The sequence below is a fragment of the Tachysurus vachellii genome, chromosome 18 (assembly GCF_030014155.1).
Source record: "Tachysurus vachellii isolate PV-2020 chromosome 18, HZAU_Pvac_v1, whole genome shotgun sequence".
Lineage (NCBI taxonomy): Eukaryota > Metazoa > Chordata > Actinopteri > Siluriformes > Bagridae > Tachysurus > Tachysurus vachellii.
This window is the reverse complement of record NC_083477.1, coordinates 12,899,962-12,965,383: the sequence shown is the minus strand read 5'-3', so window position 1 is coordinate 12,965,383 and position 65,422 is coordinate 12,899,962. Positions and strand designations below refer to the sequence as shown.

General features: G+C 38.8%; 1 protein-coding gene across 5 annotated transcripts; it reads right to left on the bottom strand.

Annotated features, from left to right (window-relative positions):
• Positions 1-9,974: 9,974 nt before the first annotated feature.
• Positions 9,975-63,959, bottom strand: cyth1a (cytohesin 1a). 5 transcript variants are annotated; one of them, XM_060892599.1, is made up of 13 exons: positions 63,785-63,959; positions 30,727-30,809; positions 26,761-26,825; positions 25,364-25,430; positions 25,161-25,279; positions 23,317-23,397; positions 22,999-23,111; positions 21,031-21,179; positions 19,584-19,695; positions 15,715-15,791; positions 14,924-14,992; positions 13,285-13,439; positions 9,975-11,937 (listed from the first exon to the last, which is right to left on the bottom strand). In XM_060892599.1, the coding sequence occupies exons 1-13, from the start codon at positions 63,858-63,860 to the stop codon at positions 11,859-11,861; spliced, it is 1,245 nt and encodes a 414-aa protein (XP_060748582.1). In that variant the 5' UTR covers positions 63,861-63,959; the 3' UTR covers positions 9,975-11,858. The 5 variants fall into 5 exon arrangements, with proteins under 5 accessions (XP_060748582.1, XP_060748583.1, XP_060748584.1 ...); XM_060892600.1 differs by lacking the exon at positions 63,785-63,959 and adding an exon at positions 48,294-48,633 and having other exon boundaries at positions 15,715-15,793; positions 19,583-19,695; XM_060892601.1 differs by lacking the exon at positions 63,785-63,959 and adding an exon at positions 38,385-38,664 and having other exon boundaries at positions 15,715-15,793; positions 19,583-19,695.
• Between the last annotated feature and the right edge of the window lie 1,463 nt (positions 63,960-65,422).

Genomic DNA, 65,422 nt, shown 5'->3' with positions numbered 1-65,422 from the left:
CTCCCAAGTTGTGTATTATTTCACTTTTTTTTAACGTCAGTTCAGTTCACCTTTCCGCATGTTGATGTTTTTAACATGTTTTCTGCAATCTTGTTATGAGCAATTTGTTAGCGTTGTCTTTTTTGTTATTAACATCTTTTTTTCATTTTCACTCACTTTCAGTACCATTTTATTCTGGTCAGGGTAACAATTGATCCAGTGTTTATACCATGAACATCAGAAGTGAGGTAAGAATACACTCTGGATGGGATGCCAGTTCATTCAAGGGCACCATGTGTGTATGCATGGTGCCCTTGAATGTGTGTATGCATGATGCCAGTTCATTCAATGGCACCATGCATACACACATTCACACACTCATTCATACCTTTGGGTAATTTATCTTAGCCAGTCTACTTACTGCCATGTTTCTGGAAGGTAGGAGGAAACCAGAGACTTTAAGGAATCCAGGGGAAGAACAGAAACTCTACACAGCAACCCAAATTCTGGGTGAAACCCTTAGGATGGCAACGTTACCTACTGTGTTACAAATTTAAATTCAGTGGCAAACATTATTTCAATTTCATAGTGACTATGCCTTTTTAAAATCTACTTTAATTTGAGGGTTGTGTCAGGGGAATGATTACTACAGTCAACTGAACAATGTATAATACTATGCATGAAAAGTATATTTTTATTCTTTTGATTTAAAAGAATGTTTTAATTTTGGTATTTGTATTAGTAAACTATTTTTTTAATTAGGGATTTTATCTGAGCCTGGGACCAGCACTGAGAGTTAACTCCACAGGGGCTGGGTTGGTTCCCTGCCTGGGGAGCGAACCCTGGGGCATGGAATTGAGAGCAGTGGGGACCCCAATGGAGTTACAATTTTTAATCTCCTCAAAGTTTGTTTCTGTTTTTTATGATCTGGATGCTGGATTGCAGCCAGCAAAGAAGACATCTGAGAAATTAAAAGGTAGATATTCCTTTAGGGGGAAAGAAACGACACCTCTAACGCATATGGTGTTAATCTGATTACTATGAATGATTGCTTATGTTTTATCATCCTTTATCTCTTCCATAGAAAACTACATTAACTGAAATTTCCCTGTCATACGGTGAGGTTCGGAAGTTATTACCTTCCTCCTATTTGTGTATTCAGTCTATGAGCTCTTCCTGTTCTCTGACTTTACAGGAATACGATTAAAACACAACCATGCGGGGAGTCACCATGAGGCTTGCTAATTTTTCTTGTTCCTGTAAAAAGGAGTTGTGCTGACATGTCAAAGTTAGAAGCCACACACAATCCTTTTACTTTTTTTGTTTTTTGCTGTCCAGTGACCTTTCTTTCTTTCTTTCTCTTTCTCACTTCTATCCAAAGTGTTGATCTATTCTTATAAATAGAAGTGTTGCTGAGTCAGCAGTTTGAGAATGAATTGCACTTTTGTACCTCTCTAGCATTACCAAGATGTCAATTGAAGGACAAATAGATATGTAAAAAAAAAAAAAACCTGCTGTGCTGAGAAAGAATTCTGTGTTGTGGGAGAAATAACATGAACTGCTCAACACACTATACTTAGTTTATCACAGCATGATCTTCTGTGAACGGAAAATAGTGACTTCAGCTTCTCATCTGACCCAGTCCACTGGCAAAGGGTATATAAAAACGGATGCTGAGGTTTCTGTCAGCATTTCTGTGAGAAAGTCTTTTCTTTCTTTCATTTTACTTCTTGCTTTGCATCTCACCACATTTTCTTCTTTTACTTTAATTGATTGACTGCTTAAATTTTGTTAATTTTGTTAAATATTGATGGAGTGGTTGAATGAATGATTGATGGATGAATTAAATAATGAATGAATGTACACACAGGAATCAGGTGCTCAGGCTGTAATAGGCTCAGATTTCTTGATCTTGGCTGACAGGAGGGAAAACCTGATGTGGTTTTTGAATCTCATCTATGGGGAAAAAACATTATAATTATCTTTATTGCTAACATCTTTGGAAAGCATTCACACAAATTATTCAAACAATGAGTGGCTTTCCTTTTAGACCAGAGACAGGACAGCCACAGGACTATTGGCCTTTTTATTGAATTTTCACAGTTTTGCTGTGTTTCATTTTATTTTTATTTCGTTAAAAAATTCTTAAGTCTTACGTGCGTTATTACTATTCTGTCAGGATATTTGGACAGTTGTAAGCACAGAATGGAGCTTAGGATAGAAATATTTGAACTTTCAGAAAATAGTAGTCTAATATTCCTGCCCACATTCCTATTTTAAACATTGTGTTTAATAGGCCATTTATTTCATTGGCATTTTTCGGTCACTATTTTCTATATTAAATAGAATGATCTGTTTGTCTTGTAAAATAATTGGTTCTTTTGCATCCTCTTATGTCCTGTTCTGTAACACACGCCTGTATGAACTTCCATCCTCCTGTATAAAATATAATCCAGCACTCTTCTCACTCAGACTCAGCAAAATTTTAGTGATGTACTGTAAGATATTATATATTTATATAGTAGCAAAATTGTTTTTCGCATGTTCCAACTTCCTTGTGTGGTGATGACATCAAACCAGATGGATTGTCTTGGAACCAGGAAACCATGAGTTCTCAGAACTGCTGTTGTCTTCTTTTATAAATGTAAAACAGTAAAGCGTACACACTTACCTGAAATGGACCCAGTGTAACTCTCCAAACAGCAAAAGTAAATAAATTAAGAGTTATATATAGCAAGACGATGAAAGAATTTCAGAGACTCTATTATACTATTTTCCAAGCCGTGATCTCTTCCAAGAATAAAGTTTCAATATTTAGGTATTTATCTGAATTTATAGCTTTGTGCTGTTTTTATTCATAAATTTTTCATTTGCATAAAAACAGGTGAATGGAAACCACACTAAAGAATGAGGAACCTGGCTATAACTTCATACAAGCGTTGGGTTCATTTTAGTTAAGGTCATTCTCTGATAAAAAAAAGGAAGTGGGATATTGTGTCAATTGTGATACCTGTTTATGTATCTGACGTACTCTTCAGAGGAGTTTAAACTTACACGAGAAGCCATGACACATGCATCACTGTTACAGAGGAAACAGAATCACCTGGGGTCAAAGGCGTGGTTTTGACTGTGTATGATTAACTATGTAACCTGCTCAGTTTATTACTAAAATCTAATTGCTGTAATAACTACTGTATAAGGAAGTGAATGTAACTGAATTGACTGGTGCAGTAACACTTCTGGGAGAACTGACAAATTAAAACTTCTTCTTCTGGAACTTCTACACTTTTTCACTTTAGGAGTTTTTGGGAAATGTTCTGTTCTTATAACCCTATCATAGCAGAACATTTCCCCAGTTCTACATTTTATAAATTCATCAAGCCACAAATGATTGAAAGTGTATTCTTCAGAAAGTCTGTGCAAAAATGCAGTCATTTTTTTCCTTATTCCTGTTAATAATTTTGGCATTGTTCATTGGAGTTTTGTCATTGATTATCAGTATTTATCAGTGTCTACAGTTGAGTGCATAAGTTACAGAAAATAAGGGAGAATGACATGCACCAGCACTGCTAAGCTGCTACTGTTGGACCCTTGAGTAAGGCCATAAACCCTCTCTGCTCCATGGGTGCTGTATCATGGCTGACCCTATGCTCTGACCCCAACTTCCAAAGATGGGAAACGCGATAAAAATTATTTCACTGTGCTGCAAAACAACAATTTACCCATTGGATATTCTGGAAGGCCTCCAACACTCTTACTTTTATCTCAGTGGAACAGAACAATGTGTCCCAATCTTATCCTTCTCAAAACAACCAAACCCTATGGGGCCCTTTATAAGAACAATCTCTACTGTATTATCAACACTTTTCGAGTACTCTGGTTTCCAGCATTACTACATGAGCAAGTGTTGGTTTACAGCACAAGCAAGCTGTTCTGAACCCCTTGGCCTATTTCTGGATAGTAATTCTCTGCTCATAACGCTCATATTTGGCTTCTAACTTCATATTCATTACTCGTTGTAATGCAAAAGACCTAATACATTTATATTGTTCTATGTCACAATAAGTGTGACTGTTAATGAATCAGAAGTTTTAAAAAATGATATACGTCAGTGAATATACTGTATAGCAGATATCATCATGAACATTCTCATAGTACACACCCAAATCAGGAACTTATATTAGATTTCTTGTTAAGCATAACATCACCATTACAGACAGTTACACACAACATGTCATTTGCCCTGCATTACTAACACCCTTTACATGCAGTATTTATTACAGTGAGGTATAATCCCATGAAATATGGGATTTCACTATTGTCCATGTAATCTGATGCATTTATATATAAAACTGTTAGCTTTGTTAAATAGATGGTAGAGATACAGATGACTGCTCTTGGAACAAACTGTGCTCTTCAAAAGAAGTACACATTATCATTGTGATTCATCTGAACACTGGGAATGTTAGTACAGCAGAATGGGGTGTTGGCTTCCACTTCCACATTCATGTCATCTTAATGCAGAAGACGACAGGTATTTTCAGTGTATTTCAAGATGATTTAGAGGAACTCAACAGTAACTACCACACTTTACTTATTAATAACAGAAAAAGCAGCTTGGCAGGATTTGAACATAGAACCTCACGATCCGTAGACCAACATCCTAATAAATAACAGATGATGTGTTATACTAAGTTACCACTTTATTAAAACTTACTTGATTCCATTCACATTGGCTCTTCAATTCAATTTTATTTCTCCCTCACATCATACGACTGCTTCCAACAGGGCAAATTTAGGTTTCCTCCAAGACACGTGAAGCTAAACCACCGCATCTGTTGGAGCTGCTGCTCAAGTTCATCCACAAAGCAGCGTAACACTCCTGAAGGAACTTAATATCTACAGTACTGTACATTAACATTTCCAGCATTTGGCAGACACCCTTATCCAGAGCAACTTACATTATCTGTTTTTTCTTTTTATACAACTGACACACGAGCTAACAAATATGTACCAACATGTACTTAAGGTGGTCGTTATTTAAACATAATTGTTTTTCAGTGCCTGATACATAATCACACCAGATAAACCTCATTTATATTAATTATATTAATCTAACAATTATATTACACTTATATATTCCTCTGTTAATTGGACTAAAGGAGACAACATTTAGCTTATCATGAGTTTTCCTTGTCAGCAATAATTAAGGTATTGGATATTGATGTACTGCTATTGTAAAATGTTCAAATATTTATAAATGTTAAAATATGATTCATTTTAACATTAATTAATGTAATAAATTATTTTTTTTGAGATTGAGAATTATGATTAAAAGTGTTTTTTCTTTTCAGGGCTGAAAAACATACAAGTCTTAACATCTTGTGCACAAAGCTGACTGGTTATAATGAGATTTGTATTGCCCCAGGCCAGTTCTAAAAGACTAATTAATTTAATTGATTTTCCATTTATCCATTTGTCCTGGAAAATCGGTTTGTTTGTGTGTGTGTCACGATGGGTCAGTAAAAAGGGGACCAACATAATATTAGGAAAGTGCTCATAATGTTAGGCCATAGTGTTTAACCAGCGTTTAAACACCAAGCTCTAATGGAAGAGCTTCAGTAACAACAAGTATGACTGAGAATAGTGACATTTACAGGATGAAGGAAGCAGGCAGCCTGGCACACATCCACCTGGTCTTCATGCGCACATCACAAACAGCATATTACGTATAAACACTACATAGCAAAAACTTTGTGGACACCTGGAAATCACATTTATCTATATAGAGCATTGCATGCTTAGTTCTGCTTTTGCTGTTATACAGTAATAGCCTCCAGTTCATGGGAAGGCTTTCCACTAGAGTTTGGAGTGTGGATGTGAGGATTGGTGATCATTCAGTCGCATTAGTGAGGTGAGGCAATGATGTACGGTGATGAGGTCTGGACTTCCAGTTCATCACAAAGGTGTTTATAAGGTTGTTAATTACAGGAGAAGTGTCATGCTGAAACATGTTTGAGCCTCCTTAGTTCCAGTGAATGACCCCATAATTCTACAGCAGACATTCTTGAATGACAGTCATTCTAGAAAATTCTGTGCTACCGACTTACTGTAATTCAATTCAATTCAATTCAAGTTTTTTGTATAGCGCTTTTAACAATTGACAATGTCTCAAAGCAGCTTTACAGAACATAAACACAGAACAAAAGGTTATTATAAAGAATAATATAAAGATTAATATGTTACAAAATTCAAGATCAATATTAGATATATTTAAATATCTTAGGTGTCAATAGGAGGTGATGTTCGAGCCTCCTTAGTTCCAGTGAAGGACCCCATAATTCTACATGATACAGTCATTCTAGAAAATTCTGTGCTACTGACTTAGTGTAAAGAGGAAGTGATGGCCGGGTGTTCACAAACTTTTAGGCTACTCATAATCATTCTATCCAGGCTTCCAGAGAAATTAAAGCAAAATTAAATAAACTCAAAAACCGAATAATTTTTTTCCAAATGACCAAAGATTTTCACCAGATTTAGGCCCATCATGTGTCATCATACACATTCAGCTAAAGCCCTCAATTCATGGCTTGAACATGAGTACAGCTGTACAAAAAAACAAAGCACAAAATGAAACCAGAAAAAGCTAAAACTAAGACTTTTTTATCTCACAATTCATATTTATAATTGAAATGTCTTCAGGGATGGAAGTAAATCTCTCCAATGTAATTTATTACCTTATGTGCAAATTTATAAATTGTTTACTTTAGAAGAGCATCTATCCAGAAAAGCTTAGAATTTAGAGATAACTCTGAATATGTGTATACTATAATACTGTTATGTGGTGGTGGTGCTGGTGGTGTCCTTCGGGTGCTCCCTGTCCTGGGTCGCCACAGCAAATCATCCGAGCTGCAGATTTGATTTTGGCACAGGTTTTACACCAGATGATCTTCCTGATGCAACCCTCAATTTTATCCAGGCTTGGGACCAGCCTAGAAAGTTAACCCTCAGTGTTTGGGTAGGTTTCCTGCCTGGGAAATGTACCGGTGCCGCAGCAGCCAAAGTTATTATAATACTATCATAAGGGGGAAAATAAGTAATAAAAAATTATTCGATTGTTGTAATTGTAAGTTTATCTTGATTCTATTTTAATTCTATTTTTATGATGCGGACAGTCTAAAAAGCAGTTCACTACATGGTGTTCTGTGTATGCTTGTATACTGTAGGTGACAAAAAATGTTAATTGAAATATATAGAAAAACATTTACAAATGAAATCTGGAAATCATAATCATCCCAAAACCTTTTTAGGCCATTTCACCTAAAGGTCTACTCCGGCATCATGGAAAAACTGATCAAGGTAGACTGGGGAAAGTGGAACAAAAGAGAAAGATAAAAATTCATACATGATGCTCTCTGTTATTAGTTTTTATCATGTAGTACGGTTATAGAAAGGGAATTATTAATAATCACACTGACAAGGATGGATTCACATTTGAGTCTGGTTCCTCTCAGGGTTTTTCAGGGTTTTTCCTTGTACGGTGAACTCTGGCCTTTGAGATAACGTCCACTGTTTTGAATTGTGTTTGTTGAATTTTTAAGTCAGGGTGCTTTCAGAGTGAGAAATGTTGACCTTGTTATAGTTTTGAGACATGAAGTGTAGAGGTATTGTAGAGCAGTAAAGAGGTATGAAGTGTTGTGGTGGTATGAGTCAGTTTTAGAGGTAAGGTAATGCAGACTGTTCTGAAGAATTGTACTGACACACTTGTACACACTTGTTAGAAAAGATAACTGGTAACTTTTGATTTAAGACTTTAGGAATAACAGAGTTGGCTTTAAGAATGTAAAAAGATATAGACATTTTAGTTGTGATCTGACGTAATGATACCGACACTGCATCTTACTGCTAATACTTGATCTTCATCATGATAACAGAAGTCAGAAATTCTTTGTAAGTTATTCACTTTAACTGAATGTTCTAAAAGATTTACAAGGCACCAGTTGTGTCATGTTTCTCCTTTTTGTCATGAAAAGACATTTTTCTTTTCTTTTAAAAATAAAATAAAATAATCTTTGGACCATTATACAGATCATGTATCATGAATGAACGATGACTGTGTATCATAAAGTGGGGTAAAAATATGTAATATATAATGTGTATTATTTATCATACTTTACCTCAGAATAATTGATGTAAACAAAAAGTCAAAGTTCTGGGCTAGATACTAGGCTAAATAATTATTTTTCATTGGCTTAATATTGGTTTATTTTAATAAACCTGAGGTTTATGCTCTGAATATATTTTAAAAGTACTGTAGCTTTCACTAAAAAGGCAATTGTTTCCCTTTTCATTTCCCCTGAACAAGAAGTGGGAACTTTTATGAAAAGCCTCCAAGGTGAAACCCCAACAAGAAGTTGTTTTTTTGTTTTTTTTTTTACTATTGACTTCATAATTCCAGACGTGATACTTGATTGAGATCATTTTTGAATAATATTAAATGAATTAACAAAATGAAGACATCCTTTCAATGAGTGTGTGCACAGACTTTTGACTGGTATCGTACATAGGCACAAATTGTTCCTGATGTCCTGGCCACACCCTGGCAGTTTGTTTTCTTCCAGTAAAATGCCCCGAGAACAGTGGAAACAGCTGGCCCTCATGCAGTCACATTACAAAAGCAACACAAAGGCATTCTTCCAGGCATTTGCCCTATGCAGCCAGTGAACTGAAACCCACGCCTTGGTTTCTGGAAAACCCTCCTATTGCCCATGTCGTGCGTAAACAAAGCCGCAAAACCGTCGCAATCCCAGAGCATACAAGCAAGGATTTGTGCATTAATGTTAGTCTCCTTTCAGTTACAGCCTAACAAAGCATTAAACATTTGGGTCCAGGTCTTCATCAGCGATCATTTGAAGACTTCAGCAGGAAGGAATTAGTGTTGGGTCTGTGGTGAACTGGGAAATGGCGCTGACCCATTAGTTCCTCAGAAGCTCTCAGCTGATTAATTCCTCTCAACTACAAACTGTTGTGGAAAGGACATTATTAACATTTACATTATTTACTGTACCATGTCACCCAAATGAGAATGAGGTTCTGGTTCCTCTCAAGGTTTCTTCCTCATATCATCTCTGGGAGTTTTTCCTCACCACAGTCACCTCAGGCTTGATCATTAGGGATAGATGTTGGAGATATAAAGTAACTTAATCTTAAACTTTAAACATTTTTTTCCTCTGTAGTGCCTGAAAATGTAAAAAAGTATTTGAGATGAAATGAACATGCATTTCATTCTACACAGGAAATGCTTTTCAACTTAATAATCCTCACATTCATCCATTCAGTCCATTCATGAGCTGTCTGTCTGTTTTCCCTGGAAGAGAAACAATGCGGGCTGCAGACACTATGTGAAATCCAGTTAGATGTGAGGAAATGATATGTAGCTGACTGCCACAATGTAAATCTTGTGCTCGTATGAATCGGGTTGTCCGGAGGTGTCGAGAATCATCCATTGTTCTTTAGGTTGGAGTGTGACTTGCAGTTACCACACGAGGTTACCCATAATCATAATTATTGTGGACATATAATAATAAAAGTTATGTGAAATGTTATCAGACCAGCAACAAAAGAGCTTTGAGTTACAGTATCTGCTCCTTAACGAGAATGTGGTAGCATGACGGTTTATCGGTGTGAAGGTGGTGAGAGGAGCAACAACGGCAAGATTAGAGTCTGGAAAACGGCCAAATGAAAAAAATTCATCATTTTTTATGAAAAAAAAAAATATATATATATAATTTAGTTTTCTCTAGGTGTCTCTGCCACCTAGAGACAACCTTTTAACTCTGTATAATATTTTAAAATGTTTGTTGTTGTTCTGCCATAAATCCATTTGTTTGTCTTCATAAATTTGATCGAATCAGAACTGATCACAGGAGCATTGAGTACATGGCGAGAAAACACACTGGATGTGATGACAGTTAAAATGATTACCGAACACAGTGTTTGGTGTTTAACTTTTGATTTGTTTTTTATTTATTTATTTTTTTTACAAAAAAATTACTGAGCTCACACACACCAGTGAGGCCAAAAGGTACACTTTCAACAGGAACCAAGTTAAAGAAAGAAAAAAAAAAAAAATGGCACTCAGCTAATAATGTATTCGCTACACATACATATATATATATATTTTTTTTTTATAAAATGCAGAAAGATACTCACTATACACTAAAGTATATTACATCTTTGATAAATAAACCAATACTGCTCAGATGTATGACTTTTCTCAGAGAATAGAAACTGCTAGCTTGTTAAAACTGTAAATAAGCAGAACAGAAAAACAGGTACAATAAAAATGGGACACTCTGTGGTCAGTAAGCTATTTAGAGCACAAGTTACATCAAGTGTGACGGCTGTCCTGTCTGTGATGATGTCAAACGAACTTGGGGGTTGTTTTTTTTCTGCTTTTAAATTTGAGAATGATTTGTGACGTAAAGTATTAGACAGCAGAAGAGTTTGGGACTCGACACAATTTGCAGTGTTTCAGTACAAATGACACGGTCAGCATTCACGAAGCAGCCCAAAGGAACATGAGTGCTATTTCAAAAACAGTTCAGCCTTTTAGCATCCAAGACACTGGACACACACACGTGCACGCACGCACACACTCTTAGCTTGACATACACCATACTGTATGACCAAAAGTACATGGATTCATTCACACCCATATAGCGTTTGCTGGAAATCCCAGTCTAAATCTAACAGCATTCATAAGCAGTTGCTCTTTCTCGTCTTTGCTGCTATAACAGCCTTCTGGAAATTTGGACCAGAACTGGGTGGATTTCTGCCCATTCGGTTACAAGCACAATGTCACTTACAAGGAGCGAGAAGCTCTGGTGTTTAATCTGCATACTCGGGGGCATTGTCATACTGAAACAAGTTAAAGCTCCTTAGTTCCAGTGAAGTGAAATCTTAATGAGCCAAAGAAGACGAGAGACAACTGTGTGCTTCACACCATGTGCCAACAGTTTTAGGAAAACCCACATATGGGTGACAGTCATGTTTCCACATACTTTTGGCTGAATAGTTTATGAGTAAATCTACCTTATATTCTACATTGTGTACACTAACCATAGCCTCACCCAGTTCTCATGAATGCCATGTGGTGCATTTCAGTGACATTTATCAAAACGACGAGAGTCAAAAGAGAATATACAGAGGATATAGAAATGTAAAAAATACACTTATTGCCTGTACATAACAAAAAAAGCATACAAGAAGGTCTTTCCTGTTAGGAAATCAAGGAGAGACCTTTTTTTGGTAACCCACATTCTGTCAGACCTGCTGATTAAACAAGAACGTCTGTGTGTGTGTGTGTGTGTGTGTGTGTGTGTGTGTGTGTGTGTAAAGGCATGTTTAAAAGAGATAGAGAAATTAAGAGAAAAAGAGACAGAGTGGGGGTAGAAAAGATGTGCGTTTTGGTTTTGCATTATGACTAAGATGGATTCTTTGGGGATTAAGAGAAGAATAATGCCCTTAACACACACACACACACACACACACACACACACACACACACACACACACACACACACACACACACACAGACAGGAAAAGGAGAGTTGAGGGACATTTAAACACAAACACAACTTGAGTTGAAGGAAAGTTGAGGGACACTGAAACAGGAATTGGAGCAGAGGCACAGTTCCTGCTGAGCACTACAGAGTCTAGTCCTGGCTTTGTCCAATCTCCAATGTCCTACTTAGTCCTTGAACCTCATTCTGTCCCAGTATACTACATTACTGAAAGGGGGAAAGCAGCAGGAAGGAGACCAGTTTCATTCCGTTCAAGTGTCAAGTGTCAATTCTCTCACACAGCCCTGAGCAGATTTAGTGCCTCTTCACAGAGGAGACTTTCTTCTTCCTGGCAGCCAACATCTCATAGAATGGGTCCCTGCTGATCGCTGCCCTGAGGGAGACAAACACAATCTATCACACAGGGATCTAATTCCCTGGAAAATAAAAAAGAAAGAGGATGAATAATATAAGGCTGATTAATTATCTGCACAGACCTAGTTATAAGCTCCCTGGTTGAATATTTCTATTGCATTTACCGAGAACAGTGACTTACTGTACAATATACCATAAAGCTGGTCCTCTTAAATCCCACTGGTCAGAATGTGTTACTTAATTCTCTCTCACTCATTCATCTTCTACCGCTTATCTGAACTACCTCGGGTCACGGGGAGCCTGTGCCTATCTCAGGCGTCATCGGGCATCAAGGCAGGATACACCCCGGACGGAGTGCCAACCCATCGCAGGGCACACACACACACACTCTCATTCACTCACGCACTCACACACTAGGGACAATTTTCCAGAGATGCCAATCAACCTACCATGCATGTCTTTGGACCGGGGGAGGAAACCGGAGTACCCGGAGGAAACCCCCGAGGCACGGGGAGAACATGCAAACTCCACACACACAAGGTGGAGGCGGGAATCGAACCCCGACCCTGGAGGTGTGAGGCGAACGTGCTAACGTTACTTAATTCTGATAGCTGTTATTCATACTGCAGGTATGACTACTATTAAACAAATGTATAGAAAAAAAGAAATAAAACATCAAATAAAACAAGTGTATAATCATTCTCAACTTTTTTTCAAAAGGATTTCCACCGTCAGTGTTTTATAACCATCTACAGTAACCAGAACTAAGCGTCTGAGGTCTATAAATCAAATTCTGCTGGCTGCTCCTTGGTCCAAGTTTTTACTGTCCTCGCTTTTACATATTTAAATATATGAATCTCTCCCTTCATCTTCCCTTAGGCCACCACTGAGGTTTTTAAGTCTTAGCTAAAAAAACACATCATTCTACTTTTAGTATTTGAACTGGGGGAAACAGTATGATGAAACACTGGGATGTTTTAAATCCACATTGTTATTCTCAAATCCATTTCATTAGAGATCAGGTCAGTTGGCCCTAAACTAATTTTTCAGCTTTTCCTGTTAGGGGTCTCCACAGCAAATCATCTGTTTCCACCTAACTCTATCCTCGGCATCCTCTACTCTCGCACCAATTAAGTTCATACCCTCTTTTAACACATCCATATATCTTCTCTTTGTCCTTCCTCTTGACCTCTTACCTCGAAGCTCCATCTCCAACATCCTTCTACCAATATAACCATCTCCCTCCTCTGCACATCTCTAAACCATCCCAATCTTATCCTCTCTGAACTGATCTGAGCCAACCTGAGCTGTTCCCGATGTACCCTAATCCTTCCCGATTTCTATCCTCACTGATGCCTCCACTCACTTGATGCTGTTGATCCACTCGTCCTTCTCCTCAGTGGTAGGAGCAGAGATGCGGTAAAATGTGTGATTGCCCTCCACCACTCTGCCATCTGCCTCCGTTTTACACGCCTTGATCACCTGATCCTTATTGTCCGGTATGAAGAGCTCGAAACAGTTCTGATGAACACAAACAGAAATAATGAAACTGGAAGCCACAAGAGAGACACACTCGATTTGTACCCGATTTATCCTTCTGAATCTGTATACATAATCTTCTACATAATGTGAATGTAATCACTAACGGGCAGATTAGTAATTCATCAGAAATGACTGACAGCGTAGGTTTCACTGTATAAAGGAAATGAAGAGATGAATGTTCTAAAGCACAGATACTGTACAGAGATTATCGGGAGATTTTGTCCACAGAAAACTGCAAGCCACGTGTGTATGTTGCACTTTAAAAGACAAGATGTTATCTACCTTAATCACTTCCACTTACGAGACCTTACACTGTTAGTAGTACAGACTCTTGTTAAATGTACAGCATATATCTGAGACCTCTAGTGAAATCTTTCTTTGTACTGTGCATTCTTTTCTAATTTAATACAAACTTTTTCTGTTCTGTTGTCAGCAACAACTTAAACCTTAGAACATTTTACATGTTTTTTTTTTTTCAGAATCTGGACTCCGGATGGACCCCAGAAGTTTGTGTAAGAACTAATTATCAATGTTATGCTACGTCCACATATACAGCGTCTTGCAGTGACAAAGCTCATAATTAACGACAGTCCTGCAACAGTAGATAATTTCTTGTCAAAATTCTTAAACTTTCTTTAAAAATCGTATTCTCTTAATAGATCTTTGTCTCGTACCCACTTTGGATGACATGGCTTGAAAGGCTGTGTGAGTGCTCCCTCTAGTGGAGAGCACTGACACCTTCCCCCTGTACAAAAAGCTTTACAGGCATACAGATGTGCAGATGTTTCCAGGCACGTGTACTGCACAAAGCTATTAAGTATTTAGCATCATAGATGTTAAGCAAACCCAGCACACCTCAATTTTGGTTTGATGTGTCAAGCAGGGTAGGGAATTGTGGATGAACATGCATATTGAGGCTGTAATGCTCTAGAGGGCATCACTGTGGGAATTTAAAGTTGAGCTGAATTCAGTGGTGCAAAAGATGCTAAAGATGTGTATATATATATATATATATATATATATATATATATATATATATATATATATATATATATATATATATCATGCACAAACTAATGAGCTAAACTTCCTAATTATTTTTTTTTGACAGCACATTCCAGGTACTTTGTGTTTGCCCTGTTTACTGTCTATAAGCAAAGGGATTTATTCTATTTTTAAAGCACAGGAATTTTCAAGCTACAAAATAACTTCTTAAGTATCCTTAATACACCATGTAAGATTTTTACTATATTCCTGTAATGCTTAGAGACGATTAACCTTAAATACAACCATGATTGGCTTCATCTTTGACTTCTCTCTCTCTGTCCCACTGCAGCCCATATAAACAGAAAATAGCTGTTGATCTGTTTAAATACAGGGACAGCTTGAGTATGAACGAGGGAGCACGACTAGAGCAACAAAAACCAAAGCTAAGTTTAGTTCAAGACGGAGAATAAGCTCACCGGTTTCTTGTCCTCTACTTCTCGGATGCTCAGGTTTTCCAAAGGAATGATTCCTCTGGGTTCTTTGTCCTGTGAATAAGATATTTAAGAGATTATGGGTTGTGTGGTAGCATAAGTGATTATGATACCAAAATGAATGTACAGAAACAGGATGTATTAGATGTAGATCACTTCTTAAATCACTTGATTTATGCAAAGTTTAGATTTGTGCACAGGAAGAAAAATGCAGTGTTGAAATGAAAAAACTGCAATAATCATAAAGAAATGTTTCCAAATAAATTCTGACATATGTTCTAGTTTTTGGATTTCTGCTATTTCCAAAACACAGGATGATGAAGAATATTTGTATTTACTAACGGGTTAATAATTCAAACTATCGCAGTACAGACCTCACGGTTAAAAAGCAGCAAGCAAAGAAATGAAATTAAAATGAAAAACATCACAAATCCTCAAGATGGAAAAAAAATAATAATAACCTGAAATATATTAAGATAATGTTTTATTTATCTGTCGCAGAGCTTTGTCGTTTATGCGCAGCATCAGTTTTGGGAGAAAATTAAAATATCTTTTTACTACAAGAATTTGCCTTAACTTACTTCCATATCTGTATAAATGTTTTTTTTTCCTCTTTAAGACTCTTACTAGACTCTTAAGACTGCGAACGTGATCTTCAAGCTGGTTAAATGACACGTTGTGCGGCTTGCGTTAATACGGCTCATTAAACAATCCTATACTAGTAGCACACATGCAGGAACCTCAAAATATGTATTTCCTGATTAAAGAGCACTTACTGTAGTGTACTCAAAGTAGTAGAGGCAGTTATCTGTGAGAATGAACCATCGTCTCTTCCAAGTTTTGACACGTCCACCTGAGAAACGCAAGGCATGGGGTCAGTATAATCATGGTACGGCGTAACAAGGAAACCTCAGAGCACCCAGCACGTGAAGAGTGGCGCAGCAGGCAAGCAAGACAGACAGATGAGCAGGCAGACAATAAGAGCATTTCTATAAATATCTCCATTTCCCATTATTCCCCCAAACACTGCATTCCTTCCCAACTCTGTATTATGCTCCAACAGTCTCTACGGAATCTGGCTTTAAGTAGCACGTTTAATTCTGCTTAACTCCAAGTTTTACCGCAGAGTTAGGGTTGGAATCCAGCTCCGTTCAGTCACTTCTGTATTTGGAAACACATGATTCAAACTCACTAATGAACTGCGTTATCAGATTTATGTTAGAAGTATGTTAGAGCAGGACATCAGCCAACTTCCTTTCAGATGATCAGAGATGTTACTCCACTGTAAAAACACGTATTGGAATTGCACTGACTGCTAAATGCTACACTATATACGTTTTGGAATGCAAGTGAAGAACACCCTGGATGGAGTGGGGAATCACACACTTGTGGACAATTTAGAGATTCCAATTATGTCTAGGAGCAAAAACGTGAAAACTCCACACACAGAACAGCAGCAGGAAACAAACCCCAAACCAAGGTGGTGTGAGGCAAACACGCTAAACCACTAAGCCACTGTGACTGAACTCGGGTCCTGAAACTGAACTACTCTAATCCTCAATCCACAGAGAAACCAAACAATATCATTTTATCTATGAAATTAGAGCCATAAAACTCTCATGAGTAAATATGGCAGTAAACTAGACTTAAGTTCAATTAAGTTAATCATAAACTCTAATATCATGCTCAGCCCACTCCCACCTAGTCCTTTATTACTGCCTCCGTAGAGCTTTGATTAGTAGAGGTGTCCAAAAAGTCTTTTTACCAACAATAATTAGTGTTCTAAGATTTTGACAACACGATGTAGGATGAGAATCATCTCAGCTTCACCTGAGAAGAGTTGCAGTGTAATAAAAGCCAGAAACACACACACAAAAAAAAAAACCCTGCCTTCTCATTAATATGACAACATCTGGAGATTTCCTTCTAGAACAAATGCATTAGGTCCAATGTCTACTGGGGTTCAGGAACTTAATGATCTAAGAACAGAGGAAACTTCTCTGGTGTATGTCAAAAAAAAAAAAAAAAAAAGAAACTCAGAATTTGTTTTAGAAATATTTCTTAAAAACTTGCATGCCTGCACTTTCTGATGACGGAATAACCAGTTTTCCACTTTCTAAGCTTTGGATGAAAATGTCTAATCCAGCTACAGCCAAACAGCACAGCGACATGAAAGCATCAGGGAGCACAAGACCCAGAGCCAGCGGATCGCCTGATTGGGTGGTTGATTAGGATTAATGATCACTGAGAAGCACTGATGAGCACAATCATCTTGTAGAGGGATTCTGTTTAAGGGTTAGATGGAGTGTCCTGCATTGTTTAGGATTGGAAAGCAACCCAAAGCGCTGACTTAACTGATGGATCCAAACAGACAAAGCAAACATTGTGGGCCACAGCAGAATCTATGAGCTACTGAAATACGAAGGGAATCGATAACTAACCCACCTCCAGACAAGAATATACAGATGCTTTGTATTTCTCTCACAACAGTGGCCTGTTTTTACCTGGTGTAATTAATGATCATCACTATAATGTACGTGATAACAGAACCAGACAAGTGCAAGCTTAATGTCTGGAAACAGCTTAATAAACTACTTCTTTTAGAATCGGTGTTGGGTTAATAAGTCCATATTTACTTTGATGACTTTTATTGATATCATTTCTGCATTTAATTGTTGATTTTATATCATGTCCTCTCCCTTGTGCATGTGTAAGTGGCCACGATAATAAAGTTCAGAACTTGCAGTAAGTTGTACAACCAGCTACCGACACTTGCCCACCCTAAACACACACACACACACACACACACACGCACACACACATACGTTCTCTTGCATGCCACGCTCAACAATTGCAACAGGGCAGGCCACACACACAAACACACACAGATACACGCACACAGACACACGCCTCTGCTTTACTAACAGCATGGAGAACAGCAGCCCAAGCACTTTGGTCCAGATGCAGCATTTCCACTCAGTCCAGATAAAGTGTGAACACCACAAATGATCCTGATCAGATAAATCTAAAAGGACGTGCTCATGTCCTCAAGTCATTCTTAATACTGTATTGTGGGTAGTGTTTAGAGTTGATGAGAGTTTGATGCTTCCAATCCAGACAGAAAATACTGCAGCTCCCAAAGTGTAAATAAACAAGACAGAAAAAAAACTGAACACCACAGGAAACAGTGAGAACTCTTTACTACGGTGGTCACATGGAACCCCAACCGCAAGCACCCTGCAATCGACCAGCAGAGAGAGAGAGACAGAGAGAGAGAGAGAGAGAGAGAGAGAGAGAGAGCAGGGCACACGGACAATCCACCAGCTTGATGGAAAATAGACGGTTAACAAAAAATTAGACCAAACTAAAGGCTCAACTGAAATAAAAGGAGGAGCCCTAACACCAGACAGAGGAGAGGAAAAGAAAAGCATGGCGAACCACCAAAAGCAACCGAGAGCGAGGAGATGGACTAGATTTTATTTTTTTTTAAAGGTAAGAGGTGGGGAACAGGTGTACATACCTCCTGAGGGAAAAGATAACAGCCAAAATCATGGGAACAAACGAACACACGAGGAAGAAAAGAAAACAAAAAATCAAATTAAATCAAATTAAATGGTAAGAAATTATATCCACCACACGCTGCTGATCAAAGGAAGTGCTTTTGTTGTTTTTTTTGTTTGTTTGTTTGTTTTTTTTTCAGAAAACTTTTTTAAACATCTAGCACCAGGGTAAGAAAACAATACAAATGAAGCAGGGTAAAATAAACAGCAAATTAGAATTGAATAACTGAGTAGAAATGTCCTGGGTCCGTGACCTATTTTGACCACAAGGGGGTGCTCTTATTTCACAATAAAAAGCAGCACTTCATTCGTTTATAAAGACGACCGAATCGTTTGTTATCTCTGCACTCCTCATCACAGCGACAGCATTCTGATCAATACCCTGGGAGATTGAAGGGCTCTGTTTCTCTGGTCTGGGAGCAACTTTAGACCCTGACAAAACAACAGCATGACATTGAATCAGCACTGAAATGGTTGTTTGGGCAGGGGATAACCAGAGGAACAGGACAGAAAGTACCAGTGAGATGTGTTTTGCTGTAAGTCAGTGTAAATGTGCTAAAATACAGCAGAGCACAGCACTAGAGTTCCAAAAGGGGTCACCAGAGGGTGTATGTGTGCGTCTGTGTGTGTGTGATGACACAGGAGCAACGCACATGTCTGTATCTGTATACAAATAAAAAAATTTGTATATCAATATACAAATGCATACAAGTAAACACTTCTGCATAGTGACGTCGGTCCAATATCACAGTTCATCGGATCTCCGCATCAGGGCTGCAAATAAGATCTTCTGCTCAGAAGCCAGCTACTGAACACCTGCTGATGGCTTTATGGCTAAATCTCATTGGATGATAATGCAGATATATGAATTATTAATGAGTCTTAAGATGACCTCAAGGTCACATCAATTATGAATGCAGGGGTATGTGGAGGCCCGGTGATGAGCCACGCTTCATAATAATACATACTTATACACACTTTTATACACACATTTAATATTTGTAGATGAATATTAGCACTTAGTATAAGAGAAGAGTATTGAATGATTCTTGAATGTTAATTCTAGCTCCTTGTATTTCGCTCACCCAGTTTGAGAAGCCAGCCCTCTCGGTCAGGGTTGAAGAACGTGTGTGTGAGGTCGTTGCCGTCGTCCTCTGGGATTTTAAATGGCTCGTTCTTGATGCTCTCGTACAAGTTCTGGAGAGGACCGAGATGAAGAGGAAGCAACAGTGACGTTAGCACAACAATACAGATTTGATAAAACTTTAATGGGTAAGTAAGGGCTCTTCAGAACAGTTAGGTCATCTGAGTGAAGAGAGACCGTGTTTCTCTGGAATTGCAGTGAATTTATCATTGAATCTGCTTGTAAATGGATTACAGCCTGCTCTCTGGATTCTCAACACCAAAGCTTCCCTGACTGATGCTTCGAGTCACAGTCCCGGCACTACTGGAAAACTCATCGATACTGAGTTTCACTTCAACACACACTGCATATCAATATCTTTATGAGTTTTCCCCCCAAGAAGCAAATCGACCCTTCTTTTCTCTTTCTACAGTAGTAAATCTCTAGGGCTCCATTTGAAGTCATTTTGAAACCTTCAAGTTCAGTTTGTAGCTAGCTAGCTAGCTTTTAAAAAAAATGAGACATATGGCTAATACTGATTGGTTAATCCTGTTTCTCACCAGAGCACCTGGTAGTCAATAAAATATAATTAAACAAACTAAAGGTCACATTCATTGCATGCCCTGGTGGAAGTTTATTTATTCATTGAGCTTTGACCAACATCTGGTCAAAGGTGACCAACACCTGGTCATACAGTGCAATTGCTGCGCAGTGTTATTCACACATGTACAGTATATAATTTTGCTGTATGCTCAGTATGTTACGATACTCCTGCTGGTCCAGCAGCAGCAACTCGTGTTCTCATTGCCACGGCCTGGGTTAGATTGCAGGGCAGGGAGCTAGCCCAGCCAATAAAGAGTTAACACTGGGTGCTGATATTAAGCACGGATAAATTGGGAGGGCTGAGTCAGAAAGGGTATCCTGAGTAAAAGCATCACCAAATCTAATACGAGGACCACATGATCCGCTGTGGTGAAGCAGTCAAAAGAACAACAACATGATCAGTATGTTACGATGATCACCAAAATAAGCATTTGGCATAATAATTTGGCAAAATAATTTAGACACCCATCTATCCGTGCATTTTCTGTAGCGCTTATGTAGTTTACACAGGGTCGAGGAAAAAAACTAGAGCCTAACAATGCATCACACACACACACACACTCACAGCCCCAAAGCACAGCGAGAGTGTGTAAACTCCACACACTCGGCAGAGGCAGGAATCGAACCCCCGATGCCGGTGCTGCCAGGCAAACGTGCTAACCTGTAATTAATATCATACTATTTTTACTAAGCTGCTCCCTGCTGATACCTGCAATAATAATTATGTAATGTTGAATGGATTTTTTAAATGAATGTTGAGAAGAATCAACGAGGGAGAAGAAGAAGAAAAAAAAAAACAGACTGACTCGTAGCAGGTCCTCTGGTAGGTCTCCACCCTCATTGATTCCTCTGTTCATGGAGATGAAACGCTCCACCGCGGGCTTGTCCTTCACGTTGGGGTTGTGAAGGCTGGTGTTCAGCATGATGATGGCGAAGGAAAGGATGTAGCATGTGTCTGGAAGTACAAATGTAAAGCGTCTCTTCATTAAACTCATTATAGTTAGTTCAAACGGACTACAGGTGTAAAGGACACGAGAATCTGCACAGTTTAGAAATTATTCACATCATCTTTGCACAAGGTATCAAAAACTATAATGGACTGCACAGTATTCAATTTCCAGCTGTGATTATTTACTCAAACATATAAACCAGGCACATATTTGGGGTTTTGTTGTTGCTATATTTATGACATTCATTTGAATCGCTAAATTGAATTAAATTCTTGAATTGTCAGCTCAACTCCAGCATACACCACCAACTACATTTCCCAGAACACACTGCAGACTACAGACACAGCTACCCAGTCCTACACTCACCAACAATAGAACACGTCACATTCACAGTCACCTGGTTAGTAATCCCACACACACACCTGTAGATAATCGCACACACCCTTATATAAGGGCTTGAAAAACAATTACTCACTGTGAAGTAAAGCTCAGTGTGTCCCTGCCTGAACTCATTTACTGTTACTCTGGTCTTGACATTGTTTGCTTCTCGTCTGGGATTCCGGATTTTGCCCTTTTGTTGATATTTACACATCACCTGACCTCTGCCTGTTTTTGGGCACTGTTTTGGATCAGCCTGCCAGTTTCTTTAATACTTCACTTGCATTCATTTCGGTAGTCCTGCCCTGATGTCCGTCTGGGTATTATTAGTTAAATAAATAAGCTTGAATTTTTTGGAATGTATGAAAATAAAACCATTTATTAATCAGTACAGTTATTATACAGCATATACTAAGAATGTTAGTAATTATTTAGCTTCCATCAGGGGAAAATCTCTTGGATGAAAATCTGGTTTGTCCTAGTTTCTGTTAAGAAAATGAACACTGATTGTGATCTGTTATATTAAGCTGTGTGTCTTAAACCATACTCGAGTATTCATACAGATGGTTTGTTTTCAGAACTTTGTCACAGGTTATCATTGCTGGGAACACAACGGTATGTTAATGACTAGCCAAAGTAGAATTTGTCTCCTTTGACCTTTTCGCTAATGTGCAGTTAATTATAAATGTTAAGTGAACAGACTGGACCCTTCAAATTATACAGAAATCTAGTGTAAATGTTCGGAAGGGTAAGAAAAGTCATGAGAGACTCTAGCTGAGCTGTGTGTGTATGTGTGTGTGTGTGTGTGAAGCTGACACAGCAGCACTTTATCTCGTCTGCTTGTCTCAGCAGAACACGAGCACATGAATAATGTAGTTCAATCTGTCTGATTCAGACTATCAGCCATAAACACACATGCACACACACACACAAGCACACAAACAAACAAAACACCTTCTAACCACACACAAGAATCTGAATTCACACAGGAAAAGCTCTGCAGCAGAGGTGTACATCAAGACTGAGATCATATGAGAACTGACAAAAAAAAAAAAAAAAAAATCAAGGAAAACGGATTTACGTGAAATAAAGCAACGTTCACTGATGTGCTAGCATACGAGATGAAACCGCTTACTCTTGTGTGGCTTGTTAACTGTGTTCACTCATACTTCTACAAGTAAATGTTTTGAAAGGCTGCAGTTTAAAATATGAACTCGTCAGAAAACATCAATGCAAATATATGCAGAAATAAGTGAGGGAGCGAACAGAATTGGATCGAATTCCACATGAATGTAGGCAGGATGTTAAAAGTAGTCCAGTGCAAAACTACATTCCTCTACATTCCTAAAGGGAATGCATAGTCATGAGTATTTGTTAAGTAAATGACATAATGCCTCAGTAGACACATATCCACCCTGAGACACACTCACACACACATTGACCTACCAGTGGACTGGAAGACTCCTGGGTTGCATTGGCAGTAACGTTGGGCAAAAGCCTCCATCATCCTATCGATCTTCTGTGCCTCACCTGGCAGTCTGAAGCTCCAAAGAAATTGCCTGCACACATCCAATCAGATCCAGCAATCAGATTAATGTGTTTATAAAATAGTCATGCTGACGGTATATGATTTGGAGAGTCACTAGTAAAACAAACTTCAATATGAGGCAGGCGTGTACAGGCATAATGTACTCGAATATGACAAGAGTGTAGCAATACTGTATGTCTTAGTGTTCGATCAAAAGGCCAGGGGGGTTTCTTTACCTGAGCGCTTGAACAAGGTTCAGATCGGTGAACTCGTGCAGCTCCACAAACGCGTGCAGCACCTTGATGTTGAAATCATCTCTGTAGAGCAGAACAATTAATTAGACAGTAAATTATCCTAGTATATACAAGCCTGAATTCTGCAAATAAAGCACCAGTCTTTCTGATTTTATACATCAGGTATTAATCATCATCATCAGTACGGCCTGTGGCTTGTGACCTGGGCGCCACCTTTTATATAAAGGATCAATAGCTGTGTGAACAAATAACCTACTCAAGTTAAAACAGAGCTATAAAGAATGGATGGAATTCTATTTAATATATTTTTATACTTGTACCTGTCAGCACTCAGGACTGATTTTGGACTCATTTGGAAGCGAGGCTCATAATCACAGTTTTTGTAATAGAAATGTTTCTAGTCAACGAATGTGAATTACACTCCGACTTTTTGCCTATCAATAATCATAAGAATGCTTTTCCTAGCATAATGTGACAAACTGAACCAACTCTACCATTCATTTCTGCTCATCTCTTTCATATATTGATTCAGCAACATGTATACATATCCATATAAATGTATGATGATAATTCTCGTACACCTAGCCCTCTATCATGACCTCAGAAGTGGCCTCGACTGAGACCGTGAACTTTGTAAATATTAAGGACGATTCTTACCTGATAAAACAACACTGCTGAAAATCTATGTGAAATATAATCAACCAGCTTCAGGCATTTTTTCCCCAGAGCATGACATCACATTTGACCTGTGCTAATACTTAGTCAGTGATATCCCCCAGGGGGATTGTGGGATGCCACAATAGAGCTTTCTCTGACCCTTCTGCCTTTTTGTTCTTTCCGCTGCTATCGCAGGAACCAATCTAACAGATTAAGTAATGCAGACCATCTCACCATCCATCCTTCCCTGATAGATTAGTCATGAAATGGAGACGAGACACCAATGTGCTCTTTTCCCTACATCTCACTTGGACACACCCACACACTGTGGTCAGTAAAAGCAGAGGAGGACTGACGGGGGGGGGGGGGGGATGAGAGAATGAGAGAGAGAATGAGAGAAGTCCACAGACAATGAAGAGTCACAGCGTGTTGGCTGAAAGGAGACGACTGGAAAATATGTGCCTACGGTTTATTATTAAAAACAACATTCGGAAGTCATTTGTTCAGAAGGAAGCAGAGTACAAAAATAAAAGCCAAACAGGATTAATAGAGCAATCCACACCATCCAGTTCCTTCATCCCAAAGAAAGCAGGAAGAAGACACAGAAACGTAGCTTTCTCTTATCATGAGAAATACATGTACTTTAGATGAGACAAAAGCTCAGTGGTTTAACACTGTAGAAGTGTATAGGTGGCCGATATGGCAAAAAATACCTGTATCTGTCATGATACACAACGTGTATCGCAACCCCGGAAAGCCCACAAGGACTACAACAATTTCAGAAATACTGTAGGGCTGGGCAATATCCTGATATAATAACAAACTTTTTTATAATTAAGTATTATTGAATTTGTTTTCTAATTAAAAAAAAAAAATCTTTTATTCCTGTTTTGCTGAGAAAGCATTCAAACTTTCTATTGTCTTATATTTTGTGTATTACAGAAATGTCTCCAGGCATTTTTGACTAAGAACGTATACTACAATAAAAACAAAAAAATCCTTTTTTTATTTTACGTCCAGTCAGTTACTTGGCCCAATGAGTCAGGTAGTTCTAAAAGCACAGACACCATACACACCACAATTTATATCCACACTCCATACAATATGACATTAATATCATAGAAATCTTCAAAACTAGGGAAAAAAACACACAGTGCAGAAATACACACCTCTCTCCAAGGTAGTCCCCTATTGCTGTCTTATTCAGGCCCTCGCCCTTGTAGAGGAACTGAGCGATGTCATCGCTGGTGTTCTTCAGAAGATCATTTTCAATCAGGAACTGAATCCCCTGAGAACCAAAGCGCAGTTCATCATCAATATACTGCATGCCCTGCCCACATCAATAAAGCCTTTAATGGCTCTAATGAATCACCTTTTTAGGGTCCATGTTGAACTTCTTGCGGCCCATCGCCACCTGCTTGTTCCTCTGCATGTTTTTCCTGATGAAGACATTCAGAGTTGGATTAAAAAAAATTAAATTAAATTAAATTAAAAAAAAAAACAGGTAAGCCTTTAAATATTTTCAACTACTACACTGTCAATGACTAATATAAATTCTTAAAGATGCTGTATATAGACATTTCTTTCAAGAAAATACAGACGTTCATTTTTTTCCGGAATAATTCTCTAAGTGGAATTTTATTAATTGTCTTGTACGTGTTTTGCATACAGGGAAATGTTGATTAAAGACATGCTGGGGTGATGTCATTACTATCCCGAGGTTGATTCCTCTTCAACAGCATAACATCCTGTTGTGTCTTCTTACCACAGACGATTCATCTGTTTTGCTAATTAACATGAGACCCTACAGGTTATGAGTTTATAATTACAATTAACATAATGGAACATCCACAAAACTGACTGGTACTAACGCAAACATTAAACATTTGCATTTAAACATTTGTGGGGTTGATTTTGGGGAAAACTATTTGAAGTGTAATTGTATGCACTCATATTTAATCACCTTCTATGGCAGCTGTATTCAGGTTCAGGAGTCTTGGCCCAAATCTGTCTGTCTGAACATCTATCTGTGCTTAATCTGAAAAATCTGCAAACTTCTCCAAGTTGCCGAGCTTAATTTCTAGTTAATTTCTGCAACCACAAAATCATGAAATCCTAGACACAGACAGGAGACTTTTTGAATACTTAAAGGAACAGCATTACCTAACTGGTACAATGCACTGGAGACTTGTTCAGAAAACGCTCAATTAAATTCTCCTCACAGAACGATAAACTATATCAGTGATTACACATTTTTGTTTTAAAAATTTATATGGAGTGCCTGAAATCATACGTTTTTGTACAAAGCGTTATTATATAAATCAGTGACAAACATCCTGGCTCCTCCAGGTAGACCTAAACAACACTTGTGGACATTAGATGTGGAAAAGAAGCTCCATTAGCTAAAATGCTCATGTGCATTTTTTTTCTAAAACGGCCAACTAATGGATCCTAAATGTGCTCACGATCCACCACGGTGCATGAAGAGCTCATAAACATAACCATGAGAGCTTTATAAATGGTTGTTTTGAGAAGTTAGACTCGCCCTGCACTCTGGCTCTACTCTGGAGATTCCCTATCGTCTGTTTGGTGTAAATTATTCAAGGGGCTCCCATCAAAGAAAGAGAGAGCTGATGAAAGATTTACAGTACTGTAGACTGCATGGGAATTTAGTGTGAGAAACAGGTCATTCTGGGACAGGTCAGGTCATGGTTTGGACATTAAGGGTTAATGGAGTGGCTAGAGTGAAGGGGAAGACTGAAGGACTACCTCTCCTCAGTGGAGCCCAGGTTCTCGATCTCGCTGGTCACTTCGGCTATCTCATCCTTCAAACGCTGCGAAGGAGACAGGAAAGATTATTAGTGGATAATAATGTGGATAAGAAAAAGAAACATAAAAGTGTTTTATAGACAGAAATCACTTCAGACCAACAACATAAATGAACTAAAACCAACTAATACCAGGACGTGCTGCTAGAGGAAAATAATCAATGATGAGGTGGTGTGATTTGTCCTGAACCTGATTATATCACACTAACTGCATGTCCTGGAGTTTTTATGATCATCTTGTACCACAGCAAGTTGCAGTGTGCGGTAAAGAGTGTGTGATGAGTTGCAGTGTGTGGTACAGAGGGTGTGAGGAGTTGCAGTGTGTGGTACAGAGGGTGTGTGGTACAGAGGGGGTGATGAGATGCAGTGTGTGGTACAGAAGGTGTGAGGTACAGAGGGGGTGATGAGATGCAGTGTGTGGTACAGAGGGTGTGTGGTACAGAGGGGGTGATGAGATGCAGTGTGTGGTACAGAAGGTGTGAGGTACAGAGGGGGTGATGAGTTGCAGTGTGTGGTACAGAGGGTGTGATGAGTTGCAGTGTGTGGTACAGAGGGGGTGATGAGTTGCAGTGTGTGGTACAGAGGGGGTGATGAGTTGCAGTGTGTGGTACAGAGGGTGTGAGGTACAGAGGGTGTGAGGTACAGAGGGTGTGATGAGTTGCAGTGTGTAGTACAGAGGGTGTGATGAGTTGCAGTGTGTGGTACAGAGGGGGTGATGAGTTGCAGTGTGTAGTACAGAGGGTGTGAGGTACAGAGGGTGTGATGAGTTGCAGTGTGTGGTACAGAGGGGGTGATGAGTTGCAGTGTGTGGTACAGAGGGGGTGATGAGTTGCAGTGTGTAGTACAGAGGGGGTGATGAGTTGCAGTGTGTGGTACAGAGGGTGTGGGGTACAGAGGGTGTGAGGTACAGAGGGTGTGATGAGATGCAGTGTGTAGTACAGAGGGTGTGAGGTACAGAGGGTGTGATGAGTTGCAGTGTGTAGTACAGAGGGTGTGATGAGTTGCAGTGTGTAGTACAGAGGGTGTGATGAGTTGCAGTGTGTAGTACAGAGGGTGTGAGGTACAGAGGGTGTGAGGTACAGAGGGTGTGATGAGTTGCAGTGTGTAGTACAGAGGGTGTGATGAGTTGCAGTGTGTGGTACAGAGGGTGTGATGAGTTGCAGTGTGTGGTACAGAGGGTGTGGGGTACAGAGGGTGTGAGGTACAGAGGGTGTGATGAGTTGCAGTGTGTAGTACAGAGGGGGTGATGAGTTGCAGTGTGTGGTACAGAGGGTGTGGGGTACAGAGGGTGTGAGGTACAGAGGGTGTGATGAGATGCAGTGTGTAGTACAGAGGGTGTGAGGTACAGAGGGTGTGATGAGTTGCAGTGTGTAGTACAGAGGGTGTGATGAGTTGCAGTGTGTGGTACAGAGGGTGTGATGAGTTGCAGTGTGTGGTACAGAGGGTGGAGGCCACACACTAATGACTATAATGAGACTCTGATCCCCAGAACTAGTTACTGTAGCTATTTCTGTTCTGTTACTTTTAAAAAATAATAAATTGAGATTCTCTGTGTTCTTGTCGTCTATATGAACTAACAACGAATCATAAAGCTAACATGACTCATGATTCATTGTGGATTTGATTCAGGTGAAGAACAATTTCATACGCTAAACAGCAATTTGATTCAGTGAGGCTTTAAGAAATATGGTATTGGTTTCCTCTGGTCTCTCTCAGTGCATCATTTAGCGGTTAAACTGCTCAAATTGTAAATAAGTGTGAATAAATGAACAAATGAATGAACAACACTTTCATACGGTACAGCTAGTGAACTTAAACAATTCTGAACCATTTGGTTATGTATCATGTTTCAATCCATTTCATATTTCACACTTAAACATTTTTTTTGGACCAATGAGTCTGATTCAATGAGAATCTAAAAAAGAAATGACTCAATCATTACATCCTCCTGTGCTATCCATCCCCAGCTAAAGCAGGTCTGACTCAAATCTAATATTAACAGAAGCAGCCCTTCTCTCTGCCCCAGGTTTGCCCCTTCACATATAATTGACATTAAAGGGACGGCAACCAACCAAGGGCTTCAGAATGATGGCGAAATTGAATTACTCTTTCTTGGGACGTCTTTTCTGACCTTAAGTCTCCTGCTACAGGTCCTGTGTTAGTCTGGAGCCAGAGCATGTCTCACATTTCACAGAAAGACCTCCTGCTGGCTGTGACAACATTTTTATGCCTCCCTAAGATTTAAACAAAAACAATACGTGGCATTTTCCTTTTTCTTTCTCTTTCTAATAAGATTCTCCCTTTTTCTTTTCCTTGGAAAATATTCACCAAAAGTTGGAAAGGAAATCACTGTTTAATTCTCCTTCTTGTTTGCAAGACATTAGCAATCACAACAAATTCCTCAGATGCTTGTTTCTGCAAACAAAAGCGATGTTTGTAATGCCAGACCTTGACATGAAGCTAGGAGGAGGAGGAGGAGGAGGAGGAGGAGGAGGATTAGGAGGAAGAGGAGGAGGTTTTTGAGACAGGAACACAGAGGCAGTAATGGAAATAAACAACATAAATCTTGCTGTGAAAGATACAAAATGACTAGAGAGGAATCTTAAGTCGCTTTAGTCCACACTGGTCTGTGGAATGCAGCTTTATGTAATTGTATCTGATCAAAGCAACTTGCTTCATGTAATCAGTCTCCTGTACCATTCTCCTGGATTCCTCTTCCTGTTACACTGACTCACTTCCTTGACATTTTCAAAGCTGCGTCTCTGCACTTTACGGCCTTTACAGGCAAAGCTGGTGTTTGTTAGCCCATCCGAAGTGCTGCGTGTTTTATTATTCAGATCAACTTTTAAACTGCAGCTGGTTAAACTTGAATGCATTTTTGACAGCCTTCAGAAAATGACAGAAAATCTGATTAGGCGCAGGGATCATGATGCGACGTTAAGAAGACGTCAACAATCTTAACCAGAACTATCAATGAACACAATCAGGGTTTTCTATAGGTCCTAAAAACAAACGTTTATTTTGACATCAACGAGAAATCCAACAAAGAAGTAGAGGAGAAAACAAACGTTGGACTCAAAGTCCAATTCTCGATAAGATAATCACGAAGGTGCGGCACTAAGATGACATTTGAAGCTTAGGGATCTGATTTGTTTGAGCAGATTTGTTATGTATAGATGACGAGGTAAAGAGAGCTGGACACATTACAGGACTGCTCTCTTTCTCAGTTTTGCGATCACACCTACACAGTATTTGGAAGTGAAGGCAAATTTCTGCCAATTTGGATAAAGAAGCATCATGTGACATCATCATCATCATCATCATCGCCCTCTTTAGTTTGTGTGTCCAACAGTAGTATCACTAGCATAAGTAAGTCATTCACCGGTAGTTATTTAATAGTATTGTGCTTGCAATTTCACCAGTTCAAATAAAAAAATAATCTGCATGTTGGATCACAAATAATGAAAAAAATCCTCTCCAAAATCAGCCATATTTTTACACAGCAATCACAAAAAAACCTCCTGTAGTGACTGATTTACGTAGAGACAAATTCATGGTTGTGCCTCTACTAGCAGGAGGTCAGATGGCGTTGTGGGTAGTATGGAAATCCATTAACTAAACTAAAGTGTGGGGTTTTGACTAAAAGGCCAACTCTAGAACTTCAGTACACAAATCCATGAGCAGGAAAATGTTTCATAATTAAACAAGCTCTAGATGGAAAAAAAAATCGCTCCCAGACTTTCAGTATCAATCAGCCTGGAAAAAAAATTCATGCTCATCAAATATATAGAAGAAACCCAGAAACTAGGCTGTCCTTTCATTTTTAAACCAACTGACCGATTTAAAAATAAATGGCACATCCTAACAAACAAATTCTGAATTTTGAGTACGGCGTGAGCTCTGATACCTGAATGTCCTCCAGCAGCTCCTGCTTGCGTCGCCGGATGTTCTCTAGCTCCTGCTGCTCCTCAGGAGTGAGGTCGTCTGGCACTGAGGGAAAAAATTGAAAAAAAAATATGAGTTAAGTTACGGTTCAGAGAGACATAAAAGGTCACAGCAAAACTACTACTAACAGCAAATACATCATCTTGCAATTCATACTCGTCCATATTGAGGAGAAATAAAGGCTGCTGGTTTCACACACTATGCTCTTATTACTTAACACTGGATTTTTTTCCAATTTCACCAATTCTAACTAACTATCTAACTAACTAAATATTAAATAGTTTCAATCATAATGGGAAAATTGCTGTATTTTTTTAATGCATTCACACAAGACCAGCAGCTTGTTTGTTGATCTCCAGCTCATTTGGGCTACACAACAGAAATGGGCTTGGACTACAGAGGGTGGGAAAAACGAAAATCAAGGTGATTAAGTGTCTTTACGCATCAGTATTTCATAAACGCATTTGTGGTGGATCAGGAAGAGTTGCTACAAGAGTTTTGATATCATGTCACCAGTATTGGTTGTTTAAAACTGATGTTCATCCAAAAAGAAATCTATTTGATGTTTAAACAGACTTTAAGTGGTTCGTATATCTCTCCGAGCAAAGCACCTTCTACATAGTGCTGTGCTCTTTTACTCATTAAGCTTAACCACGAGTTCTCATCTTTCTAAACACCTTTTCTTAACCCAGGACAGAGGCACGTTTCACACATGCGCTGAAGCAGAGTTAGTGGTGCTTTTGCACTGTGCGTGTCTAATATTGGTTGCAAATTTAGGAATGTTAAGCCAGGGTTTAGGACTGTAAAGTGTGAAACATCAGATTCAAGAACAATGGTAAAGTATGAACAGTGTGAAATGTGATAAAAGCTAACCCAGGATTCTGTTAACCTGGAGTTTACAATAATCCAGGGTTCACTATTTCAATTGTGCAATGCCCTTTTTTTACCCGAATCCCACCAAGTGCTGTTCCTACACACTAACAGCTTTGAGCTACATCATTAGTGTGAACATTCAAACACTTCATCAAATGAAAATAAAGATAAATGCTACCAAGACTGCAATAATGTCTTTCTGTACCAAGAAAAAAAATACTTATGGGTAGTTTCGGCATTTTGCTGAGGCTGCAAGTACGACGATTCAGAGACGTTATCTAACATTATCGACTGCTCTCTTTTTTTGTAAGACAACTAACATACTGCCTAATCAGCTCAACAGACCCTTGAGTGATGACACACAGGATGAACGGAGCTCTGCTAATCGTGAAAATAATCTTTCTCCGAGTTTTCCTATGGGTTTGCCCTTTCAGTAACCTAACTGCTAACTAACACCATGACCCCACTTCCTCCCTTCATGGTTACCAAAGGGGTCAAAGGTGTGTCTAAGCTCTCAGGTCATGCGCTTAGAGGAAACGGCTGGATAAGAAATGCTGAGAGTTGTGGGGGTGTGGAGCATTAGGGGATTAGTGGGGGAACACGTCAAGGTTGGCTTGGTGTCCTGCTTCTGACAATGAAGACGATCCACTTATTGCACTCATTCCCTAATATTTTACCTCTTACTCTCTGCCTCCCACAGGGAAGCTCTCTCACCCACCAACTCGTGCAAAACCTCTCAGCTATTCATAATTCATCAAGCAGTAAGTCGCATCATTCTCACAGTTCCTGTATGGCTAGAAATGCACGTACTGTATGATGTACTGGAAACATAGCAGGTTTCTGGTAGCCATGTTGCCCTAATGGCGCATACCTCTGGTATGTAAGTTTAAACAAGTTACACATACAGACTTTGGTCTTGTAACAAATTCATAGAATATTATTCAGGAAAGGCCTTTTCCTGTTTAGCCTGACTCATCCTTTCAAGAATGTTCATGTATTCCCTTCTCACTGTGTGATTTCAAAGTCTGGATCATAGTCTCAGATATAATTTTTTGTCCCGTGAGAAAGGCTAATAATTGTGAATCTTGAATGTAAGAGTTGGCTGTTTTTCATAAAACTTGGAACCAAGGCTGCACGTCAAATGACCATCGACAGCTTTAAAACTAATACGAAGGGAAAATGCTAGCAAGAAAACAACAGTACAAGAATAATGTAAGCAAGCAGAGGCCTCAAGCAATGCCTGTACTCATCTGCGACATGGCTGTGTAGAACAATGGCACAATGTTCTCTGCACAGTGAAACAGATGGAGTTATTATGCGCTCTGATCAGCTGATCATGGCACTTACCTGCTCCCCCTGCCAGACTCGATCGACATGGACTGTTCCCGAGTTGGCTTTCTGACTCCTACGCTCATCGGAGCACTCAGAATTTTCCTCTCTCTTTCAGACTTCTGAAGTCGAGTGTGTAGCAGTTTTTTAAATGCATGTGTGTTACAGGTTGGTGACAACCTGAAAAAATGTAAACAGTAACCCAAATCCAAACACATACACACAGCCTGATGGAACATCTTAATGACGTTCCATTATCGACCAGTATGGGTTACAGCTGCAGATGAGTTTGGCTTTGGAAAACAGGAAGTATTTTTGCTTCTCCATGGAAAGAGTGAGGTCATACTGGGGCGTGCACACCTTCTCAAACAGCCACAAGTCCACCCACAGCATGTTTTTAGACGCAGACCGCAGGCTGGGGCTCGGATGAAGAGCGATGTCCTGTGGAGGGGCCCCTAAGGATGCTCTGGTACCATCGACAAGAGATATTCATGGACCTCTAAGAAATGGCACCCTTTAATTTATTTATTTATTTTCGCTTAAGTTACACTCTCAAGCTGCTCAAAAGATCAAAAAAGAGCTTCAGATTAAGAAGATAATATTAGGTAATCGGGAACGTGGTGACCCACAGCTTTCCTAAAAGTTAACTTTATCCACATTTGCTTTAAGGATTCAAATCTGTTTGTCTAGGACTGGACTCCTTTGTACTCCAGGACAGACTGATTTCATATCCAGGCTATAAGCTTGTTATTTGTAGTTGGATGATGACGTATGATGGACTAAGGCTGCACTGTCATCCTCTCCCTGGGAATTCAGCTTCTTTCCATTAGTCTTTATTAGTGCACTTAACTAGCTGAAGCTCTCCATATGTTATTTTACATAATCAGATACCATTTTTTAATTAGAATCAATAAGGTTTCCAGGCAACCAAAACATGGGACTAGGTAACACACTGGAGTTTTAACTTGTCCACTGAACCAACTTAACCCATCCCTGTGCATGCTGACTGGGTATGTACTCAGTTATTAAAATATTGTGCATTAGATCTAGCAAGTGATGAACTTTTGCACTGTTCTGAAGGAAATCCCCTGAAACCTAAAGGCACTTTATCTGTCGTCTTTCTCTTTCAGAGTGCCGCATCGACAGAAACGGTGGCTCTTACCCCAAAGCTTGGAATAGAAGGTCAGATAATCTAATCAACAGTGATGAACCACAAATCATTTGTATCAACCAGTCAGTGCATTATGGATGATAACGTATGTTAACATTCGCTTTAGAACGAAGCAGAAACTGACCTGAAACTTGGATCTGTTCCAGCATCAGATTGTGAGACTACCTACAAATTCTCATCTAAAGCAGCACATTCTCAAAAGCATGGGTTTTTCCAATTAGAAAAACCCTTACACATACACCATAAAGTGCAAAATATCTGTAGCCTTTGTAGCAAGGAAGCACATACTTCCTGTTAGGCTGCTGTCTATAATGTGATATAATATAGCCCAAGTTTTCTGACTTGATATAAAGCATGAGGTTCTAGTAATGCTGTACTAACACAACTGGATGACAGAAGGAACCAGTCAATAGGTTCTCTGCCAATGACTTACACATAATTGTCTTCAGCTCACATTTCCTATAAGCAACCAGCTCACACATCTGTAGACGTACCATTTATTGAAAAACCCTTTTACACCAATTCCAGCTACGAATGCCATTGTCCCATCTGCTATGCCCTCCTCAAACAGCAACAAAAAAAAAAGTCACTGAAGCTCTTGTCCATTTTGGAGTAATCCATTTGAAATCAGTTTATCAACCAACAATGTCGATAATCTCTCATCTGTGTGATCTTCCACATCCCTCTTTTTGGTCAGCGAGTAAGAGTTAACATCTCTGGTTCATCTCAGACTGGATCATTAGAGTTTAAGTGATATGGTGTCTTCTCTGAAGCTTTCCGTCCCCTGGGGATCCAGCTGTTATTGAACCGTCTGAACAATGTGTGCATTAAGGCTGTATCCTCTATAGCACCGTACAGATGATTTATCCAGAGAAGTCGTCAATACAGAATGGAGGAGTATTGTTTCAGATCATTATTAATAACTGTAAAGAACTTTGTGCTTATTCAGCTCATTTTCACATTTTTATGCGTAAAAAATTATGCATAAATAATTTCACATTTTTTTCATATTTCACATTTTTATGCGTAAAAAGAATTTATGCGATGTAACAATCCAGAGTTGTGATACTCAGCACACAGAAACCCATTAGTTTAGATTAGTCTCCTGACTGATCTTATATCAGATTTGTGGCAATTAAGTAATTCAGTGGTTTATACTGATTGAAAAATGTCAGTAAACTGCAAAAAGGGTTGAAAAGATCTTAGTTCTGGTTCATTTATGCCAAAATTCGTGTTCAATTAGGGAGAAACAAACATGGTTCATCTGAAATCCCAATCGTAATCACTTTTTTCCTTCAAGGGTGGAAGCTCTTATCTGTATCTGTTCTGCTCGTAACTTTCATCATGCTCCATTTTACCACTCTTTACAATTTTTCTTTGATCCACTGCCATGTGTTCCATACAATCTAACCTCACAGCCAACTGCCCGTCCTGATGTCTTTAGCTTCCACTCGGTCCCACACGCCTCCTCCTCCTCCTCTAATCTGACTGAAGACTTCTGAGCTTCAGTTCTCTTCTCTAGAGAGGGCAAAACACGGACACATCTGCCCTGCTAATAACTCTCGCTCGTTTGAACCAGCCTCATCCATCAATCCTTTTTGAGCCTCAGGTCAGTTTCACAGCAGTGGAGGAACTGGAGGCTGGAAAGCTGATAGCGAAACTACAGCGAGAATGTCCGTGTCTTGTTGGCTAAGTCAGCCTTGTATTTTAAGTTGAGTGAAAAAACAAATAATGAGCATCTTCAAAATACCAGAGTTTCTAAATCTTTTTAGTTTTATGACAGCTGTGGAACGAGGGCTTTCTGGTTTGCACATGTCCCTTGCACCTCCAGGACTGAAGGTTTAATCCAAAGACTGTGTATATGCACTGTAATGCATTGGCACCCTGTCCAGGATGTCCCCACCTTGTCCCCTGAGACATTTGTAACAGATCATAAATCCACACCAATAATCCATCATCTACATTTATTCTTCAGAAAATACCTACAGAAAGACGCCTGTGTCCGTCACGCAGCGTAGGACTTTAAATGCCCCAGCCCTACGACCTCACGCACTTGGACTGACCTGAGCCGCAAAACACACATATGGTGACGGTTCAGCAGCAAACAAGGCCGTTAGGGATTCAACCTGAACTGCGGTGAAAAAGAGAGCTCAGTGTTCCACAGGAGAAATGTGGGCCAAACTGGCAGAGGAACACACAAGCAGTGGGCAGATCACAGATAACATGCACCCACACAACCTTCACTAGCATTATTGAACTTAGTCTATTCTGGGAAAGACCCAAGATGAGATTTTGTCTTGTCTTCCTCGTATCCTCGTTCAACTTCTCCGGAACTTCGGTCAGAAAATCTTTTACCCGAATAATCCACTCTCTTGAAATTCAGTCAGGCGTTAAATTTCAAGTATCGAGTATTTAGATCTTGCGCTTGGGCTACGAAGCTGAATCGTACAGAAGCTTACACACACTAAAAGCTAAACGAGAACACGCTCACTGAGTCCCACTTTCATCCACATTCTTATTCAGTGACTGAATAACTGATTACATACCTAACTCCAAAATCTAAACAACGAAAGACATTTTGGCCTCTATGTAAATCACAAAAATGTGGCCCATAATGACTTCAGGTCACAGAGCCTGGCTACAGCTAGCCTGGTTTTACAGCCTGGGTAAAAAAAAAAACCGAGCTTTATTACAAAAGCTTGACCTCATGGACTCATAGAATTGCATATCTTCCGAGCACATATTAGAAGAATTGGCCTATGGGAATATTACGTTATTGTCAACTGACATTTCAGTACCATGTTTGCTCCGGAATGGAGTTCCCAGCTAGGAAATCGGCTAGGACTTAGAAAACAAGCATGTTTATTTTTATATAGAATTAACGATACTAAGAAGCACAATAATAAAAAAAAATCCATTAAAAAGAGTGATTTCTTAGGCAGATTTTAAATGTCCAATTCAGACAAGATTCTTGTTGCAGATCCGAATAAGAAACACTGTGATTCAGGCGGACATTTTGAAGCAAGGTGTCAAAGTGGTTTCCCTAAAAGAAACGCATTTTACTTGACAGCAAGTAATGCTGTGTTCCATTTAACTCTAAAGTGAACCGGTAATTACGCTGTTTTCAAACTATATGTGTTGGAGCTTCGGCTGGAGAAACACAGACTCCTTCATGTACAAGCTAGCAATCTAGCCTTAGTGATGTTTAGTCATGTATAAATTCCTCCTCAAATCAGCTGTACTGTATAGCCAATGTTACAGTTTGGATGAACGGAATACGTCGGTGTGTTCACTGAACTAAAGTAAATACTAATATAAACCGCATTACTTCTAAAAGTAAAGAAGTGCTGCTTTATTTACTGTTGATGTTGTGAGCAGCCATGTTGGAATGACATAATGTGCTAAACTCCTTGTTAAGGAAACCCTCACGATCACCTGAGTAAGAATATGTGAGCATCTTTTCCTAGCTAGAAGTCATATAGGCTGAGTTGTGAGCTTTAGCTTTTTGCCCGGCTCGGCCATTTTTCAGCATCTCATCCCTGCCCACCGTGGGGTTACTGGAGTGAAAGATTTTGCAGCAAACAGTGACAAACGCTGAGCTGTTCCATAGCAAAAAAAAAAAAAAGTTCAGCTCATTTAAGACAGAACTATATTTTATTCAAGGCACAGTAGGGCAGAAATTCTGTTTACGCAGCATGAGCCGTGACTACGAAGCAGCTTTATCTAACGTAGTGTTTACTGTTCTCAGTGTGCCAATGCTAACAATATCTATTTGCTCATACTATTGCTGGATATCAAGTCTACAACCTAATTATTAAAAATCAGTTAAACAGTTAAGTTAAACTTGACTTGACTTGACGGAACCAACACAACCACTTGGGAGTTAATGCTTTGGGCCAGTCTCGAGGCTGGATAAAATGGGCGAGTTGTTCAATCTGTGCCAAATCTAATATATGGATCAGCTGATATGCTGAAAAAAAGCAAACTAAACAGTTGCCTTTATTGATTTCTACACATGCTGCAGGTGAGGTGTCCATCCAATCAGGTCAGAGGTCATTCACACATATCAGCCTAAAAAACGCAGTAACTCAGTCAGCATGTTTAATTCAGAAATCCATCTATCTATGCTAGAGGACCTTTAACAGAAGCTTTCAATACATGAAACTTTTCACTGACTAAAAAAAACTCTTAGGACTTTACATGGTGCTATTATGCCAAAAATAAACAAAAGATGCCTAAAAACTGACCTGTTTTGTCTAATCCTGGGAAGAAATTTGCTTCTTCAGCCAATCTCCATGCACTTCTTAAATTCCTGTTCTATTAGCGTCGGTGATGAGACAATAACTGTATAACAGATGCGTCCCTTAAAGGGTCCAGAGACAACGGTTCAGCGGCAGCGAGCAACAATATCCTTCCATAACACACTAGATAGAGAAATGAAGAGAATGAAGAGAGAGGGAGAGAAAGAGAGAGCGAGATAGAGAAAGAGAGAGAGAGAAAGAAAGAGAAAGAGAGAGGAACAGAGAGCCAAGCTTGTATCCGAGCTGTCACTTAGCAAGTATACTGCTGTAGTCCAGCTAGACATCCCTCTTCTTTTCCACTCTCTCTCTCTCTCTCTCTCTCTCCATCCCCCCGACCTTCGCTCACACACTGCTGTCACTAACACAGAAGCTCCACCCAGTGGACACTCTCTGGCCTTCTTCTCACAATCCAATATGTACTTTTCTAAATGGTAACAGTTTGGGATCGCTTCTGTCTCTTCTTCTCCAAGCTGTTATAATAAAATGTAAAGGTAGGAGTGAGCCATATGACAAAAATACAATGTTTATGAGACACAATCTGTCTCATAACCGGACCGCAAATCAGTAGTGTTGCGTTGAACAAAAACAGCTCAAGGGTTTTATTTAATGGCTACAAAAACAAATTGAACATTTTAAAATTAGAGACAAATTTGAACATTGAATCAGAAGCTTCTGGTGGGTTTGTAATAAAAAAAAATAATAAATAATAAATATACTAAGAATTAAAATTGAATAAAAATATTACAAGATCCACAATATCTTAGAAAAGCTTATTTATGTTGCTCAGCAGATTCTGTAAACAAGTTACAGTAAAAAAAATATTTGTGAGAATCAGGGGGAAATCAGTAAGCAGAAATGGAGAAGCTGGAAATAAAACCATAAACCAAGAGTGTGTGTGTGTGTGTGAGTGTGTGTGTGTGTCTGTGTGTGAGTGTGTTAATGAGAACAGGAAACCACAACCATATAAGGGAAACTCAAAAATTTTGTGTGTGTGTGTGTGTGTGTGTGTGTGTGTGTGTGTGTGTGTGTGTTGTAGTAGCAATAGTAGCAATAGTAATAGCTCTTAAGTCAGTGAGTCAGATTCATCATTGCTCTAGACATCTTCTACAATTTCCCTCAGGGTTATTAAAGATTCTGTCTGTCTGTCCATGTTTACCCTATTTTACCCCAGGTTTATACAGTTGAGGCCAAAATTATTAGCCCCCCAGGAATTTTGGAACATTTTCCTAAAGATCTTTCCAATTTTTGTAGCATTGATAAAACTTGATATAATCAAACATTCACCAGTGCTATTTAGTAGCTTTTGGTACATTTTGAAATATAAAATACATTTATAGGCTTGCTTTATAATCAAATATAGTGAAAATGGGGTGGTCAAAAATATTAGCCCCTTGTGAATATTTGCTTTCAAAACACACCCAATTAATCAATCAGCTTTCAAAACACACCAAATTAATCAATCAGTTTTCAAACCACACCTGTGCAGTCAACTGGCTTCCTAACAATACCTGGGCATTCAATCAGCATTAAAGGACTCCAAGGAACAGGGCACTTGAACACATTATTGGGAGAGACTATTTTTACTCACCATGCCAAAGACAAAGGAAATCAGTCTTGAGCTCAGAAAGAAGATAGTGGAGGCTCATGATAAGGGGGAAGGTTATACTGCCATTTCCAAGCGTTTCACAGTGTCTACAACCGCCGTACGTTGCATCATTGCCAAGTACAAGGAGACAAATTCTGTAAGAAACAAACCTGGGCGTGGTCGTAAGCGCAAGATTTCAAGAACCCTGGAGAGGAAAATAGTCAGAGATATCAGCAAGATGCCCCGGACATCTGCCAAGATGATTGTTGCTGACCTGGCCTCTTCTGGAGTTGATGTTTCAAGGAACACAGTTGTGAGGGCTCTTCATCGTGGTGGGCTTCAGGGCCATCGTCCCAGAAGAACCCCTTTACTCAAACAGCGGCACATCACAGCTAGACTGAGGTTTGCCCGTGAACATTTGAAAGGTAAAGATGAGTTTTGGGAGTCTGTGCTTTGGTCTGATGAGACTAAACTGGAACTGTTTGGGCACATGGATGTTGCTTATATTTGGTGAAGAAAGGGTGAGGCCTTCAACTCTAAGAACACAGTTCCCACTGTTAAACATGGTGGTGGCAGCATCATGCTGTGGGGCTGTTTTGCAGCTTCAGGCACAGGGAGCCTTGTTCGGGTGCATGGCATCATGAAAAAAGAAAATTATGTTGACATTTTGAGGGATAATATGCAGAAATCTGCTCGTAGTCTAGCCTTAGGTCAACGCTGGGTCTTCCAACAAGACAATGACCCAAAGCATACATCGAAATTGGTCCAACAGTTCCTGAAGGATACCAAAACCAAGGTCCTGGAGTGGCCCGCACAGAGCCCAGACCTCAATCCTATTGAGAATTTGTGGTGAGTGCTCAAAGTCAATGTCCATGCTCGGAAGCCATGTAATTTGGACCAGCTGGAGCAATTTGCAATGGAAGAATGGGCTAAAATCCCTCAGGAAACCTGTGCCAACCTAGTAAAGAACTACTCTAAGAGGTTGTTGTCAGTTGTGGCTCAGAAAGGGTTCACTATTGACTATTAATGACCGGGGGCTAATAATTTTGGACATTTCATTTTTGCCCTTTCTTGTTTCAACTCACTATTTCAATTAAATATCCTAATCAAACTTAGTGGAGATTTTGTCTTTGTTATTTTGGAAACAAATACACTATAAAACACTTGTTGTTAATGGTCATTTCCATGGAGAAATCAAGAGTTTTGTCTAATTTCATAAGGGGGCTAATAATTTTGGCCTCAACTGTATACACACACTGACTCAAGTTGTCAACTACAGCTTCATCACTGCTAGAATCCTGAAGGTGAGAAAGCAACCCTCAGTGACTCATCTTTCCCGCACTTTGACCCAGCACAGACGTTAGTCAGTGTGATTTGGGAGCGGCTTACTGTAATATCATCACTCGCTTTAAACAGATGACAAAATTCTTAGTCAAGCAGCAGCTCTTCTCTTAAATGGCCTCATGTTGTTCACGTGAGATATAACAACATGCTGTTATGGGTCTAACGGGTTAATTTGTCGAATTTTAACAACTTTCCCCGACTAATCAGCTAATAATTCCTTTTTAATGATATTTATATTAGCGTTAGATCCTGAAATGTGCTGCTTCTTTACATGATTAATGAATGCACTATCCCTATTAATACTACAACTACAAGCTGCCATGTTCAATTTGTAAACAAGCACTGAACTCATTCCATTTATAATACTCAGAATACTTATTTAAATACACTAAAACCCACCACCTCTACCTGCCCTACATCCTTTTTCCTCTAACTGCATGGTGTGGCGTGTGTTAATCCGCTCATACCACAGAGATCTGACAACAATCATATCAAGGTTTTCACCATTTAGAGTTCGTTAAGATTAAACAACGAACAATTAGTTCCTGCTATCGCTTACAGTCAATTCACTCTCTCTCTCTCGGACTGTAATATTACAGCAACAAACTCCCATAATGTGTAAGAACTCTCTCTCTTTCTCTCTCTCTCTCGCTCTCTCTCCCCCCTCCCTCTCTCTCCCCCCTCCATCTCTCTCTCTCTCGCTTTCTCCCCCTCTCTCACTCACTCGCTCCCTCCCTCCCTCCCTCTCCCTTCCTAATGTGTTTGAACGACGTGTAATATTTATGTAATTATTTTATAAGATGTAATATAAATGTCAAATGGTTACAGTCATCAGATCATTTATATGGAAGAAAGCGAGCAAGAAACAGAACCTAAAAGGGAGTGGAGTAATAGAAAATATAATCAGTGACAGTGTGTTGTGATGGTTGGGACACCAAGTGTTTTATTCCTCTGACGCCACAGGAAGTTGCCAACATTAACGTGTGTGTGTGTGTGGGGGGGGGGGGGGTTGTTTTTTTAAAGAACATCATATTCTTTTTAACTCCAAATACATCTGTGGAATTTTCCTAAAACAAGTTAGTTCCTGTTATCAGCTAAAAACAGTCGCTCACTCAACACACTGTTACTTGAAGATATGCTGACCAAACCCCGGTGTGTTGTGTAACTGAGAAACCACAAAGTTCGACTGAAAACTTCCTGCAGTCAGAAAGCCTACAGGAGAACTAAAAACTGCTAGATTAGTATGTCCACCAAATCAAAGATTACACACATTTTAATTCTCTGCTTTTTGAGAAATACTAATCTGCCATACAAATCCCTTTGTACGCTGTTACTATAGAAACACAAAGCCGACACGATTGGTGTCCGAGCCGCCGGTATGGGTTTCTGACCAATCGGGTTCGAGAACTGATACAAACTGCGTTATTTGTTTTTCTGGGATAAACGCAGCATTGTGTCAGTCCTTTGTAGAATTATTACGGAAATGAATTTTACCAGACTTACGTGATGAGTAAAAGTGCTGTGTACAAAACATTTTATCGAGATCATGATGGTGTGGAAATGAGAAGCATTGGTGTGATCTGAGGCTTGCTCAGTGTGTGAAAGGGAGCTTGGACAAACAGAGAGCTTCTCTAAAGCAAACAGACTGGGATTAGCAGTGTAAACTTCCTGTGATGTGTGGGAGCAGAGGAAATCAATCAAAGCAGAACACATGAGCTGGGTCCCAAATTAAATAACATACTACACTATATGCACTTCCACTATGCACTATGTACACTAGCGTCTAGTGTAGAATGTTAGAAGGGTAATACACTAATGGTTTTTTTTTACTAACTGGAAGTGTAAGCCTTTCCCAGTCGACGTTAATGGTATAAAACTCTAAACTCTGTAATGCTTTAGTAGAATACAGTATATCTTTACCGTATGTTGAAAAACAAACTAAGCTGGAACTGATTTAAAATACATCCAATAGACGTCTTGTCTACCGGAGTGTCATCACTTATCTTAAATAAAAAATGTTTCTCATCCAGCATCAGCACCTGGTAGCCCTGCCCCTTTTCCACTGCGTAAGCAAAGCAGGGACATTTGAGTACAGGAAGTGGCACTTTCATCGGTTAAATAAGTGCATAATCTGAGGGCTTGAATTGCACTTCTTCTTGCTACTACACTACATTTTGTACTACAAAATGCTAGAAAGCTGCTATTGGACTAATTTTCACTTAGATGTGAAGGAGTTCCATTTTCAGCCTGGTTCATTGTTCCTCATGCTTTCTATATTTCGGTAAAGTCGCTTTGTAATGGCAATGTCCTTTATTTAAAGCGTTCTACAGTTAAACATGAATCAAAGTGGTTTGTAATGATGTAAAACTGTAACGTAAGCTTAGAACACTGAATCATTTGCTGCATTAGGCAGAAAGATTTCACAGCCTAAGCAGGCAGGTTGAAAGAATGTGTGAAATCATACAACACACTGAACATACAATCTATTAATACAGTCAGCTCTTTACCACAGCGCATTCAGCCTGAATGGAAAACCCCTTCACACATCCGGTACACATCAGATTAACCAGCGGAAGCCACAGACTCGGGTCACATGACCGAACCCGACATAGCAGGCTGTAAACATCTCGTACGTGTAGACAGGAAACTATCCACACAAACACGTGTGTTTTTTTCATCATTTTTTTTTAAAAAGCTGGCTATCAAAACTGCTGCCGTCCCCCATGATTCCATGCGTTACAGAGTGGTAAAGGCCTCACTATTGGCACTTCCTAAACTGAGATATGTGCAAGACACTGCTTCCTGTTAGAGAAAGTAAACTCAACACTCTGTTCGAGATAGAGACACGTCTCGCAACATCCTGTTTCTCTGTCAGGATATAAAACTTAAGCAACTTTTATGAAGAAGCTTTAAAGTTGCTTTGTGAAATTTTAGGTGAGAAACACTTGCGCTTTTAGTTACAGAAGATGTTTTTTCTTGCTTGAATACATAAGCGGATTTGAGGAAAGAAAAAAAAAACGGCTGAAGTGAACATTTGTACACCACAGATCAGAGCTTTGGAGAAAAATTAAAAAATAAATAAATCCTTTCTGATAGTAAAGATTAAATCAGCATAAGATGAGTACATTCACAAACTAAATTAAACTTCCTAAACTACAATTTCAATGTGGTTAAATGAATAAAAAAAATTTTTTTAAAAAAAAGGCTATTTTGCACATGATTTTGTGCAGAAAGACTGTTTCCATGACAACATAAACACCCACTCAGTCATTCACAATTTATAGGTGTGGAAATATTTCAGATTCCCAAATAAGATATTATTATTGATATTGTTTCATTTCATGGTGGTCATCGAATGTATGAGTGAATGAGGAATCTCTGGCTGAAAGTATGGACACTTCCCAAACCCTGCGTCTCATTGGCCTCATTCGCCTCCCACATGGATCCTGTAAACATGAGAACTGCTGCTGTAATTAGAAAGACTCGTGTTCATGATATAACCTGCTAGATGAACATGCATAATAGAAATTATTAATACAAATAAAAATACATTCAAGTAAGTAAATCTGAATTCGCTCTTTCAGATGCTCAGATGTCCCCTTCTTTCACATGGTAAGGGACAGCTGGTCTGCTCAATCCTCCATTCTCCCTCAAACACCCCCACACACACACACAACCCCCTTACCACCCCTCCACACACACACACACACACCTGCTCCATAATGCTCCCCTAATCCCATTCTGTGCCTCCTGAAATGCTCTCAGATTCTCTATAGAGCTCTGATAGTATGAGAATGGTCACACTTTTGTACTGTAACACGACATTAATAACGTTTCCAACCGACAGGAAGTCCGTATTATTCAGATAGAAGTATACATTGGTGTGTCTTTTTGGCTGCTTTGTCCTCTCGGCATAAAAGCAAGCAGTGTTCCTGGAAACTGAGAGTCGGCTTTGTGCTTTATCAGCGACGGTTAATGAAGATTGAGTCAGCAATGGATACAGAGTGTTGTTCTGCGTTTCGTCTGCAAGTCAGGCTGAGTTAGGACTTGCAGCTGCTTGTTCTAGCGTCAGGAATGGCATGAGTGAGTGTGAGAGAGAGAGAGAGAGAGAGAGAGAGAGAGAGAGAGTTCTTACACATTATGGCAGTTTGTTGCTGTAACATTACTGTCCATAAAAGTCCAGGACAGTAGGGTGCGCTAATTTGCTTTTAACTAAGCTTTAGCTAGCTAGCCAGCCATGCTAATTATTTTGAATATGTCGTAAAGACCAAATGTGTGCTTGGTTCATGGTCATGACGTTTCTAAAACTGTCCAAATTCCAGACATTTCGCAACTATTTATCATGCGTCTGTTTTGCTTGGAATTTGTTTCCAATTTCATATCTTCGGCTGGGACGATAGCGCCAGCTACATTACGGTTTCTATGGTAACACCTTAGTGTCATCAATTTTATACAGTCTGAGTTAAAGCTTTAAAGGGTTGGGAATTTTGCATGTTCTTCTCGTGCTTTGCGGGGCTTCCTCCAGGTTCTCAGGTTTCCTTCCCCAGTCTAAATATATACGCGGTAGGCTGAGTGGGGTGTGTCCAGGATGTCCCCAACCTTGTGCTCTGAGTCTCCTTGGATAGGCTCCAGGTTCCTCGAAACAAAAGCTCTTGCATAAAATATGTAAATTGACTGAGAACATATTATTGTGCTCCAGATGCTGAGCAGCTGATCTATAATGCTGGATGAGTATCAGATTAAAATTGGACATATCTTATGGATTACATAATACAGAACAGTCTTATGGATATTGTGTAGAAATGATATGATACCATACGTACACAGTGTTAAACATTTCAGGTCGGTTACGTTTAGAAACAGAAGTTCACCTGCTGCCTTAAAAACATGGAAATGTTTGCTGCAACTCAATAATTTTCATTTTGGAAAACATATAAAACTTGTGTTCAATATCCTAAACCTGTCATGACAACTGGAGTTAAAGAGAAAGAATAGGATCAAGGGACTGTCAGGTTTTAAAGTATGTCGCTCGTCATGCCTCAAACAGATAAGTGCATCAGAGAATATTTTAAAGAACAAGCCATGCCTTGTTCCAGCAGACAGGTTTTGCTGATTGCACATGCAGGCTTCTGCAGCTGCTAATTTTGCAGGCTGGCAGGCAGGAGGTTTATCATGAATGTTTTTTAGGCTAAAAGTAGGAGTCTGACGGTGTCTGATAAAGATATGACTCAGATTATGTTGATGTTTTGCTGGGTGTGGGCTGAATGATTCATTTCGTTAAACTACCACTGACTATCTCGAGCATCTCGATCAAGTTCGTCAATCGCTGTCAGGCCAGACCTGTCTCACTGCACATTCAGCCAAGCTTTTTTTTTTTTTTTTTTGCTTTTTAATAGTTTAGCTGCGAGGTGTGTCTCTCATTCCGAGCTGCACGACTTCACATATGCATTCCTATCCAAAAATGTCTTGGATAAATATTTGTTTACGCCAGATAAGATGATAATGTTCTTATAAGCTTAAGAGTAGTGCTCACCCTGTGTCAGGCTGAAGGCATCACAAACAAGCTTATAGATGTTGAAAGTACGATCCGGTTTAAGTTTCGTTTAGCAACAAAACGCCAGCTTAGAGACTGATACCTTTTTAACGTGCGTTTACTGGAAAATATGCTGAAATCTAGTGCTCATGGTATTGTTAATGTTTCTTACAGGAAAAAGAAATTTTAAATAAAAATAAGGATATTGCTTTTAGAGGTCCGTGTTATTAAAGCTTTGGCACATATGGATTCGTTACAATAAAAAATATCCTTTTAAAAATTGTCCGTGTGTCAAAACTGACATTTAACGCAACACTCATTATGAGGTCAGAGATCTCAACTGCTTTCATCCTTCCTTTTACATTTGTGGACTTGACTTAACCCTTGTATGGTGTTCGTATATTTGTTACTCAGCCAGTGTTCGTGGCTCTGGTGGACCCGCTGCATTTTTGGGTTTTTAATTCAACACAATCAAAAATTTTATGTTAAAATACTCTACAGATGTTTACTTCATCCCAATTACAAGCAATCTAAACAGCATATACGGTTAATATTTGCCCTTCACCTTTATTACATCACATTTTTTAATTAAAGTGCTACTCGTGTTTTGTTGTTTTTTAATAAAATGTAATTAAAAAAAAAGAAAATCAAATTTAATCAAGTTATGAATGGAAAAAAAATCAACAAATTTACAAGGAAGCAAAGTTTTTCAAAACTATTGATGTTTATGAATATGTGTCCCACAGACCCGAACAACATACAAGGGTTAAAGCTGATACAGGATCCAAGAAAATAAGCCCACCTTTCTATTGTCACTTAATATTTAGCAGGGCATTGTGCAGTTTGGGACAAAACCTGATCTACAGCAGCAGCTGAAACCAAAGGACCCTTTCTCTGCCCACCATGAACGATGACGCAACATTTGACGTCATCTAGTGAGTGCTGATGTCACACACCAGACTTAGAGACAATATGGTACTGTTATAATCTGGGGTATTTAATTCAATAAGGCTATGGAACAAATACAGGACTGTATTCATCTGAGAGTAACGATGACATGGTAAAGTTCAAGATTTAAAACGTTCATTTGCTTTGGTGAGTTTTTAAGTCATGTCTATAGCTGAAAAACAATTGCACTGTTGTATTTATTAGTTTATAAAGCAAAGGGGAAATTTACATTAAATTTAAATTCAAAGCTTTATAATATTGTTTAGACGTGTTTTCTGATGCAGAAATCTCTGTATCACTAAAGTACAGCTATAGTGAGATTAAACAGCACTAAAGCTTGAGACACACACACACACACACACACACACACACACACACTTGTTGGTCGTTTTAGCTTAGCGTGCTAACAGTTTGTATGTTTATATCTGACAGCCAATCAACTTACCGACTCCGTCCTCTGATTTCAGCACCATGACGTCTTCTTTCACGACTTCTTCTTCTTATTATTATTATTTTTTATTTGTAAACACTCACAAATCTCGAAACAAACGCGCGTTTTTTTACTAGTGCAAAAGTTTTAAGCACTAAAAAAATAAACCCGAAACCGAATGAGAAGCTGTTGAAGGATTCTCGAAGAAGTGGCTTCAGTTCATAGCCGCCGGAAGTTGAATCCTTTTTATTATTATTATTATTTTTATTATTATTATTATAATTTAAATGGCGATATTTGATGTATTGAGTTCTCGCATAAACCCCGTGTCTCCGTTTCTGTCTGTTGTTGTCGCTAAAAAAAATGAGGAAGTGGGGTGTAATAGTACTGCCCTAATGACGTGGTTCACTGTGTGAAGGGTTTGTAAATCCGCCCTGAAACACACACACGCACGCACAAACGCGCGCGCGCGCACACACACACACACACACACACACACACTTTTCGACATTGTTTAAACGCACGTTATTAAACCAACTTATACAACACTTACAATATATACAAATGCTTGGGGGATTTGACGTCAGCACTTAGGGTTGACCGCCATTTTGACATTTTGACAGATTAGCTTCTATTGCTAGTGCTGACAAACTTTTTAAAATATGTCCTTATGATGACAAACTTAATGTCCTGTGTAAACACTAACACTGTTGATATGTGACTTTTTCTTTTAAAATCAAAATCACAAACAAACAAACATTTTGTTTTCTACATAAGCAGTCAGAATGGTGATGGTGCTGTTTAATGTTCGATTATTGTCAGTAAAAGTCCATACGGATGAACCGCTTTTCATTGTTTCTGGACATCAAGTTATCTAATTACAGCTTCTTAAACAGCACAAGACACTTGCGTAACATCACATTCAAACAATTCCTTTTTCATCTACTAGGAAACATAAGGAATCAAATAACATGCAGTTGGTAAGGGTTGTGAAGGGAAAATAGCATCAATCCTTTCTTTACTTTTAGATATTTTTATTGTCATTACATAATATTAACATTGGATCTATGTCAGTTTTCCACACTGTACACGTGTCTCTGCTTGTGGATGAATTAAGGCTGGAAAAATGTCATGTATGCTACAGAGGCTCGAGGACTAATAACCTTTAATGCTTTAATACAACGTGTTTGTAATGAAGTGGTCGTTACATGGTAGAACATAATTAGCTGGGGTAAGAAAATCATATGACATATGAAATATCAGCAGATCATGCATTATAATAATAATAATAATAGTTATTACACTGACTGATGTACCAAACATGATCTCGGAATCGCTTACTATAAACTTTATTAAACATAAGTTAAATGCTATAAAAAAAATTTATAGGCCTTCTGTCAGAACAGCGGTAATTGTGGTTACCTCTGGTTTGTTAATTTTCTCTCTCTTTCTCTCTCTCTCCCACACTCACACACACGTGCACACATACACACATCGAGATACACACACACACATTTTCTCTCTCTCTGGTTTGAAAAATCTACATATAACTCTCCAGCATTTAATTTGCTTACTGCAGAAATCCCTTAACATCAAAAATACACAAGAAAACATCTCCCTGCTTTTATAGAGAATAGGGACTTAGCTATTTTTAATTTATAAATGTGAGAAAACCAGTTTAATCAGTTCACACTTAAGTAAATAAAGCTTGATCCAGATTGTGGCCTGGCAAGAGAAAGCCTGTGGGAAAGGCTTCCTATAATAACAGAGGCTATTCTCCAATGTAGTGACTTTAACAAATAGAATCTCCAGAGTGTCGGTCAGGAAGCAGATAAGTCACACTTTGATGAGCGTAGCAGACATGCTCGTCTCCCTCACAAAAGCCACTGTTGTGCTCTCACAATGATAGTCCTGGACAATGCAGTCTCTGTCAAGGAGTGCAACAGTTTGTGCACAAAAACAGCTTTCTTTTTTCCTGCAGTACACCCACTGACCCAAATAAGTATACATGTAAAACACACTGGGACAAGACAGCCTTACAATTTAATCTAATTCATTTCATAATTCATACTCGTTCCCATGGCGTATGTAAATCTGACCCCAGGGCTTGAAAGAAGTACAAATGTGCTCAGGGTAATGTCACGAAAATTCATTCATTCATTCATTTTCTACCACTTATCCGAACTATCTCAGGTCACGGGGAGCCTGTGCCTATCTCAGGCGTCATCGGGCATCAAGGCAGGATACACCCTGGACGGAGTGCCAACCCATCGCAGGGCACACACACACTCTCATTCACTCACGCAATCACACACTACAGACAATTTTCCAGAGATGCCAGTCAACCTACCATGCATGTCTTTGGACCGGGGGAGGAAACCGGAGTACCCCGAGGAAACCTCCGAGGCACGGGGAGAACATGCAAACTCCACACACAAGGCGGAGGCAGGAATCGAACCCCCAACCCTGGAGGTGTGAGGCGAACGTGCTAACCACTAAGCCACTGTGCCCCCGTCACGAAAATGTAAATGTAAAACTCTCAAACAAACTAAGGTGGTCTTCAGATAATGTTCGCAGACTGCTTTACCCAAAAAAGCTGGATTGGCTTACAAAGACCATAATCTGACCAAGTAGACTCTGTTTTGCTCTTGTTGCACTACACTCACACACTAACACACGTTTCTATTTGAGGAATGTTATTTTTCCCTTTATTGTTCCTCACGACACACAATACAATTCTTATTGTATTCTGGAATGTGTCCATCCCAATTTGGAAAACTCATTGTCGTTGAATTTGAACTTTCACACTGCTTAAATAAAGCAAGATATCTTTCATTCCCATGACTTGCATATGCAACCTTAGCTCAGATTATTTTCTATTTATTTATACAGTATGTACATGGGATCTTAACTATATACTTATACTATTATTAAGAGCAAGAAGTGACTTTTGTGTAACACAACAAGAAGCTTGTGAGTCGTGTCAGAGCACAGGAATATCTAACATTACTTCGGGATCGAGCGAGTAACTGAGCTGATTTTCACACTGGGAATGTTTGCTGCGAATCCCAGTGTGACTGTTCCCAGGGTAAACAGTTTAGACCTGAAGGGATAAAATCACTTACTAATGATGTCACACATATTGTAGAGGATATTAAAAGTTAAAAAACAAAAACAAGGTCTGCATGCCTTTGTATTGTCACATATACATTACTGCACAGTGAAATTCTTTCTTCGCATATCCCAACTTTGGAGGTTGTGGTCAGAGCACAGGGTCAGCCATGATACAGCACCCCTGGAGCAGAGAGGGTTAAGGGCCTTACTCAAGGGCCTAACAGTGGCAGCTTGAACCCTGGTTCTCTGATCAACAGTCAGAGCCTTAAAACCACTTGTGCCACCACTGCCCCGTAAGCAACTTATGTAGAAATTATGTATCTTATGCATTTGTTTTGTCTTTTTCTATCTTCCAGCTAGCAGACTTTAATGACTTTAATTAACTGTTTTAGTGAATTTTCTGTTAGCATAACACGGGAACTCCTTTATTTCAGTGGCGTGAACAGAATAAACCCCACTCAAAAACTAAGCATTATTGGAAAACAAGTCATGAACAGCACAATATCAATGGAAACACAAGTTCTGTTGTTATTATTCAACTTATTTCAGTAACTATATTATGGTTATCCTTAATATACTTTGAAGGACAGGGATCTCATGCCTCACTGAGTAGGCACTATCGTGCATCAGTTGTTAAGTGATTGTAGGGAAAATAAACCACAAGGAGAGAAGAGGATGCTGTTCCAAGGCCTTGAGTGGCTATACTGTAGGAAGCCAGGTGAAGTAGACGAAGAGGGATGTAATGTGGTTCCATTTGGGCTGGTCGAATATGAGGTGTGCTGCTGCATTCTGAATCATATGACAGGGTTTGATGGAGTTGGCTGGGAGGCCTGGGAGTAATGCATTGCATTAGTCCAATTTTGAGGAAACAAAGCCTGGACTAGCAGCTGTGCAGCATGATTAGTCAGACAGGGTCTGATTTTCTTGAGGTTATACAGAATAAACATAAAGGACTGTGTAGCATTAAACTCTGCTTCCCTGTGGGTTAAAGCCATTAGAAATTCTGAAAACAAAATTATAAATCCAAGAAGGCCATTTTCAATGCATACACCCTTAGGCCATACTGAGGACACAACCAGGAAAAGACCCAGGACATTCATAAACATAAATATTAACATACAAGGCAGGGGGACACGGTGGCTTAGTGGTTAGCACATTCGCCTCACACCTCCAGGGTTGGGGGTTCGATTCCTGCCTCCGCCTTGTGTGTGTGGAGTTTGCATGTTCTCCCTGTGCCTCTGGGGTTTCCTCCGGGTACTCCGGTTTCCTCCCCGGTCCAAAGACATGCATGTAGGTTGATTGGCATCTCTGGAAAATTGTCCGTAGTGTGTGATTGCTTGAGTGAATGAGAGTGTGTGTGTGTGTGCCCTGCGATGGGTTGGCACTCCATCCAGGGTGTATCCTGCCTTGATGCCCAATGACGCCTGAGATAGGCACAGGCTCCCCGTGACCCGAGGTAGTTCAGATAAGTGGTAGAAAATAAATGAATGAACATACAAGGCAGCCGTAATAAAACATTGGCTAATCAAATCTTCAGAGCAATTGCCTTATTTGTCTTTGACTCCAGACATCTCCATTTGTTATGTGAGGTGATGTAGGAGAGACATAAATGCTACATGTATTAAAACAGGAGAATTTGTAAGCAGCTCCAAGTCCCTCCCAGCAAGAAAAGAGAAATGATTTCTAGAGGTAAAAGTCATCCAGTCTGCAGTGTGATTCACCATCAGACTTATTATGATGATCATGCATTAGGTTCAGTTCATGTTGCATTATGGTTTCTCAAGCTGTCTCAGTTTGGCATGTCAATCATGGGCTCGGTAACACCTCAAAACATTTCAGATCTACTGTACTGAAGTTAGAAAAGAAACTAAATAGCATTTCCGCATTGTTAGACGTTTAACAACCTGTGTCAGTCATACTGCCAGGAACAAGGATGTGGGACGGTCTGGGTAACATATGTAACAAGGTAGTTTCACAGCACATTTTATGATCTGGTTGGGGAAAACCCTAACAATCCCTGTTTTTCTCGACTTTTTTCTCAGAAATCACAGGAACTGTGAGAGACTGTAGGATTTATAAGTCTAGCCTATTACAACAATATATCCTATTACGACATTTAGCAACTACAAAATGTCTCATTAAGTCTAAACTAATTCTTAGAGACAAAAAAAACTTCACTGAAATCACTATTAAATCAACACAATACAATCTATAATAATGGGCAAGCACATTGGGCAAGGTGCTGGAGTAGGTGCACAGTGTGTAGCACATGTTATACACTGGTATAGTTTCACAGGAATAAAGTATGTGACAGTTTGACCAAAGGATAGAGATATAAGGCTTGCGCATTACTCTGATCACTGATCACTCTCTGCGTAATGTGCCAGATACACCACTAGGTGGTGGAAGCACTATGTGTTTTTTGTTGTTCTTCTTGTTGTTGTTGTTTATAGACTTTCTGAGCAGAGGAGGCATCCCATCCAGGCTGATAGTGTTAAGACTACTAGATTTCACAAGATTTAATCCCAAATGCTTTTAGCATTCAATCCCAAATCAATGATTTTCACAGATATCAACATTGGTACATCTACAGAATAAACATGTCAAAAGGAAATTCAGAAATATTTAAAAATTCATAGTATATATTTTTGTTGGTGGTCCTTCAGCTGTTCCCTGTTCAGGGTCACCACAGCAGATCACGTGGTCAGCATATTAGATTTGTCAAAGGTTTTACATCAGATGCCCTTCCTGACACAATCTGCCTTCATCTGGGCTTGAGACCGGCACTGAGAGTTAACACTTCATTGGCTGGGTTAGCTCCCTGCCCGGGACTCAAAAACGGGCCACGGCAATGAGAGCACGGGATCCTGCCGCTGGACCACCAGGAGGCAATTCTTACTGTTGAGTAAAAGTCTGCATATGTTTAGGCTAAACATTTATATCAGTTATATCTGTTCACTATGATTGGTAATATTCAGAGGTGGGTAGAGTATCCAAAATCTGTACTCAAGTAAAAGTACAAGTACTTATGGAAATATTTACTCAAGTAAGAGTAAAAGTAACAATCTTAATAGTTACTTGAGTAAGAGTAAAAAAGTATCCGATGAAAAAACTACTCAAGTAGTTAGTTACTAGTTACTTCTCATCTGATTGATATGAAGCAAAAACCCTGATTTTCAAACTACTTGGAGAGCTTTCACACACCTCTCCTTAAAAGTCTCTTTATTCTGCTAATATAAAACACAGGCTGAAGTATAAAATGTGATTAATGGTTTAATGATGTAAATGAATGATGTGCTGGGCTAACCTGCTCTTCCTTTTAAGATTAATTTACTTTATTCTTACATTTGTTACATTTTATAAGTAAGTACATGTATTCTTTAAGTAGGGATAAAACAAAATATAATCCCGTTTTTATTTTGTAGATGTTCTACACTTTAGTGAAAAAAAAACTTAGTCAAAAAAACTTTAGTGAGATGTCAGGATTTGCGTATAAATGCAAAACGTCTTACAGCATGCAATTCAATTTTGTGGAACATGGATATGAAAATGCAGACGCTTATAATGAGCGTTTGTACATGAACGTGTTGTTTGTAGGGTTCACAGGATAGCACGAGAGCGTATATGAGGGAAAACATTCAGACAGTGTGTGAAATGTAGTATTACGTTAAGGTCAAAGTGTCCATAGTTACCAAATTACCATCAAATAGGCATAATTTTGACACTTACCACTACGTGTTTTTTTAGGTTGGAGCTGGAATTCTTGTAAGCTGCGATGTCTGTTTGTTTTGGTGCACACAGAATGCATCGCATTGTAAAGCTATTATTTTTTACATCTTGGAGTGAAAATATAGAATTAATTTGAGGCCACGGGTGATCTGCCTTTGATAAAGCGCAAACGTCTTCCTCTGCTTCAGCCATCATCTTCCAACAAAAGGCCCGCTAAACTTCAGCAGGAGATGCGCAGCATACTCTCGCGAAGCAGCCTCTCCGACGTTTCGCGAGACTTGTCATATTAACTAATTATTATTTATTAAATCTCATATTTATTACCATTTGAGTAACGGAGGAACGTCGCCCATTGTAGCGAAGTAAAAGTAAAGTTTTTCCACTAAAAATCTACTTGAGTAAGAGTAAAAGTACACATCTTTAATTATACTTAAAAAGTACAAGTTACCCAAGAAAATGTACTCAAGTAAATGTAACGAAGTAAATGTAATTCGTTACTACCCACCTCTGGTAATATTTGGTTACTAACACTGATTTTATATGATATGAGAGCCGGTGAATATTTGTCTTATTCTAATATACATACTCTCTAATAACTTGTATGTCCATGACTTTATAACTTCATCAATATTTGTCACATGTGGCTTAGTGCTTTGCATGTTTGCCTCACATCTCTGTGGGGGTTTGAGTCCAGTAAGCTGACTGACAATCCCTAAACTTGAGGTTTCCTTTGACCCTGTGTTGGATAAGCAGTTCCCAAAATGGATGGATGAATCATCTTCATTGTAATATTCAGACTTTTATACTTCCTGACATCTCAGTACTAACTGTGCCAGCTGTTAAACACAACCCTGTAAATCAGCTCTGGAGGATTATTGTTCTGTTCAAAGAATAAACCCACATTACTGATTTCATTCGCTCCTCTTTAAGTATCCAACTCACCTACTATTTTAGTGAAGAAACTGGAGAGAAGGGAAGAAACCCAGGTGGACCTGAGGAGCATGCAAACTCATAAACAAACAATAGATCCTTGGCTTGTGGATTGCCAGACAAGTAATCATTTCTCATAGCTGCATGGAGGTACATTTGACTTTTTCTACCTAGGATACCTGGGAGATTGTAAGCCAAATGTGCATTATAATACACAGAATGATGTATTCTTATACAAACATTTAAGTATTAACTTCCCTTCATGTTTTATAACACATCACTAGAAGGCTGGGTCATTGCCAACACTGAAGCAGCTGACGCATGTTTTTGTGTGTGTTACCTAATGATTCAAGACTTTATAAAAAAACTTTGATAAAGCCATGTCTTGCCGAAGCGTAAGAGTGATAGTTGTTCCAAATTCCACATAAAGGTGTTAAACAAACAGTTCACTCTGTGTTTGTGACAACATCCACATCTGTGCAATGACACAAGTCCTGTATCTGTATGCCTCATACTGTATATACTCCAACTGCATTTGTACTAATTCACATGAGTACCAAACCTCAGTCTTTAAACAGCATTAGTGTGACTAAGGAAACTCAGTAGACGATGAACTGCAGATTGTAATAATCCCAAATCTAAACAGTGGATAAAAACAGAGATTGTCAGTGATCCAATACAAGTATCAGTACTGGGACAATACCAGCTAAAAATGGTAGAGCTGATATTGGACATATCTAATATCCATATCAAATATGATATGCTGTATATTTGGAAATACATTCCTCAAAGGTCTCATGGGATAAGACATGGGACACCCTGGACAGAGTGCCAATATATCACAGGGAACAATCTCACACACTACACACAAGTTACAGATTTGCTCTAAACTGTTGTTTCCAGAATGTTCCGGTAATCGATGTATCCACTCATCATCTTTCGATTTCACTATAGGTAACGATTCTGAGCCTTTTTTTTCATCCAGCATATTTAAACTAACAGCGAAGTGTGGATGGAAAACAGAAGAGGGGACTGAGACACACACAACTAACAGGCTTTGAAAATTAGATTTAAAGATCGCAGACTGGATTTACTTGTAATGGATTCTCTTTGAAGCAGCTCTGAATCTCATAGTGCTCAGCATGAAACTTCATACCCATCACCTCTGGCACAGATCTGTCCATCCCAGAGCCATCACAAATATTTCTATACATCTAAATCTAAAGAGATTTAAAATGTGAATAATCTGAATTGGATTCGTATTGTATAACAGTACTACATTAATGTTGGGGAGTTGCTTGCTATACTTGCATATACTTGTATACACACACGTATATATATATGTATATATGTATATATATATATATATATATATATATATATATATATATATATATATATATATATACATATATACATATATGAAGCCTAAGGTGAGGGACACTTTGGATGAGGTGTCAACTGATCATACTGTACACACACACTCAATGAAAAATGTCATTCAGTCTGCAATGCATGTCTTTGGACTGGAAGAGGAGACCTGAGTACGAAGAGGAAACCCCTGAAGCACAAGAACATGCATGCACACAGGTCAGTGGCAGTATAAGGTGGTATGAGATCAAAGTTCAGTTTCAAGCCTCTTGGCTACTCAAAATACTCAATCATATATCTCATGAGTCACATCTCAGACTTTGTTTAGGTAAGCTGGGGATCAGTTTTTGGCCCATACCTGGGTTCAAAGTTTTCACCCGGGGTGCATTTATATTTGACAAAAACATATTGGAAAACAGGAAACAGTTACTGTCTTAACTGTTCACATTCTAGTGAGACATACTGAGCATCTATTAAGTTGCCCTTCTTAATTAAAATTTCACTCTAAAAACTGAACAAAGAGTTGAAGTAAATGTCAAATGCAGACTAGGAAAGCTAGAAGTCTCAGACAGGGAGGGTGTTATTCTCTTCTTTGTCTGTGGCTGTATAAATCACGTGATATGAGGCACGTGCTGTTCCATTTCTGTTTGGGTTTCTGTTGCATCAAGTCGTAACGCTTCTGAGCAGGGTTTCATAACCCATGGTAAAAAAGGGGTATAGACCCTGCTTCTAAATTACAAGTGTGAAATGTTTCTCTACTTGGGGTTAAATGTGGGGTTTAGAATATCAATAGTACAGGGTTTAGCACAGTGTGAAATGCCCAAATGTAGCACAAACACCACTTTAAGTCTTAGACAGTGTGAAGTGTGTGTTAGATCCACTGGGTGATCTAGTAGAGCTGGGAGGAGTGTGACAATTGAAGCAAACTGGGGATAAATGGGGAAAAACCCTGTTCCTAAAACCCTCTAGATTTACTGTCCTTGAACTCAGCCTATAGAAGCCTCCAGTAGCTGACAAAATTCACATCAGCTCTGCTTTTAGCAGCTTATTATTTTCCTGTAGTACACAGCCCCCAGAGCCACGTCCACCCTCAATAAAAGCAAAGCTATCAGACAGCTCCAAATTACCGTGCTCTGAGGAACAGTGCCTTCCTGCTCCTCAAACATACGCTGCCACAAGCTAACCATTATCTAGTGTGATCTTCCGCTTCTTTTATTGTCCTCGAGCAGCCCCGCTGTCATTAACTTTTAATATATCTTTCTGTACTCTGGCAGCAAAAAAGCAACAATCAGATTGCAAGGACAAATATAATGTCCTGTTTTTTTGTTTGTGGACCGCTTCCTGTATTATTTTTCTAGGGAAAGCAGCCGTTTTCAGCTGGGTCGGTGGAATGATGGGCAGTAAACAGCCCCTATGCCTAGTGTGCAGCTCAAATGCACAGCTAGTGATTAAAGGTAACGTGCATCTGGTGAGGATAACAAAACATTCAGACTTGTTTGCTTCCAGGGAAGCAGAAAAGCAATATTAGGAGATCTGGGTTTATCAGCCTACGTTGTTCTGCTCTCTTGGACAGCTTTAACTACCTTATTGTGGGACTTCAGCTGAGCATAATGAAACCAAGATTGTTTTGAGATGTTTAAAATGTGCATACAATAAAATGTGTTTCAGGATGTACGTAAAGAAAAAGCACACACGAGTACATGTTGAAAGACTTTATTTATTCTCTTTAACCATTTTTATCAGTAGACCGGCTGATTGGGAATCGACTCTTTAGACATTTTGAATCAGTATAAACAAATGAACTATTTTATTTCCTAAAGTTGGATTTTCCCTCTGTTGGAAAAACCTCATGCAGACTTTTAAAGAAAAGATAACGCTATTAAAGATAACGCTATTAAATTTTTAAATGTTTATGAACAAGCATTTGGGGCATCTCAGAGAGAAGAAATAGGTTTGGTATCACCATTTTCTTTGAAGATATTAACATTGTGTACATTTATTCAAGTTACTTGGTGAAACCAGGACTACTTATGAAAAAATAAACTAAGCCCTGAGTGTCTACATACATATGTGCCATTAATCACCACTGTTCACTGTGACATGAGATGAAATTTCCACTTTTTTGTGCTCTGGTAAAAGAGTTAAACACAAATTTCCTTAAATCAATATTACTGTGCAAAATAAATTGAATTAATAAGTTCCAAAATGCATGATTTTGTTTTACGATTTATTTTGATTTACTGCATGAGCTAATCATAGATATGTGATTGAAAGCTGGACAGCACTGGAGGAAGATAAAATATTTATATTTATATTTATCATATATTTAAAAAAAAAAAAAAGTCTGTTGAATAAAAGACTTCTTTTTTTTTTTAAATATATGCTATAGGCATGGTAACATACAATAATAAAGCAGACTACAATGTTAATTGTCTTGTATTTGCTAGCTCAAGTCTTTTACATTTGATGCCCAATGACGCCTGAGATAGGCACAGGCTCCCCGTGACCCGAGGTAGTTCGGATAAGCGGTAGAAGATGAATGAATGAAGTCTTTTACATAAAAGATAAAGGATCCATTAGCACCAACTACTGGACTGGAGAAGAACTAAGTATAAAGCATTTACATTTAGAAGAAGATTTTAAGAAGCTTTTCTTCGCATATCTTAGCTTTGGAAGCTAGGTACACAACATCCCTGGAGCAGAGAGGGTTGAAAGCCTTGCTTAAGGGCCCAACAGTGGCAGTTTGCCAGTCCTGGGGCATGAGCTCAGACCTTGCAATCAACAACCACTTGAGGACCACTGGTCATTACAGTGGGTTTCTGCATCTTTACAGTGCACTTAATGTTGCTGAAGAACTACATCACTTGGCGGAAGAATTATTATTATTATATACTGGAAAATTACTGCATTTTTGTGGCTCTGTGCTTATTTTATAAAGCATTGCATTTATAGTATTTTACAGATTTTACAGCATTTTGCAGATGTCCTTATCCAGAGTGATTTAAAAGAAGTGCTTTCTGAATTTGATGCTCATTCACCAGGTCACTAACTAAGAACACCATCAGAATAAGCACTTTAGTAGGTAGGCCTTTTCACGTCATTTTAAGACAGCCAGTCACTCAGCTGTTTAAACATCTAGAGAAAGTTTGTTTCACCTTCCAGGAGCCAGAACACAGAAATGTCTTGTAAGTACCTTCCTGTGCCCTGAGAGACAGTGGGACCCATTGAGCAGTGCTGGAGGATCTGAGGGAGCGGGGTGTGATAAGTGCTTTCAGTTAAAGCACTGGCTGTGCATATGTTCTGCTTTTCTAAACGCAATAGATGTAGTGTAAGACCATGGTTTACAGCGATATTAGAACAACTAAGGAAATAAGGAAACAACTAAGGAAATACTCTGCTCCACATCATGCCTAGCAATGCCCCATAGCTGTTCTAACATCTCTGTAAACCATGGTCTCTTTAATGGAAGTACATTTATGGTGTCTGGTGATAATTAGTTTGTCGATGCTGCATTTATGTCTTATATTATTATTATCATTATGAAAAGAATCTTAAACATATGAGATAAACATCAGCTCCAAATAACATTCTGCAAGTTGTAGAGTGCAATGCAGCTTCATGAAGATTTCAGACCTCCACTGAGACGAAGCCAACCCTGTGAGGATCCTGAGGCATCTAGAGATCTATCAGCTCCAGTTGGATTCCGCTTCATGAAGCTTTCGTACATTCAAAGAGAAGATGCCAACTACATGTGGTCTTTGAGGACAACAACCTCCTGAGCAACACACAATTGTTAGACTGTACATGACTGTAGAAAGGACTTTATTCATAATAACACTCTCTGGTGTTTATAACAGTTTATAACCACACCCTCCGGCTGGTTCCTCTCAAGGTTTCTTCCTCTTCCATCTAAGGGGTTTTTTCCTCGCCACAGTCACCTCAGTCATCTCAGACTTGCTTATTCAGGATAAATACAAACATATTTAAATATAAGTCTAATATTAATCTTGAACATTTTGTAATATATTTCTTATGTTCTGTAAAGCTGCTTGAGACAATGTCCATTGTTAAAAATGCTCTACAAATTAAATTGAATAAATTGAATTGAATATGACAGAGTTGAGCTGAGATGGGGCGTGGCCAGAAGCTGACTTGGATAGCTGGTGATTTAGTAAATGACAAGCTTCGAATGAAGATGAATGTTGAAGTTTTGGAACCTGATCTGTCTGAGCTAAGAGTATACGCATGGAGACCTGAGACCTTGGCCAGACTTCAGGTTTAAAGTGCTGCTGCATCACTCACTTTTAATAAGATTTACATATACATTTATGTCACTTGGCAGACACCCTTATCTAGAGCACCTTACATTTAGCTTGTTTATACAGCTGAAAAATCGAGTGTTAAGGGCCTTGCTCAGGGGTCCCGTAAATGGCAGCTTGGTGGCCCCAGGATTCAAGCTCACAAATTTCCAAATTTCCAAACACATTATCGACTGAGCTACCAAAATATAAAGCAAGGGCTAATTCCCACGTGCACCAGTAGAGATGAGTAGGTGAATGGCATTGTAAGTAACATAGCAAACATTTAACTAAAGTGTTAATAAAGAAATAAATTCAATATATCTCTCCATTTGTCTCACACTCAGACTATCCTGTGGACCAGAGGAAGGCTTCAGGTTGCAATTTCATTGGTTCTCTACACTTCAATTTAACTTTTGTTGTGGAAGTTTTGAGAAAATAGCACACAGGTAGGCATAGGCAGGAGTAAAATGTTTCACAATTTATTGTGTGCTTCTGGGCAACAGGGCCCAACGCTCATCGTTTAGCAAGAGAGAGGACGGGCCCCGAAAATGTGGAGTTATGTGGAGTTTTTATAAACATGATTCAAACACAGAATCTGAAGAAAGGAAAACATCATCTACCATTGGCTAGATGGACAACTCCTGGTCATCTCCTGATCAGGATAATCTTACCCTTACCAAGGTCTGCCTAGAGTTGTTTATGAGCCAACTTGTCTCCAACTCATTCTGACACTCTAATAAGTTTATACAAACAATCTCTGCTAATAACAATCTCTAGTCACAACCAACTTCTAGTTCTGCACGCAGATAGTCAGAACTTCACAAACAGCTTCTTTGTAAAAAATTTCCATCACAGTTTACTATATCAACTATATCTTGATGTGAAAAGCTCATTTTCTCACAGTTTTTAAAAAGTTTGTTGGTTGTTTTCATGTTTAGAAATGCTGCACTAAATTGCTTATACATGAAAAGATACATACATTATAGGGGTAGAAAACATAGACACTTTAGCACTTCCATTTATAAGTACTTCCTGTTTTTACCAGCATGCATACTAAATTTTCAGTTTTATAACATTTGTTTACGGGGGGAAAATAAATAGGATAAATATTATTCAAGTTAACAGTGCACAGATTACAGTACACAAATGTCAGACAACACAACACAGTGACCATCAAATTATTTAAATATTGCGCGTTATGCAATAACTCATTTATATAACAGTGGAATGCAGTTCAGGATGCATCAGACAAGGTGGTACAATTGTGATATATATTAAACATGTATATTAATGACAATACAAAAATGAAATGATAAATTATTATTATTATTATTATTATTATTATTATTATTATTATTACATATAATAACAATCGCTGTAAACAAATTATGTTGACTGAATAATCTTTCAGTTAGCTAATTATACGATTTATTACTTCCTCATTTGACAATTTCTTTTGCTTTATTTTGTTTATTTGTTTGTTTATTTATTTATTTTATTTATTTATTTCACTACATGTTTTTTAGATTGTATATATACACAATAGTTACACTAACAATTGACACGTCTTTAGTTTGGTGCTGCTATTTAAGATAGAAAAAATATATTCTTTAGTAATAGTTCAGGAACAAACTTCTATCATCAGTATCTGATACAGTATTTCTTTTTCCCCCTGTCTTGCAATGGGTTTCAAGTGACACGATATAGCAGTCTGAAGAATTCTAACAGAGCTAAATATTCCTCTAAGGAAATCTTGTTTTTTTTCTTACTATATACACCACCTAATCTTTACCACACCTTCCTCTATAAGCTTTAAACTGAGTTTTAATATGAACAGTAAGCCGTATTCATATCACCGCTTTCCAAATCCAGACAACGTGAATACAAACCCACCCAATCGAACCCAACAGGACAAAACTCAGGACAGAAGCAGGAACACAGAAGATGAAAATAAGACGATGTTTAAAAATACGGATAATAAGTAAGAAAATGTTAACAAGCAAGATTTAATTTAAGCGCTAAACAAGACCATTACTTTCTCTGTCAACGCCGTTGTCTTACCTGAACACGGGATCGTCACTGGCGGACACATGAAAGCCTGAAGGCTGCACATACACAGTTCATTCACTGTCCCCATTTTGATGCTCTATGAAAGTGTTTGAAGTTTTTTATTGTGAAACGCTAAATTAGTCCTCACTCTCGTCTCTCCTGCGATGTCCTCTTTGTCTTCTCCAATTTCAAATCGTCAGCAGCTTATGTGTATGTGAAAGTCAGTGCGGTGGCCATCGTCACAGACTTTCAGAGGGTTACTCCAAGGTTACAAAAGCCAGTTCCTTCTTCATAAAGCTCTTTTTTTTAAAAGTCCTTTTGTCCAAGTGTGTGAACACTGTGAGACAGAGAGCGTGTGGTAATCCTAGTACATCTCTCAGTGATCTGGCAATCACAGCCTTCCTCTCTATCTGTATAGAGACTTAAACTCAGTTCTCTCTCTCTCACTCTCTCTCTCTTTCTCTCTTTCTCTCTCTCTCTCTCTCTCTCTCTCTCTCTCGCTTGCTGCTGATTTATTGAATGACTACATAAGATATATAATCAACACAAACCTTGTTAGAAAATTAAACACATAATTGTGGTTGTGAAAAAAATCACACAATTAGGTGCAACCCACACAATGTTTTCAGTCTTTTTTTTCTGAAATTACACAACACGCATGCAGCAGAAGTTACAGCAAACAGTCCCACTCGTTTATCATAACAAGGAAAATGTGGTCAGAAATTTCCTCCTCTAACCGAAACCTGTCACTGATTTTTTTTTTTTTTTTAACTCTCTCAGATCTTGGTATGCATTGCATATACGATATCTTTCATGATATCTTTCCATCAGCACTTTGAGTAGTTAACGCTCATAAAAATAATAGAAGCGTTCATAAAGATGGCCTTGTTGCTTGGCAACAGGTGGGCGAGTTGCTCATATTGTCTAACACATGTTCAGATCCGCTCTGTAGTACGCTGACATTTAGGCATATACAGCCGCTTATACTGAAAACACACACACACACACGGATTTTTGCAGGTATAGTTACTATATACATTGTATATATTCTATTCCATTCACATTACAGTTCTCTATACTATATTTTATTACATGTTTTTTACATTTCATTAATTACATATTTTCATAGATCATTTATTCCTTAATTTTGTTCATGGTTCTTATGGTCCATTGTAAATAAAAGACTTTCCTTTATACTAAACTTAATTTAAATAAGTTTTTAATTACTAGATTGTATGATGTGGAGTGGGTGTGATCAAGTCACACGGTATTAACGTAAACTAATTACACTGTACAATCTCACAAGGATGTTGCCATTGATGAGAATTATAACTATAGTATTACATTTAGGTGATTAATGCATGCATGGTAGAGTAGTGCAGTGCTAATGTGTCTGTTGAAAAACACCAGCACCCTGGGTTTGATTTTCACGTTTACGGCATTTGGCAGACGCCCTTATCCAGAGCAACTTACCTTTATCTCATTTATACAGCTGAGTAATTGAGGGTTAGGGGCCTTGCTTAGGGGCCCAGGAGTGGCAATTTGGTGGCCCTTGGAGTCAAACTCACAACCTTCTGATCACTAGTCCAATACCTTAGATTTTCAGCTCAGGTGTGAGCTTGTGTGAGATTTTATTCAAATTTATTGGTT

What these genes read in the sequence shown, in the direction of transcription:
- cyth1a (XM_060892599.1), bottom strand. Translation starts at nt 63,860, where the DNA reads ATGGGGACAGTGAATGAACTGTGTATGTGCAGCCTTCAGGCTTTCATG. An exon ending in AACCTTGTTCAAGCGCTCAG is followed by an intron (nt 23,112 to 23,316) that starts GTAAAGAAACCC and finishes GGATGTGTGCAG; the next exon opens with GCAATTTCTTTGGAGCTTCA. An exon ending in AGGAGTCTTCCAGTCCACTG is followed by an intron (nt 21,180 to 22,998) that starts GTAGGTCAATGT and finishes TTGTACTTCCAG; the next exon opens with ACACATGCTACATCCTTTCC.